Source organism: Cupressus sempervirens, chromosome 1, assembly GCF_028749045.1.
Source record: "Cupressus sempervirens isolate cs-2001-9-10 chromosome 1, ASM2874904v1, whole genome shotgun sequence".
Lineage (NCBI taxonomy): Eukaryota > Viridiplantae > Streptophyta > Pinopsida > Cupressales > Cupressaceae > Cupressus > Cupressus sempervirens.
The window spans coordinates 174,622,663-174,694,751 of record NC_143118.1 but is presented as its reverse complement, the minus strand read 5'-3'; positions in this window follow the sequence as shown (position 1 = coordinate 174,694,751).

Here is a 72,089-nt window from a genome sequence, read left to right as displayed (position 1 = left end):
GACCTTAATGCCAATAATCTTCCTCTTTGGCATTAGTGACAAACACATTTATCAACCACAAAATGAATAAGTCAAAACATTCTTTATCATCATTATGTGTCTTCAACTTGTTAATATACTCTATTTTTCTAATTTTTCAAAATTACTTTTGTAAAGATGTTTCTACTTATCTGTACACATATCTGTATAATACTATATTTCTCCCTCATACATATATCTCTTCTATACACATACATCTATAGTATCCTTATCCATTTCTATACATATATACATTTCATACTATACATGTCCCCCTTTTTGACATAAGTGCCAAAGGTGTATACTATCTATATGTTAATACCAAAACATGACAAGAATTTAGAATCTAGTTTCAAAATGAGTACCATTGTCTTGTTCCAATTCTCTTGTAGCACCTTGCTTGCATGCAATGCAATTTGAACTTCTGCTAATAACTCCATTATGCAATCAGCAATGGAGAAGTTTTTATCATGGATGAGTATTTTAGCATGTGCAATGTATTTTTTCAATGCATCCATGTTTGGAAGAATCATGGCCTAGATTTCTACAAGAGTGGCCCTGATCCTAGCTTCTTCCCTTAATAACTCTACCTAAAAGTTTTTCAGATATCTAATCTTTGAAAAATGGGTAAAAATATAGCTTGGGTCAAGTGACAACTAGTGTGTACTTGCCTTCATGTCTTCATCTATTTTTTATCATTTTTCCTTGATGCTTTGAGTGAAGATAGATGTTCCATTCAACTTAAAAAATAATGAAATGACATTATTAATAGAGGTTTCTAGTGATCCAAGAATAGTAAGTAAATCTACTTGATCTATTACAATCTTCTATGCAACTTGTTCTAACACTCTATTTTCAAACGTTCTTTTAGCTCTTTGAAATAGCTTTTCTTGTCCATTCAAGTTCTTCATTGAATTTGTGGACAATTTGTGCTAACTAATCAAGAATAGGTTGAATACTATCAACCTCAATACTCAAAGTATTCAAAATTATGTTTTTGATATCTTCAAGAACTTGTTTCACTCACTTCCTCTATTCTTCTCTAAGATTCAATTTCTTAGCTCTCTTTTGCAACAATTATCCTAGGGTATTTATTTGATCAAGGTTGAGGGTAGAGATATCCCAATCTAGAATAACTATATCCTTGTTTAAATCAATTCCCTCTTCTTCACCATTGTCTTTCAACATAGTGGAAACATTTTGTTTACCCTTATTTGAAACTTTAGTACTCAGTTGATACTTGTTCTCGACTATCTTTGTACTATCTATAAATACATTCAGAATAGAGACCACTATTAAAACTGATGGGCTAGAAACAAATGTAGAGATGACACTAATAGTAGAAATACCTTATTTTTGTATGGACATGCCTAATGATGGAGCAACTTGTAGCTTAGTAGATGAAGTGTTAGTCACTTCTATCAATGTAGTACTCTACTAAATAGGTCCAGAGCTTAGATAGGTGCTTGGTGTAGTAGTGGTTACCACAACCAACTCATTAGAATCTCTCTTGGAGCCAAATGGCACTAAGGCTTTCCTCAAAGAATGAGGCTATGAGGCCATTATTGCTGCTACAATCTTCTCTGGATTAGTTTCCTCAATGCTTTGAATCTTTGGAAGACTTCCTCCAGTAGCTTTCTATTCTTCCTCCTCATCATCCATCTTTTCTTCAACAAACTCATCATCTTATTTTTTACATTTTCTTCCTCATCTTCATCTACCTTGTCATCAACATGAATATAAAAACAACTTGGTTGATATAGTTGGTAGATGTTCTTCCATGTGGTAGTGGAAGATTTTACCATAGATTCAATATCTTTCATCAACACAAGACATGTACTAAACTTAGGTGTAAGTTTACTTTTATTTGTCTTCAATGCTTCCTTCACTTCTTTGTTGCTAAGACTTGGCATAAGCTATCTCAGTGTTTGCTCATTGATATCCCTACCAGTGTTCTTTGCATTATTGTATTGTGGCTTAATTTCCTTTAGGAGTGCATCCAAAACTTGTTGAGATATCTCATATAGTGAATACTTTCATTTTTCCAACTTTGATAAGAGAATATCTTCAATTTTCTTGTTCTCCTTAGGGTTCTTGGTTTCATATTTTAGTGATTTAAAGTTTTTCATATCATAAGCTTCTTCCATATTCTTCAATCTTTCTTCAAGAGTAGGAACTATCTTTTGAAAGACAATTTTCTCATCTTCATCGTCTTCTCCTAACTTCAATTTTATTTTGGTCTTGACTGACATTCTTGTGAACACAGTAGTAGAGGATTTGGTATATCTATTTATGGTAACCTTACCTTTCTTTTTGGGAGGATCTTCCTCCTTAGATTCTACTTATTCTTCTTCATCCTCTACATCTTCATCTTCTACGTCATCTCCTTTTCCTTTTGTTAATAGGAGAGTAGGACTTTCTTTCTTTGGCATTGCTATCTTCTTCTTTCCTTTATTTACTACTCAAGGAACCTTAATCTTATGCCCTTTTCTTCATCATAAGTCCTCAAATATGTAGCTTTAGGGTCTATATGATCATTTAATAGAACTTCTATGATATCCTTGGTGTCATCGATATTAACCTCATAATCTAGAGGCTTAACCCATGCCACTCTAGGTCTAACTACCTAAATGTGTACTTTATCATAGTCCACCATGAAATAGATATCATATTTGTAATCTTATACAAGTTTCTTGGGGTTTTGAATCTATTATTCATCTTCTCTTTGAATGTTTCAAAATATTTTCCATGATATTATCAAAAATTTCCCCCATTTTTGCTATATACTCATATTTTTCATATAAAATAGGGACATCCTTCCTCCATACTACTGTACCTTTTGAAGGGAAAAAATTCTTAACAAAGAAGAATAAACAAGTCAAAAGTGATCCAAACTTACATGGATTATCCTTTGATCCTCTTATGCACTCCATGTTCTTGTTGAGTTGATTCAACTATAACTCAGCAAGATCGAAGGACATATTGTTCTTCACAAATTTATATACAAGATCTACAACTTCACATGACATGTTGTTTAATCTTCTAGAACTATAAATATTATGTACAATTATATGAACATCTAAATTTAGCTCCATGTTTGTGATTCCACTAATCTTCATTCATCTTCCATCCCACTTAGCAAGATTCTTCTTGGCCAATTTAACCTAACCCAGGGTTTTGGTTGTCTTTGCTTTATTTAGCATTAGGAGCCTAGTGATTCTATGAATCATTTTATTTGTTATTTGAATGGGTTATTCCAACCATAACTACTCATTGTGTAAATAGCTTAGAATATATCTCATCCATTTGACTTGGAAGTCTCTTGGCATGTGAGAGATATGTGTTAAGCCCTTGGCTTCAAAATATTGATGCTCAATTTTTAATACATTGTTCATAGACAATTTACTCAATTTTTTTTCATTTTAAGGGTTCCAAATTCTTGAATGGAATAGTGATAAAATGATCATATATAATGCATGAACAATACCTTATGTGGAATTTGTGATTGTGCACCAACTAGGTCAAGTGCCTCCATAATTTTTGGACTTAGCTTGAAATTTGGTGCCTTGCAATTGACTCCATGAATCAACATTTCAAAACCTTTCTTTATTTTTCTTGAAGATTCCATGCTCAGTAGAGTTTTTGAAAACTTCAAAAATCCTTCAACAACAAACACTTAAATCAGTTAGGGGATTTGAGTTATTTCTTCAAAAATAGCTCTAAAAATTTGCAGTGAAATAATGTCTTTGATTTCTTCCTTTTAACAAATATGCTTCTTTCAATCACTATTAATGCTTTATATTTCATAATCAATCAATGATAGACTATCCTCCACTCAACTTGGCCATTAATGCTTGGGAGAAATTCATAGCTTGGTAGACTTACCATCATTTGGTAGAGTGACTAACAACTCAATCTCCACACATGATGCTCTAGTGTATCCCAAACTTGCTCGGTAGGGTCTTGTGACCCAACCTTTATCGGTAAGGTCTCTTAATTTCTATTATTCTTAGTAATCATTGTGCTTCCTCCTAGCTGGAACTAATGTTATATTTCTTGTTCCAAATGATGGCTCAAGTGATCTCCACAAGGAACTAAGTTGAAGTGCTTGGGCCACCCAAAACATTGACTTGGGTAACATTCACTTCATGATATTGGTTTGCATTCTCAAGAGATTTTGGTATCCATTACTACTTTATCTAGTTTCTAATATTGCTAGCTTTGGATTTCTTTTCATCTTCAACTCTTCCTGTGTTCATGTAGTTCTTGGAAAGATGTCCAAGTTATGTACAAATAAAACATCTTCTAGTGGTGTCTCTTTTCCTCATGTGATGTTTCACATAGTTTTCTCCAATGTGCTCAAATTATCCATGATAGTGGCATCTACACCATGTGTTGTAGTCCCATCCAAATTTTTCTTTCAAAATATATTTTACTAGATTCAATTTCTTAGTTTTGTATTTAGAAGATTTGTGTCCTTTCTTATTGCAACTATAGCACTTTCCTTCAAACTTAGATTTCTCCTTGCATTCACTTACTCTATGACCATGCTTATTGCAATTGTACAAGTTTCCATTGAATTTAGGTTCACCATTGCTCCAATATTTTTTTGATGTATGAGCTATCTTACCACAATGATTGTAAATAGGCCTTTTTTCTTTTGAGCTCCTTTCTTAGATGATTCTTCTTCTTTTGTATAACCTAATCTTTCTTTTCCTTTGTGTCTATATTGATTTTTCTGTTGGTTTTCATTTTAGTGTTGAGATCATTCTAAAGTCCTTCATTCTTTGATCTTAGATTCATGAGTTCTTCATTTGCACTAGTGAGTTGATCAATAAAATCTATTTGTTGAAGGGATAGTTGATTGATTACATTGTTCATCTTTTCTATCTCTTCTATGGATTTGTCCTTTTGTTCCACAACTTCACATTGTTTGACTGATGGGATATCTTGTTCTCTTTCTAGCTTTCTTACTTCTACTTGGAGAGTAAGATTCTTCTCAAGTAGATCTTTGATTGCTTTGTCAACTTCATCTAAATTTCTTTTTGGACATATGTCTTCAATTATTTCTTCAATATAAAGATTTTCATTTGATAGTACTACTAGTTCATTCCTTCTTTGCAGAGATTGAGAGAGATGCTCCTTTAATTTTTTGAGATTTCCAATAACCAATTCTAGATCCAACTTATCATTCTCAATAGCATTTTCTATCTTGTATACCTCCATTACTTTTGATCTATTTGCAAGTTTTTGAACTTCTTTTGTGAGAACCAAAGAGCTCTAATAACAATTGTTAGAAATGTAAGGTAAGCAAGATTATTGAGAGGGGAGGGGTGAATTAGAAACCAATAAAATATTTATCTTATTTCACCAATTGATCCTTCATATAATATTCTAATTGATTGCATGTATGAAAGAAAAAAAGTAGTAAAAAATTCATAACATTTATACACAAGATATGGTGACCCAAAAACATCCCAAATAGAAAGTAAAACTAGTGTGGGGATGATACACACAAGATTGAGTACTAAAATATAAAGTTGGCCTATTAAGGCTTATAATTGATCACTTCTGGTGATTTTACCTATTAGGAGCAATAAAGACTACTAGGTTCACCTTGTGAAAGGATTTACAAAACATACAATGAAGTATGCACTCAGTAAAGAGATTTATCAAAAGACTATTAAGATTACCTTGTTAAAGGATTTTATTGATACACCTATTAGGATGAACTAGTGGCTAATCTCTTATATACAACTCTGATTTGGTGGTTGAGATTCCTTATAATGTAATAATCACCTTATTGTGATAGATAAGTCTTTGTTGCACCATTTACTACTTGTAGCCTTTAATTCACACTTCTAGTCATCATATATTATTTACACTCATTCATTTGGATATGATATAATGCATTACATATATACCAATCCAAATCATAACTTACTTGAATTAGCTACAATACCATTTCATCATAATTCACAAAGTTGGCCCAACTTTTGTAACTCGAGTTATGAAGACAAACTCGGTGATGTTTTGATACTCATAAACCATTGTCAACACTCAATATCTATTGGAACTTAGATACAAAGAGGCTTGGTTCATAATAATCATTTTCAAGTAATTTGAACTCAGTTAGCACTGCATGACTTGGTGAACACTGAGAAACTCAACATTTACTAAATCACTCGATTAACACTCCATGGCTCGACCAAAACTAGATTCACATCACTAACACTATGAGATTGGTAGACACTCTAGAACATGGTTAACATTGACTAATTTAGTTAACACTATAGAGATTGGTTAATACTAGAGTTCCCATCACTTCCATTGAATAACTTAGTAGATACCACTATACTTGTCATGAACTTTATATAAACTATGAAGCTTAGTAGCAACTATATATTGACTTTTTAGCTTGAAAGAAACTGGAGCACTTGGTTAACATTGCTAAATAGAAGATAAGTTTGGTTGAAACTATAGAGCTTGGTAGCAATGTAACCAATTGACTAATTCTAAGTCAATAATAGATGAATATACCCTAATGTCAACACCTTTATCATATTGAATCATAAAATCAATCATATTCTTCTTTAGACATTCTCCTTCTTTACAACATCTCTCCCTTTCTTATTATTTTTTTATATAATCTTTCTCTTTTTTTATCACTAATTAGGTCAATGCTTCAATATTCTCCCTCTTTGACAACAATGTCAAAGACTCTTTATCTTTCTCATGCATCTTGATTATGTAGATATCTTCATGTTAGTACTAAATTTTCCTCTATCATCTATGTATGAAAGATACAATGTTTTTTCCTTCTTCCTTTATTCTCTCCTTTTTCCTTTACTACTTTAGGAAACTCCTAAAGTAGAACCATCTATATTAAATTGTAATATATTTTCACCAACACATTTGTGGTAGGGCACTATCTCAAATTAAGTAGCCTTGTCTAGGGGAATCACCCCTAATTTACTTCTTATATATTCATGAGCATCCTTGGGTAAAGCCTTGGTAAAAATATTTGCAATTTACTCCTTAGTGTTTACATAGTCCAATCTCACTTCTTTGTCTTGAACTACCTCTCTCAAGTAATTATACGTGATAGCTATATGTTTTGTCTTTGTGTGAATCACTAGGTTCTTTGATTTGTTTATAGCACTAGTATTTTCATAATAGCTAAAAAATGAATTAGTGATCTCTTCCTTCATTCCTCTTAACAATTTTTTGATCCATATGTTATATAAGAAATTTATTGCTTCTTCCACATATTCAACATCATCTACTGATTGAGAAATGTAGTTCTACTTCTTTCTTGTCCATGAAACTGGTCTTTTTCCTAGAAATAATTCTCCTCCACTTGTACTTTTTTTTTTAATCAACATTTCCTACCCAGTCAATATCAGTAAACACCTTTAGTTCAAACTTGTCATTCTTTTTGTTATACAATCTATAGTCTTATGTTCCTTTTAGATATATCAGTATCTTTTTTACTTCCATAATGTGATTCTCCTTAATACTTGCATAAAATATTGGAACTATATCAATTGCTAATGCAATATGTATAGATCAACGATTGGAAAACTGTAATATGTTGTTCACAACAAACCTGATATTACAGTTGTCCAATCATTGATCTATACAATATCTAGTTCACATTAGTAGAATCATCATTCTTAGATAACTTATGTCCTATGGCTATAGGTGTACTAACTAGTCTTGAATCCTCCATTCCAAATATTTTTAGTATCTCTTTGATGTATTTTGATATAATAATAAAGATACCTTTCTTCATTTGATAAACTTACAAACCAACAAAGAGTTTGATCTCAAAAAATATAGACATTTAAAATTCCCTCTTCATCTCATCAGAAAATTATTTGCATAATGCTTCCTTTCCTCCAAATATGATACATCAACAAAAAATTCATATAACAATACCTCATTTTTTTTATCATTATTTCTTACAAATCCAATCTTCACCAATTAATTGTGCAATCTTTCATACCATGCTCTAGGGGCTTGTTTCAAACCACATAGATCCTTATAAAGTTCGCAACCCATTTTTGTATTTATAGGGTCAAAAAATACTTTTGGCTACTCAATATAAACTTCTTCTTCAAGTATTCCATTTATAAATGCAAATTTGACTTCCATTTGGTGTACCTTAAATCCTCTATAAGAAGAATATACAAGTAGTGTTCTAACCCCTTCTAACCATGCAATAGGGGAAAATATTTCCCTATAGTAAATTCATTTTTCTTGTGCATATCCTTTGCACATATAAATATATCCTTATTCCTTGTAACTTTAACTTTTTTATTTGGCATGATCTTGAATACCCATTTTGGTCCAATAACTTGTTTGTCTTTAGGTCTAGGTACTAGTGTTTAGGTTTTTATCTTCTTCTACTCAATTTCTTCATTCATTACTTGAATCCACTCATCATTTTATAAATCATCTTTTACTTATTGGGCTCAAAATAAAAGAGTAAACATGCTTCACTTCTGATTATTTTCCTTGTCATAACACCAAATTCTTAATCTCCTATGATTTTCTTAGGTGCATGATGTCTTCTTACATATTCTGCTAGTACAGGTTCTTTTCTTATTTCCTCTTCTACAAGTTCATCTTGAAAAGTGATTTCAAGTTCATTTTATCTCTCTTATTTAGGCTTTGGTTCTAGTTCTTTTTTCTCAGCATTATCTTTTTGATGTTCAACATCTTTTTTTTGTGTCTTAGCATTATTTTGTCTTTTCTTGGCTCCTTTAGTCTAGTGCTCAACATTTTTTTGTTGCAACTTAATATTTACACGTTGTTTTTTATTTTTGGCTATTTTCTCTTGTTCAAGTACAATGTAGGGAGCATCTTTATCCACATATATGAATGTGTTTTAGTCTTCATGTTATGTTTTTCAATCAACCTCACTCTTTTCTATGAATTCATCAACTTTCACATTTGCACTTACCACAATTTTTTTAGTGTTAGAGTTCAAACACCTATAAGCTCTTCCCTTTGAGGAATACCCTAGGATGAATTTTTCCATTTCTATTATCCTTTAGTATATAACATTTTCTTCCAAAAATTTTAAAATACTTTACATTAGGTGGATATCCACACCACAATTCAAAGGGTCTAATATTTAAACCTTTCTTGACTCACACTCTGGTTAAAGTATAAATTGTTGTACTTATATCCTCTCTTTAATACTTTTTTGATACATTCATTTCTGTAATCAATGTTATAGCATAGTCCATGATTCATGTATTTCTCCTTTCAGTTGTTCCATTTTAGGGAGGGGTCCTAGGTGCTGACATTTTCTTTTTGATTTCTCTATCATTGAAGAATATGTTTAATTCATTAGATATGAATTTTCTACCTCTATCAAATCCCATGAACTTCAAACTCATTCTTGTTTTCTTTCAACTTTGGTCAAATATCATAGCTAAAAAGTATCAAAATTTTTTAAGGAATGTCACAATCATCATCCTAGAATAGTCATCAATAAATAGAGTGAAATATGTGTCTCCACAAGAGCTTGGAACACCAATAGGTCCATAATATTCAATATAAACCAATTCTAAAAATCACTAGATGGACATTTCTTTCTCTTCCAACTAAACTTTGTCATTTTTACCAACTAACATTGTTAACACATAGCATCACCATATTTTTTCAATTTTTGCAGACCACTTAATCTTTTCATATTACTAATTCTTACCAAATTGTCAAAATTTACATGATATAACCTCTTATGTCATAGCCATATATCTTCATGTTACTCAAAAAAACATGTCTCGTTAGATAAACCTACATAAAACAAGTTAACCCTTGTTTGATCATTAATTCGAATTAGTTCACCATTAGCATCAAATATCTTGGCCTTCCTATGATGGAATTCAACTTTTTATCCTAATTTTTTCAACTCCCAAAGACTCAACGACTTATAGTTAAGTCCTTCAACCCAATAAATTTTTTCACTCTTTATCTTATCGATCAATTATATTGATCCTTTTCCTTTCACAAGACATGATATGTCATTACCAAACTTAACATAGCTACTCTTGTATAATCCCATATTTTTAAATTTACTTTTATCACCTCTCATGTGGTTTGAACAACCATTATTGTGTATCCACCTTTCACCTTTACTTACACATGAAACTAATGTAGTTTTCTCATATTCATTAGAATCTTATTTCATTGCAACATAAACAACTTCTTCATCATTTCTTTTAGATTCATTATTAGTTTCCTCTTCAACAACATAACAATATTTCTTACCTTTGTACATGTAGTCTTTTTGTTTCCTATTGTCTCTATCACCTCTTCTTCCTTTGTACTCTTTTTCCCTTCTTTCATCATTTTCTTCTTTGTTAGGACATCTTGCAACAATATGGCCAACTTTATTACATGGAAAAAAGACTATAGGAAGTTTAACTTTGTATTTTCCTTTGCCTCTTAGAATTATACTAGCCATCATTTCTTCAATCTCATCAATTTCATCATCAAAAGTATCACTAATACTTTTCACATATTTTCCTTTTCCTTTCTTTCTAAGAACCAATTTTAATTTAAAAGCTGATTCAATAGTCATAGGAGTGAAATTATCAAAATTTGACATTTCAAAAGTAGTAATTCTACTAATCACACCTTCTAAAGTTAGGCCATACCTATAGTATATCCTAGGTCTTGAAGTTGTATTGTAGAAACCCTAATAGCATAGATGGGAAATAGAGTTCTCAATACCTTGTTGATCACATTTTTTTTTATCATCAATCTTTCTATAGGCTCCTCTTATATAATTTATAACCTCTTTGATTCTCCCACAATATTGGACTATATTTTCAGCTTTCATCATTCTCATTTCATCAAACTTAGCTCTCAAGCTCTCTGATTTTGCTCTCAAGACATTATTGTCTCCTCCATAGATGGTCTTCAATTTGTCTCATGTTTCCTTTGTAGTTTTGTAGTCTTTAATATCATCAAACTTGTAATAGCATAGGGATGATGTAATCTCCAACATATCTTGGTTGTGTTTTTTCTTCTCTTTTAGCTATTCAGTTGGAGGAAGAATTTTTATCTCCACATATGCATTGTCTACAAAATGTATTGTACACCCATTCTTGCTAGTATAGCCTCATCAAAAAGGTTTGTGCAAGGAAGTTCTCTTTGTTCAACCTTGGCACCTCCTTCTTGTACATCTCTACCATTAGCTTCAAGTACCTTCAAAATTTTCTCTACAAGAACCAATACACTAATATCAATTGTTAGAATATTTAGAATAACTGAGAGGGGGTGAGTTAGTCATCCAAGGTCCATATGTACCAATTCAACAAACAAACACTTCAACTACTTTAGATCTTAACATCCATTATTTAGTATCTATAGATGATTATTAGAAACATCAACTAGTAGTCCACTATCCTAAATATAAAAAACTTGTAGAATGTAAATATTAATAGTAAAACATCACAAATAACATCCACACACATTGATACTAGAATTTAACATGAAAACCTAATTTGAGAAAAAAAACCAATAACATGTTAGCAATATTTTCACTCTTCTAAAGTGATCTCTATTTGGAGCCAACTGTTAGCATGAATACAAATGACAATACATTAGGCAAGTATCCTAGGCATTGGACAGTATTGCCATGTTGCATTCATAATTGTGTTTTTCGTTGATGTCAACATAGTATTGTTTTTGTAAAGAAAGGGAGAATAAGAGTTAGAGATCTTACTAGTGCAAATAATGGTTTGATTTTCTAGTGATGCATAGTTAAGGACATGTTCTAGACTATGTCCTAATGATGTGGTTAAGTGCACAAAGCCTAAGTTGAAGGAGTGCAATATTTGTACTTGATTTACTGAGAGTGGTATAGAAATAGAGTATTGGAGAACAACATTCTAATGTTTGTTTACTATCTTTTATTAGAGATGCAATGGAGAAGTCCACAATTAGCTAGTTGTAGAGGATAGTCATACAATGATGTCTGCAAGTGCACAAGCCTTAGTATCACATGTGTGAATTTTTGTATAGACTATGAGCCAACAATGCTATAGTAATTATGATTAATTAATTATCTTATTATAATTAATTGGGAAAGCCTCAAGGCTAACTCAAGGAATTATTATGAAGATATATTATAAAGGAAAGATGTTGTCCTTGTTTGTAAGTGTATCCATTTGTTGTATGAAATGCAAAGTATGAAAATGAGTAAAGTGCTAACCGAATGTGAGTAAGCAATCCAAAAGATTATTGGATGTGAGTTTGTGATCTGGTTATAAGATCTAAAGGAGAAGTAGTCAGGTTGATAGGATAAAGGAAGAGGAAGGAAGTACATTTCATTTCTATTATTCTGTAAGGAATAATATAGAGATCATTTGGATAGTGGGTTCATTGGTCTTAACCTTGAAGTTTCTTGGACAGTGGGTCTAGTTGTCTTCCACATCTCCTAACAAGGTTGGTACAACTCCTAATAGGATTGGAATCTCCTAACAAGGATTCAAAGTCTCCTAATAGGGATGCATGTGTACTAAATGTATTCATAGACTCCTAATAGGTTCCATCCTCTAACAAGGAATATTTATATTAGTACATCATCTTGTGGGTACTATCCCCACTAGGGTTTTCCCTCTGATCAATGGTTTCCCTAGTACTATGTATCATTCAAAGATACAACATACACTATCATATTTATCATATGGTTAAACTATGTATGAGTATCTTGTTGTGGTTTCTAATTATATTTACCATATGGTTAAAGTTTAATAAGGTTGATAATTGTGATATTAGTTGGATAAATAATTCACCTCCCTCCCCTCTCAATTATATTATTGGAATATATATTCTAACAATTGGTATCAGAGCATCAGGTCCTTCAAGGATAAGCTTAATAGCTTTGGGAGATCGATGCCTAATATTTTTAGAAAGGATAGTCCTAGATTTGATGGGACCAAATATGATAGTTGGAAGGAAAAGACAAAGAAACCTCTATTGTGGGTGGGTCTAGGTTATTGGATGTTGACAAAAGATAGCAAATAAATTTTTGGAGAAGAAAATTTTGAAGAATGCAGTGAAGTGGAAAGAGATTTGTCCATGTATAATATGTAAACCAAAGAAACATTCTTGTCAGCTCTTAATAAGAATGAATACAATCAAAATTGTTTGTAGGAGTCAAGTCTCATGGTGGAACAAAGGAAGAAGATGAGGTTATATGGAAGATCTTAAAAAGTTTGACACCATCATTCAAGCAAGTGACTAGAATGATTCAACTACCACTAGTACATTCCCCTTGTTTTTTGACCAAAGGCCATATTAGCCTATAATTTTGGTTTTTGTTTTTATGTTTGAGATGATCAAAATTTTAACCAAATCAAGATTTTTATGCCTGATTTGGTCAAAATTTTGACTAAAATGAGTTCAAAATGGAAAAAAAAAATCGTATTCATCATTTTATTATTTAATGCACGAGTTTGTTTGGTAGAGGGAGTTTGTTGTTTGTTCTATTCTTGGACTATATACAAACACATCTAAGCATAACAAGACCCTGATGTAAATTCGTATTGCTCAAAGCTTACAAATGTTTATAGGTTGGAATGATATGTAGCATTTTCATTTTGTATAACTACATAAATTTTGCATAGAAAAAATCTATGCCAAAACATTTACTATTAAAGAAATTATTTTTTCCCATGGTGAGTATGAGATTTAAATTAGAGATTATTATGGATTGAGATATTTGGTAGAGCTTCTAAAACTATAGGAGACTCCATAATGACTATGTTTTGTCCATGTAACCAATCATGTATTTGGACTTGCTAACTTTTTTTGTAGGCTTCTACACTATAACTTGTGCTCTTTAGGTGTGCAAGGCTCATTTGTTAATGTATTGAGTATATTCTTTTGGTAGAGTCAATATGCCTATAATGTATGATATTATCATGTTTTTGAGTTTAGTAAGTATCTACTTGTAATTTTTATATCTAACATATATTTCAAAATTACTGAAGAGAATAAGAAAAATTCCCTCCTCTTCATTCTTTGGAACATGGTGAACATATGCATTGCATGATTAAACCCTTTCATTGGAACTTGTCATAGATCTAGGCTTATGCATCATAACTTGTTCTCTTTAGGTGTGCATGGCTTTTCACCATTGTATCACTATATTGTGTATATTATTTTCGTATATTTTGAATTCCTATAGTGTATAATATTATCATGTTTTACAGTTTAGAAGGTATCTACTTGTTACTATGATATTTAACATAAGTTTCAGAATTGTTGAAGAGAATAAGAAATTTTCCAGCCTCTTCAGCCTTTGGATTATGGTGAACCTTGCTATGACATGATAAAATCCTCTCACTAATACTTACTCTAGATCCTTTCCCATTCTAAATATTAGCAACCTAAGCATCATGAAGATTTGGCCATTGTGGTATAGGAGCACCTAGGTAGGCTAAAGGTAGACCTAGAACTTCCCTTATGTTTTGGCTTTTAGTGATGCTAGCCACATCACTAGATCAATAAGGGGACCAACTTGGTCCCAAGGTGTGATTAGGAAGATTGGAAGAGCCCGAAATGGCCAAGTTGTTCATAGTTGTCAAACTAGGTGACCTAGGTCCTACGGAGGGTGAATTGGTATAATAAGGCTCTTAAGGCCTTACATAAGTTTTTTAAGGTCTTTTTAGTCCTCTTATGTGCTGACTTGATCATTACAACAAGTTTGGACATCTAACTTCATTGGGGCAAAAGTTGCTAAAATATTGTCAATGACAACATTGACAATTTTTTCTTGCAAATGTGCATTTTTTGTATTTTTGTTTTGGCAAGACTCCAAATTCTTGAAAATTTTATGAACATGAGGGGATTACCTATAAAATACCAAGTACAACCCTTCTAATTTGTTGGTGAAATCTAAGAAGAGTTTCTATAGGCTGTGTAACAACAATATAGTGCCAATTTATGAATTTTGATTGCATTTGTTGGAAAATGGATTAGTTCTGGTTTTTGTATGTTAGATAAGTTTCCTTAGGTTAATTAGAATTTATATCAAGAATTTTTTTTTACTTTCAATAAGTTATGTGTTTGTAAGAAATTATTTTGTGTTACAGTAGTCTGTTGGTTTGAACAAGAATGTGAGTGCAAAATGGAGTACTAGGGCCTCTTCCTACCATATGCCTTGTACAACCTCTTAGGATTTGGAACTAGGTTACATATAATTTGTGTATAGAAATGGAGGGACCTTTGAATGGAAAACAATCATCATTAGAGTGATTCCTTAGGCAAGAAAAACATGTTTGGTCAAGGATCACATATTAGAAAATGAGCATTTGGAGAGGATTGGAAGTGCAAATACTCCAATCCAAGAACATGATGAGTAAGGAGAAGGAGTAGCATAAATTCAATCCCAAGGAGAGGCCTTGATTAGTGTTGTAAAAAAATTCAATGCTCCCCTCAAGATTTCTAACAAGGGCTTAACTACCTCTAGTGTACTATAAGTTGAGTAGTTATATTGGGCATTGAAAGATCAGTCTTTTGGTGTAATGGCAACTCCACTCTAAAAAGTGGTATCAGAGCTTGGTCATAGGTTTGAATCATTAGACCCTTGGGTAATGCTGAGGGTTTATTGTTAGAAATTTATTCAAAGCTCCCCTCAAGATTCATGGCAAGGACTTAAAGTTGAGTGGTTGTATCGAGCATTGAAAGATTGGTCTTTTGTGCAATGGAAACCCACTCTACTGGATAAGAACCCTAAAGATGTTTTTAGCCCAAACAACATTCAAACACTTGAAACCCTCAAAATAAGGCTAAATTTGTGCTTTTATTATACGAACATGTTGAGGGATTAAGATTTTCAAAATCTTCAAGTACTCTAAAAAGGCTATCCAAAAAGAAGATTTGTTTTGGCCATTGTTAAGGGTTTTTGCAAAATATCTTTGTTTTTGTGTGTTTGGAAGGTTAATCCTTATAGCCCTTTCCTAGGCATTTGACTGAAAATTGACTTGCAGATTGCAACATGATTAGGTTTTTGTCCTTGTTTTGGGTTTGGCATCTTGATGAATGACTTAGGGTATACCTAGGTGTCCATTCCATCATTTTGGGGAATCCAATCAGCATTGGGGTTATTTGTGAAGTTATGAGCAAGTTTATACTAACTAATTAATGTGTAATAGTTAAAGTAATAGGATCTACTAGCTAGGATTATTTGAGGCAATAGGGTGTGTGGAAGCCCTATTTTGTTAAATGAATGACCTAGTGGAGACCCTGAAGATCTTTGGGTTTGAGTGCAAGATTGGTTGTCACATCATAGTGGTATCAGAGAAAGTTAAAGACTTGGGAAAAATTGGTGGATATTTTTAGCTATTGGAGAATTAGTAGGTGAAACTAGCATGTTTACTAATGCAAAACTAGTCAAGGAATTTGATGAACAATGGGAGAATAATAGAGTTCTTGAACAAAATCTAGAAGAGATGAAAATAAAGTTAGATGCAGTTGTTTATGCAGCATAGAGGAAGGAAGAAGAAGACAATGAAAATTTCAATGAGGCATTAGAAGAGGAATTTTTACTTTAACTTGACCCTATCTTGAATAAAGAGCCCTTCTTGAATGCTATCAAAGCCCTATGAGGAAAAGCATTAGAAGGTGTGCCACTTTCTAGTGGAAATATAGACATTGATGCAGTCATGGACTAGATAAATGGTATGGAGAACCATTTTGAGTGTGAGTGGGTATTAGAGGCACAAAAATTTAAAGTGGCTAAGTCAAGACTTAGAGGCTTAGCTCTAACCTAGTGGAAATACCTACAAGATGAATGAATCAACATGGGTAAGACTCCTATAGCTAATTGCAAGGATATGATTACCAAAGGGGAACTTCCTACTTAAATACATTGAGATCCAACTCTACAAAAGAAGGAAAGGAGTAAAAAAAAAACACCTAGATGTAACCTCTCATACTAAGGAATTTTAAAGTTTATGTTTAAGGTCCAAAAAAAAACAACAAGATCCAATCAAGGTTGCTTGAAGTGGCATATACAAGAGGAGCTTAATTTGTGGGCACCTACCATATTTCAAAGATGTCATCAGCTAGCTCTAAAGGTGGAGGAAAAAACAAAAGGAAAGGAAATTATAATTCTAAAGATAGAGTCAAGGCTAGAAATCAAAGAGGATGAGGGAAGGCTACCAAGGTAGAGGTAGTGAGTAGAAGAACCAAGGCGAGAGAAAGTTAACGGAGAAAACTAGTGACAATTACTCAAGAGGTGGTTATAAAAAAGGGTGAGTTAACCAAGGAGGATCAAATAGAGGAAGAGGATCAAAAAGATCCAACTCATACTTTGCAAGTATGAGATGTCATAACTATGCACAATTGGGTCATCCAACCTATAGATGGCCAAAAAGTCCTTCTTCCTCAAACCAAGACAAAAGGACGGCACATATGAAAGACAATTGAAGGAAATAATATAATTTGGATCATATTGAGTTTGAAAAAGGTGAGAATCTCATGTTTAGGAGAGTTTTGATCAAACAACTAGGTCCTAATGAACCTAAACATAGAAGGGCATTGTTTAGTATAAAATGCAAAATCCTAGGAAAAGTGTACAAAGTGGTGGTGGATTTAGGTTTTACCGATAATGTAATATAAGAGGAGGTTGCTACTAAATAGAAATTTTAGAAGATACCTCATGAAAACCCTTACAAATTTAGTTGACTTAACTATACATAGAGCATATTGGTGTATTAGCAAGCTTGGATGGATTTTTCCATAGCATGATACAAAGACAAGTTGTTGTGTGATGTATTGACTATGGATGCTTGCCATCATTTTCTAGGTAAGGCTAGGAAATTTGATAGGTATGTTGTGTACAATGGAAGAGATAATTTAATTACTTTCAAAAAGGGAGGTAAGACCTTCAAAATTCAAGAATTATTAGAAGGGGAAGAATCTCAACCCAAAGCTCCTAGTGTATTTTTTGTATTGGGAAAGAGTTTGTGAAAGACCTCAAGGATGAGGAATGTCAAATTTTTTGATGCAACACAAATACATATGTACCCAAAATTTAAGTGATTTAGAATCTAGAAAACCAACACATAGTAGAAACAACACAACAAATAACAACCAAGCAAGATCTTATACCAAATCACAATAATTTATTCATAAAATATAACTAATTACATGCAATGTGCCAGACTATAAGGCCTTCCTAGTTATAGTCAAATAAAAAGAAAGTAATAGTTCTACAAGATCCCTCAAGATCCAATCTAAACCCTAGCTAGTCCAAATCCACACTCTGGTAGAAAACTCTAAGGAAGATCTCAACTTGCTCTTGCAAGCCTCCAAGAAATCTCCTTGTTTTCCAAGCTACAACCCTAGATTTACTAAAACTTTCTCAAAGAACCAAGTGAAAAATACCTCAAATTTGATACTTTTTCCACACATTCACAACTCCATCATAATCTTATTGTAAACTAATTCACATTTAGCACTCTATCCAAAGACTTAGGAAAACTCCCCCTTCGGCTACTCTCCACATTTACTCCAAATGAATGAATCACCCCATGAATGAATGAATAATAGACTCCTCCAAAACCCCTACTTATACCAATCTAAGGAAAAAGTCAGCCTAGAACACAAATTAAATACTTATGCATAAATTAAATGCCAAAAGTCAGCCTCCAACAATAATTAAATACCCAAAAATTGATACCCGAGTAAAATTGCAATATCTCCTAGCTCTAATTGAATTAGAAATTGTGCTTCATATCATAGGTATTAACCTAGGCCCTCTTCAATCCCTTGAATTTTAATCCTCTAACTCATTGTAAAAATTAATTACATGGCTTGTAACAGGAACCTAAAAACACATCTCCAGAAGTAAGGTAAAACGACTCAAACTTCAACTCAATCCATCCAATGTCTATGCAATCATGAGGAAAGGTTATCCAATGTTCCTCCAAAACATCCCTAACCATGAAAAATATAAATCCACCAAAATCCAAGCTAAATGCTCCTACATCATTTTTGCAGTAGTACTAAAGTCTAAAGAAAAAGAAAGTGCAGTTAAGGAACCTTTACTAGTTGAATTCCAAACTTTGCTTGAAAATTACAAAGAAATAGTGAGTGATGGTACTCCAGCTACCCAACCTTATAGGAGGGTTTTATGTCATCAAATTGATTTTTTTCTAGGTGCTTCCTTTCCTAAAAAAGAAGCATATAAGCTCACTCTAGATCAGAACCTAAAAGTGGCAAAACAAGTCCAAGAATTGATGGATCAAGGTTTGATACAAAAGAGAATAAGCCCATGTGCAATTCGTGTTGTGTTGGCATCTAAGAAAGGGGGGAAATGCATATTATGTATGGATTCAATAGAAATATAAATAGGATTACAAACAGGTATAGGATTCCCATACCTAGGATTAAAGACCTTATGGATGGTCTTGGAGGGGCTAAATAGTTCACTAAGATAGATTTGAAGAGTGGTTATCACAAAATAAGGATAAAGGAGGAAATTAATGGAAAACAACATTCAAGATGACTAATGGTCTTTATGAGTGGCTTATGATGCAATTCGGTCTTTCCAATGTGAATGAAGTTCTCAAGGACTTCATAGGAAGATTTGTAGTTTTAGATCTAGATGATATGCTTACCTTCAACAAGACTAGAGAAGAGCATTCCAAGCATGTGGAGGTAGTTTTGAAAAGACTTCATGAAGAGAAGCTTGCCATCAACCTTGAGAAGTGTGATTTCTTCAAGGAGAAACATGTATAACTAGGCTTTGTGTTCTCTTAAGGAACATTGAAGATTGATAAAGAGAAGGTTGCTTCTATATTAGATTGGCAAACACCTACCAAATATATAGAGGTAAGAAGATTTCATGGTTTATCTCAATTATATAGGAAATTCATTAGGAAGTTCAGTGGTATTTGTGCACCTTTTATTGATACTATAAAGGGTGGGGTTAATTCTAAGTTTAAGTGGACTTTAGAAGCTGAAAAGTCATTTGAAATGTTGAAGAAGCAAGTAACTACTCAAGCTATCCTACAATTGCCTAGTTTAAAAAAAAAAAATTCACCATTGAATGTGATGGAAGTGGTTTAGTAGTAGGTGGGGTTTTAAATCAAGAAGATAGGCCAATAGCTTTTTATAGTTAGAAAATTAATGAGGCCAAGAAGTATTCTTCCTATCACTTAGATTTATATGCCTTAGTTCAGTGTCTTAGGAAGTGGAGACATTATTTGTTGCTAGAATAATTTATTATGTTTACAAATAATCAAGCTCTTAGCTACACCAATGCTCAAGAGAAGATGAGCAATTGATAATTGAAGTGAATGGAGTACTTGTAGGCCTTTGCCTTCACAATCAAGCACAAGAATAGGAAATTAAACAAAGTGGTAGATGCACTAAGTAGAAGAACCATGAAAATCCAAGAGATTCAGCTCCAAAGCATTGGGATAGAGAGTTTTAAAATATTTACAAAGAAGATGAGGACTTTTTTGAAGCCTACAAGGCATGCAATGATTTTTAGAATCATTTTCATAGAAAATTTCTAGAATATACCTTGAAAAATGGGGTTCTATTCAAGGGTAACTAGTTGTTTGTACCAAGGTGTTCCATGACAGAGAATCTAATACAAAAGAAACATAATGGCTGCCTAAGAAGACACTTTGGTGTCAACAAAACCATAGAACTAGTGCAAAGGTTCTATTATTGGCCAAAGCTAGCAAGGGATGTAGCCAAATGTGGAGTGGTGCATGGTATTCATGGAATCCAAAGGAGGAATGAGTAATGTAGCTCTATATCATCCTTTATTAATTCCAAAGAAGCCATGAGATTGTGTAAGTATGGATTTTATTGTAGGCTTACCAAAAACCAAGAAAGGGTATGATAGCATTTATGTTGTTGTTGATAGATTCAGTAAAATTGGGAATTTCATTCCATGTAGGACAACTAATGATAAAAGTAATATTTCCAAGTTTCTTTTCAAGGAGGTTGTAAGGATTCATGGACTCCCATTAAGCATTGTGTTAGATAGGGATGTTAAATTTATCAATTATTTTTTGAAAAGTCTGTGGAAATTTTTTGGCACAAACATGTCCTTTGGTTTAGCTTACCATCCCAAACTAATGGTCAAACTAAAGTAGTCAATAGGACCTTAAGTAACATTCTTAGGTTCCAATCTAAAAAAATGATCGAAGTTGGGATGTTATCATTTCACAAGAAGAATATTCCTATAATGATAGCAGGAATAGGACCTCTAGAAAGAGTCCTTTTGAGATAGTTTATTTAATGCATCTATGAGGTGTATTTGAATTAAGGAGTCATCGTGAGATGGATTAGAGAAGTTGTCAAGATAAATATTTTTTCAAACCATGAAGGAGACTCAAGAGAAAGTCAAGCAAACCATACAAGCTAGTACTCAAAAGCTCAAAACCAAAGTGGATGAAAGGAGAAAAGATGTTTAGTTTGTTGTTGGGGACTATGTAAAGGTCCATTTGAATAAAGAAAGACTTCAAAAAGGTGTTCCTACCAAGCTTCACAATAAAAGAGTAGGACCTTGAAAATTTTTGTCAAAGTATGGAGCAAATTCCTATTAGGTGGACTTACCTTCATCCCTTGTTTTTAATGTAGAGGACCTAGTGGCTTTCAAGGGCACATTACCTCATATCAATCCTAGTGTTCAAGAATTTATTGAACCTATTGCAACACCTCAAGTCCAAAAATTGGAGGTAGAGAAAGTGTTAGATTCTAGAGTGAAGAAGTCCACAAGGTAAAGGTGCATATGTAGCATCTCATTCAATAGAAGGGAAAGCCAACTTTAGAGGCTACTTGAGTGGCTTAAACAAAGTTCAAGAAGGTTGGCATACCCCTAGACATGTTGACATTAGCTGTGACTTGGTTTATTTTTAATGGGGGGATTATGGTCGAGGAGCAACTAGGTAGCCTAAGGGTAGACTTAGGGCTTCTTCAATGTTTTGGCTTGTATTAATTCTAGCCACATTACTATATCAATAAGGGGACTAGCTTGGCCCCAAGATGTGATTAGAAAGGTTGGAAGAGCCCAAAATGGCATGGTTTCTCATATTTGTCAAACTAGGTGAGTTAGGTCATAGGGAAGATGATTATGTCTAATATGGTTCTTAAGGAATTAGATAGGTTTTTAAAGGTATTTTTAGTAATATTATATTTTTACTTGATCTTTGGAACAAGTTTAGAAGTCTAACTCCACTTGGGGAAAAAGTTGCTCAAATGTTGTCAATGTTGTCTTGGCAAGAATCTAACTACAAGGACCAATTATGAACATGAGGTGAAGACCTATAAAATACCCAATACAACCATTCCAATTGTTTGGTGAAATATGGGAAGAGCTTGTGTAGACTATGTAACAACAATACAGTGTTAGTTTTAAGAATTTTGATTGCATTTATTGTAAAATGGATTAGTTCTTAGTTTTTGTGTTTGATAAGTTTCCTTATCTTATTTAAAATCTCTATCAATAATTTTTTTCCACATTAAATAATATTTGTTTTTGCAAATAAATTATTATGTGTTCCAACAATCTATTAGCCTGAACAAGACTATGAATACAAAATGGAGTGCTAAGGCCTCTTCCCACTATATGAATTGCATGGATTCTTGTGATTTGGAACTGAAATCCATGTACTTTGTGTATAGAAATGGAGGTCCCTAGGAATGCATAGAAAGCACTATTAGAGTGATGCCCTAGGCAAGCAAAACATGTTTTGTTTGGGATCACAGATAAACAAATGAGCATTTGGAGGGGATTGGAAGTGCAGATACTCCAACCCAAGCAAGTGGTGAGTAAGGAGAAGGTGTCACCTAAATTTTATCCCAAAGAGAGGCCTTGGTAAGAAACCTAGAGATTTTTTTAACCCAAACAACACCAAAACCCTTGAAACCCTCAAAATAAGGCTAAATTTGTGCTTGTATTGTACACACAAGTTGAGGCATTAAAGTTTTCAAAATCTTCAAGTACTCTAAAAAGGGTATGTGGAAAGCTGATTTTTTTAGCCATTTTTAAAGGGTTTTTGCAAAATATTTTAGTTTTAGTGTGTTTGGAGGGCTAATCATTGTAGCCTTTTCCAAAGCATTTGAGTGAAAATTCACTTGTGGATTGCAACATGATTAGGGTTTTTTCTTGTTTTGGGTTTAGCATCTTGATGAATGACCTAGGGTATACCTAGGCATCGATTCCATCATTTTGGGGAATCTAATCACAATTAGGGTTATTTGTTTTAAGTTATAAGAAACCTTGTACTAACCAATTAATGTGCACCAGTTTAAGGAATATGATCTAATGGCTAGGATCCTTGGAGGAAATACAGTTTGTGGAAGCCCTATTTGGTTAAGTGAATGACCTAGTGGAGACCCTGAAGAGCTTGGGGTTTGAGAGCAAGATTGGCTGTCACATCACTCTAGATTCTAGACATAATGTTGATTTGAACCATGGTGTTACTATTGAATATATAGATTCCATTGCAAGAATCATGAGGAATGAAAGGTTGCACATAAATAAATTCTAATTTCTACAATCTACTACCACTCAATGAATGACTACAATCACCAATTGGCAAGAGAGAATTTAAATGAATATAATAGTTTTTAAATGCACTAAGATCTTCTTACTCTTGTATAACTAAGAGATGTGTTCAAGAAATATAAATAAATGCAATATTGCTAAGGATTATGATGGAAAAAAATCAAGTTTAAAAAGGATAAGTCAACTTTGACTATTTAACAATTTTAGTTTATGAATTAAGCTTTAGTGTGCAAAGCTTAAGCTATTTTAATCATGATAGGTGAAATAAATGTAATAGTTGATGTTTTAAATTTAAGCAACCTACCAAGTCTTGATTCTTGCTCCATTTTTAGTCCCAGTAAATAGAATATTATGAACATCAATGTTTTCCACTACTACATCTTCCCCATCTTTTCCTACACTCTCAATGCTGAAAATAACAAAAAAAAACTTTAAAATCATCCCTCAAACACATTATAGGTCAAAATTCAACCTAAATTTTGGACCAACTTAACTAGAGAGTTGTTCAATACCCTTTTTTTTGGTTTTTATGCCTTGGTAGAAATTTTGACCAACTTAGTTTCATAATCAAAAAAAGAAAATCATGATTGATTATCTCTTATTTCATGGTGTTTTTCTTTTGGCAGTGCTCTCGTGCATGCAGGAGGTATTTGATGGCTATTTTATTTTCTCAGGAGCTATTTCATGGCAATTTGATTTTCTTTCTTCCCACACAAAGTCCCAACTTGAGAATTGGTGAAAAGGTGTTTATTTGTTATTTTTTTCATGTTCCACAAGAGCTATTGGAGGTGAGGTTTTGAAGGGATCTCGTACTAAATGATATTTCTAGCTAGGGAGTTCCTCCAGTTGGCATTTGTAGAAGCAATTGTGTGCTTTTTTTAGTAATTGATCTGAAAGCATTGATCCAAGTGCTTCCTTTTTATAATATTTTTACTTCCATTGAGTCTTGTTATAGTATAACTGGTTGCAAAGATCAATTATTGATTTCTCATGAGAATAACATAATCACCTAATGTTGAGAAACATGCAATACTATTTTTCCCACCAATTATGTAATTATAAGAGTGCCAGATTTTATTTTAGTTTGGTCCATTTGGCATCATTAGTAACCTCTAATACTAAGATCACATTTTTAATAACAATTTCTCTCAATGCATAATTGGAGATGAATTTAGATGCAATGTGTCAATTGAATCTAGAAATACCTAACTACATTCATCTCCCAATCCAATTCTCCATCTTTCAATAGATATCTTGTGTCTATGGGTGTTGAGGTGATCATTCTCCTAAAAGAAAATCATGCACCATTTTATGGCTTTCAATCCAACTACTATCCATCTCCATTTAGGCTTCTTCTAATTTCTCCACCTTTCATCAAATTACTATCTTAAAAAATTATCATACCTACTCAATTTTTTTAAAGCTCCCACTTTGAATGTAAAGGGATCATGAAAAAGATTTATGTAGTTCAGAGAATTCACATTCAACAAAATTTTATTTTTAGTGGGTTAATTTGAAATCATTCAATTTCATGAGCACATACAAAATCTATTAATAGTTATAGAAAAATTTAACACTATTCTATTTTATACACATGCCTAATGAAATATTTGTAAAGACAACAAGTAAAATTATTTCATTTATCTACCTTGTAATAAAAATTAAATTTGTAGGCCAAACCTCTTGACCTTACATATTCACTTCTACTTGTTTGATCAAAACATAACTATGACTATTGACCTTCCAAATTTGCAAGAAAAGTTCATGACAACTTTTTGACAATTTTTGCAGCTTTTCAATATTTCCAAACAAATGAATTCAAATGCCTACCAAAAATTGATAAATCATGCAAGAACTCCAAAAAACATAAAATTTAATATTTTTTTTGAACTCATAGCATTGACCAAAATTGAGTGGCCTACAACTTTCCCATAGGCCTTATTACAACATGCAAGAAATTTTCCTAAAATGCATTCTAGGATGCTTGAGATTGACTTATTGCCATGTGTCAACTTGGTCACTTATTAATCACCTAATCTATCAAAATTTTTATGTTTGACCATCTTGTTTAAGACCTTGGGCCCTTGCACCACTGCCCTACTTTGTCTTTTTGTATATCGAACATGTAAGAATTTCAATTTTTTTGAAGATTTAACAATTTTGATTTTAATGGAACTTTTCCCAACTCTTTTGTTTCTCCATCTTTCATTTCAACAAATTCTTTTTTTTTCTTTAGCAATTAGACTTTGGGAGGTGATACTTGTAATGAAATCTTTGGCTTCAAGTGTGCACCAAGTTGTGGTACCAAAAACATGGCACCTACATTATTTTTAAAGCATGTATGGGCTTTTTAAAATTAAGAAATTTTATAAATGGGTTGCAAACCTACAACCCATTTCATTTTTTGTCTTTTTTCCTAATAGTGCATATGCGGATTGAAGAAATTAAAGACTTTCATCACCCAACTCCTCAAAATGCCTCCTCTTCATCGAAGTTCAAGATCAAGATCACGTCGTATATTTTCTACTCTTCTTTTTATGTTGTTTTATATGTTTTTGCATTGTTTTGTAAGTTTTTACATTGTTTTGTAAGTTTTTATTTTTAATTTTCTTTAAATTTTTTTAATTTATTTAGATTGTAATTGGCTTCTTATCAGGAAATGTGAATAATGAACCACCAAATCCCCAGTGAAATCAACAAAATAAACAAAAAACCTCCACAAGATCCAAATCAAAACCCTCCATAAGATGAAAATCAAAACCCTACACAACAAGAGCAAGAAATTTTACAACCTGCACCAATTGGAAGACCTCCTCCTAACATACATGACAACATAATGAATGAAATAGAAAGTGGGAAGAATGAATTAGAAGCACTCATTGTTAGATTGAAAGCTTGTGGAAAAACCAATCTGATGAGAGCACAATTAACATCCTCTCTTGAGTCCATTATGACCTATGTAGCTTATATTAGTGGTTAGTTGGATATTTGGCATGTTAAGAGGGATGAACAAAGAAGATATTATGAAAAAAAATTATCATAGCAAGATGTAAAAAAGAAAGAAAGTAAAAGGTAGAATTTATGCATTGTTTAAAAAGCCTAGAGAACAAGACACTATTAAACATACAACTAAAAGGTTCCCCATCCATTGGTGCATACATGATGGTATTAGAAATAAATTTTGGGATAGATGGTGGATGATCTTTGATGCCCCTCACTAAATAATCGTGAGGTTCCAATGTATTTCTTAAAGAAATTCTATTGTGAATTTTTCCTTGGGGAGATCCCCAATAATTTTGATATATTAGAATCTTAGGGTAGAGGTGTGGGGTTATCATTTGAGAGGCTAGAGCAAGTCATGACCCTAATATAGTTAGGGCACCTATTGTCAAGCCACAGGGTGAGCATGTGATTTTTCTTTCAATTGTGAAGGAACATGTAGAGATTAGCACTCTAGGGACTATTAATGCTTTGATGTAGACTCTCATTCATTGCATGAGTCCATTAGTTGAGGAGGAGCCTTTTGTGTATCAGGGTCACATGTGCACATCATGTGGATCCTTATGCACATTTGACAGTCATGCTAGAGATAGTATGGATGATGAGCTAGTCACTAATGAGTTCCTAAGTGACACATTTGGCATTGAAACATGGATAAATTTTAATTATAATAAACTGATTTGATCACATTTCATATGTATAGTGAATGACTAATTAATTAGCATGTATTGACATTATTCAAAATTTAGGGTAAGACTATTGCCAACCCTAGTATAGATTCCTTGGCCCCATTTTTTATCCCATTGATGAGTCAAAAGGTATGTATCAATTTAATCATTTAAATTAATACATATATTTATTAAGTAATCATATGAAGGATTGACAAAAAAATTATGTGTGTACATCAATTCTCTACTAGACCATCAACATTCATAAGGGACTCTAAGCCTAGGCATGATATGAGCTTCATAGAGGTACATTTGTTTGATCTTAATTTAATTCATTTGATTATATTTTTTTCATGTTTCATGTTACATGTAAATTTTATTATATGACATGCAGTTGTTGATGTCTAGGACTCCTCCTCATCTTTGCCAATCCATTGATCGTGGAGTTGCTACAGCAATGGCCAGTTCAAAGTCATTGACCAAGGTGTGAAATAATTTTCTTGGTTTTAGTTTTTTTTTATAATAGTTAGTATCAAAATTTCTAATATTATTTATAAGTGATTATATTGATTGAATTTTTGTTGGGCCTTGTTACACCTGATCATCTGCGAGCCTTTGAGGTGGACGTATAGAGTGACTATTTGATGGCAGTAAGAAAATAATTAATTTTGTGTATACATATATTTTATTTTAGTTTATAATAATTATTGATTCATATCTACTTTGTTTGTATTAGCTTGAGTTAGAGAATAGCCTAAACAAGAGGACAAGCAAGCATGTGAGGAAGACCCCATCATCCCCATCATCTCCCTCCACACGATGATTGAAGACCTCTAGGGATTTGTTTCCTTCCCTTGTGGGAAGGAGAAGATGTAATTGATACTCACACATGTATAGGCATTAGTGGACATATATGTTGGATTTTATGTTAGTGGACATATTCAATATACATTTGATGTATATATGACATTTCATATTTGATGTATGACATATATTTAATGCATGACATTATTAGACTTATGAAATTATTGGTTAATTATATGATATGTTTGTTCATGTATGACATTATTGGTTATCATAATATATTATGTGTTTCTTAATGTATGACATTATTGGTTATCATAATATATTATATGTTTTTTCATCTATGACATTATTAGCTATCATAATATATTATATGTTCATTCATGTATGGCATTATTGGTTATCATATATTTTTTTTCATATATGACATTATTGGCTATCATAATATATTATATTTTCATTCATGTATGAAATTATTGGTTATCATAATATATTATATGTTTGTTCATGTATGACATTATTGGTTATCATAATATATTATATGTTTTTTCATGTATGACATTATTTTTAATCATAATATATATCTTGTTTTTCTTATTTATGTTTTAAGTAAATTTCATATATTTCATTTTAATGTACATTGCATTCAAAATGATGCAAAGTGCTCACACCAAAAGCTAGTGGATTCTTAGCAAGAACACTTTCAAGGAAAACTACCATTCCCACCTTTAGAAGTATCTTCAAAGACTCTTTCCAACTTAGTTACAAAATTTAATAAACTTCTACCCAACATCACAAAACTACTTTATCACTTTCCCTATTCAAGACTTGGGAAACAATAAGGGAAAAATGAGAAAATTTGAGAAATGGATCATAATCAACTTCTTTCTTCAAAATAACATCTTAGAAACTTCAAAGAACACCTAATAACTATCTCACAAACTTCAATATATCATCTGTTCCATCCTTTCAAGAGATTCTTCAACATCCTATGAGTAAAAATAATCTTCTAGCTATTGGCTTGATTTTTCACTATGCAGAGGTTAAAGGAATATCTTTTGAAAAATCATTTAAATCTTGAAATTTTGAAAGTTAGGGTTTTATTCCTTGTGTCTTTTCAAAGTCATCAAATTTTCCCTAGCTTCAAGAATACCCTCAAAATTGTTTTCAGAAAAATGTTTTCAATGACATTTTTCCCCAAGGGAGGGCTTGCATAAGCATGAGGTCATTATATTTTTGTTTAATCTTACATGACTGCGCTTAGCATACAAATTGATTAATCACTCTGTTAGCTATTACCTCTAATGATGTAAAGTCTTTTTGATCATTGATCTTGTTCAGATCAATGAGTATTGCATACCCACAATTTCAAGATGCAAGGCCTTTAAGTAAAGTGATCTTGCGACTTGGTAACACGTAGCCTTTACATTCCTAAATTCTGGTGAATCATGAATTTTCAAGAACTTTTGCAAGTTTTTCAGTACTTTTACACACATCCTGATCTTCCCACAATATCATTGATGGATTCGCCTATAGAGATATTCAGTTTATCACCAAGAAGCACCAACCATTGATTTCATCTCAATCAAGGGCTAGCGCTTCCTCGCAAGAAGAATATGCTTGACAGATAAATAATGTGGGGAAGTGAAAGTTGGACAAGTGGCACAGTCTGACAAGATAGGCCTACTGTTAAAAGAATAATGGTGAGACATCCTCTATGGTGTGTGTTAGATGAGTTTGAATAGGTGGAGGAACATCATTCGTCACCATCAACTAGTATGCTACTCAAATGGAAAATTTTATGTAACCGTTGATCTATCAGAGATCAAAAGGCCAACACATGCCTGCAATTTGAAACTGCATAGGAAATAAGTAGTGTGGGCAAGAAAATTTGCGACATGTGGCAAGGTGGGTCAGGTATTTGCAAAGCAGTATGCCACACTATAAATGCTTGATGACATGTACTACCAAATCTACTACATGGAGGAGTTTTGACTAATGGATGAAACTGGACTCTTGTCAACCATAGATCTTTTGAAGATCTACAGATAGCGCAATCCTGCATTATGAAATTGTAAGTCATATAAGAAAAGTGAGAATGCACCTTTGCAACGCGTGTCATAGTGGGACAAGACGATGAAGAATGTAGGAGTCATGCCATAGGTTTTGCCAAAGGTGCTTAGCTAGAGATATTCATGACCTAGGCCAGAAGGGTGTCAGAAAATAAACACAATAGTCAGAACATGTGGGTTAAAAGAAGTCATGTCATTGGCCCAAGTGGATAATGTGAGCATAAAATGAAGAGTTGTTTCAGGTCAATGATCTTTATCTTGATCAACAAAAGGTGCTTCCCTGCATTTTGAATTGGAGCAATGTTTAAACAAAGCGAGAATGCACCCTACAGACACATGTCCATGGTGACATCAGAAATTCTATTTAAATGCTCTACAAAGTAAGATCAGTATCACTGTTGATCTTTCAATGATCGACGACCAGCGCAGACCCACAATTTGAAAATGCTTATTGGATAAGGAAAATGAGAATGCACTAGCACAACATGTATACTAAATGATACCAAGTACTTGCTCACCCAAAAGATGATGTGGGATCTACTAGCGTGGAATGTGGTTAGTATAGCTAACTCATTTTTCTTAGAAAGAGGATTAGTTAGATCATCGATCTGGTCTTGATCAATGAACGGTGCTTCCCCATAATTATAAGATGAAGGGATTTTAAATAATTAAAGGAAGTGAAATTGTGACACATAGCATTATTTTAAAAGTCATAATGCTCGTTACTCTTTGAATCAGGACCGTCCGATCCTGTGAAAATCTATGGATGGGATTCAAACTTGGATGCAAATTTTGGGTAACGGTTACTGAGAATAAATATGATCTAGACCTTATACTTGTGATTTTATTGCATGATAAGAGCCCATGATTTCATCATTAATGAACCACTAAAGCACAGAGAGAATATCAGGGCATACAACTTTTCGGAGCTAGGACATAGAAATTCTTGGTTAATAATCCAATAGAATTGCAAAAGTTTTCTCATAGTGTAGAAGTGCAAATTTTGGCAGGTAAGTACTCTGTGGTTTTCTAAGTAAGTTTGAAGTATCTATTATTGTAGAATTTTCTAGGGTTCATTCAAAATGCCTCCCTAAAATGAGTTTACTAGGTAAACAACTTATTTGAAACATTCTGTGCATGATGATTTTCTTGAGCAATTCCCCTTATCAGTGTATGAAATAACTAAGGGGAGGGAACTCATCCCAAAACATCCCAGAATAGCCATAGAAGAGGGTTTTTACAACAAAGATAATTGGGTAAGAGATGTCCAGGTTTCCACGGGAGGTCTAGAGCTATTTAAGAAATGGTTTTCAGAGCGAAAATTGGACATTCCTATGAGCAATGTTTGGGAGTTTGGTATTGGTAAATTAACAGTCCCCACTGTTTTCTTTGATAGTGATTTATTGATGGACCTAGCAAAGAAATATGATCCTATTATGGGATGGGTAAAAAATCATTCTGGAATCAATCTTTTTAGGGTTTTCCCTGAGCTATTTAGTAAAGTTTTCAACCTTAACCCTAACCACATTGTGCATGAAATCATTGATATGGATGATCTACAAGCCAGATATGATGCACAATGAATTTATCTAAGAATAGGGCCACTACAGGAGCATGCTACCAAGGTTGTTAATTTTCCTGTGATTACAGCCAGTACCCCAGAGCCATTGTTGATAAGACATTTCAATGTGAGAGCTCAAGCACTGTATTTTTCTCTTTCTAAGATTTTGGGGATAGATGAAGGTGATCAAATTCCAGGTTCTATTGTCCTTATAATGGCTCAAACCCTTCAGTTTGGAATAAATACCATTCTGGATTTTGCCACTTTTTTTTATCAAAAGAGATTCACAATGGTTTGGTTGGAATAGCAAGGGGAAAATTCAACAAACCATTATGTTGGTATTCATTGCTGATGCATGTATATTTATACAAGGGACACACCTTCTTCTCCAAGGGTATGGAGTTGGAAATAACCAAGGATGGAGAAAGGAATCTAGTGCAGTTGTGGAGTGTGGATATGTCTTCAGAAGCCACACATGCTAGTTATGTAAGATTTGACAGGTATTTTGCATCAAAGCTTAAACTGATTTTAAGAGGAGATAGCCCCAGAATCCCACAAGCATTGTTAGAATTGGTCAAACCCAAGGACCATGCTAAAGGGCTACTTCTCAGTCATAACTTGGGGGATATAATCCCTTATAATGTTTCAACTATGATAAGGGTATATGGTTTTTTGGGAAAGCCACATGTGTTGCCTTTTCATGTGCCTTTGAAGATTGGGATTGCTGAGCTCTTATAGCAGATAGGCACTATAGATGAGAGAGAATTGATTAAGAATGGCACTTTCTTGCCAATTGTTACTGTAGTGCATGATTTTGTCTTTGTCAGAAAGGGGTGGAAGCACCTGAATTTTTTTTTGGATAGATATAACATGGCAAAGTCTCATGCTAGATTTAGTGACCCTGAAGGATTCTATGACCTTTTAAAACAAAGGGTAATAGCTTCCCATATGGTACATCAGGTTTACTATCTAGAAGATATAATCAAAAATATCTTCACATTGGAGGAGCAAGAATTGAGGAAAGAGAAATGAATAGTTTTCAGTAAAACCCTAGAATTCATTAATGCTTTTGACCCCCAGTATAACCCATTGAAAGATAAGAAATATTGGGGAGCTAAAATACAGGCATTAATAAATAATTTTGCCATAATAATTCAAACCATGAATAAAAAGAAAGCTATGTTTGTTGAGGCACATCCAGACAAGGCAGAAGAAGTACAAAGAAGAATAAGTAGTAGAAATGTGGTAGCTCTTGGCCAATATACATTGCAGAAAAGGGCAGGTTATTTCATGATTCAAAATGTGCAACAGGCACCCCCTCATAAGAAACCAAGGTCAAGAAGTCCATCTGCAGCCAACTCTCCAAAAAGACAAAAATTAGAGCAGGGGTCTTCTTCTTCTCAAAAGGAACAATACTCCCCAAGTCAATCCCCAATCTAGATAGATGATGAGGCATCTTTAAGGGAACAAGTTAGACAAATGGGTGGAGAAGGGGATGTGATTGTCACTTCTACAAACCTAGATATTGGAGAGCCACAAGAACCTCCTACACCTTCCTTGGACCTAACCATTGTTGATTACCAAGGTAAGGAAATTGACCCAATAATTGCACAGGCTTCTAAAAGATTTATTAGTGATGAAAATTTTGTGAGATCTAGGGCTTTTTCTCAATTTTTGTGGAGATTAAATATGGGAAATTTTGAGAAAGCCTATGAGAAAATCAAAGCTGAGCAACTAGATAAACTTGACTCGGTTATTAAGGGAGAGGTGAAGTCAAAATTCTTGAATGATTTTGCCCAGTTTACTCCTAAAGTTGGAAGGAAAATAGTTAAATACTCAGGAGTCCTCCTTCTGCCAGGATGGTATATAGCAAATGCAATTGTTTTTTATTTAATAAGGAAGTAGAAAGATGTTCAACTAACAACTGTTGAAGAAATATTACGGGCTCATAGAGGAATCAAATTTAGTGATGACCACCAAGCCCTTGTTATATGGTCTATGGAAAAGAGGGAAAATACTAGGATGCATGAGTTTCCCACTGTAGAGCATACTAGTACTTTGAAGGTATACAAGGTTGGTGAGGTAAGTAGTAAACAAGTAATGGGAACAGCCTCAAAAGTGCTGAAATTGGGTGGTGTTGTATCTAGGCAGGAAGAAGATAAGTTTACCCAATTCAATGCTAGGTTTGGAGAAGTTTTAAAAGCATATGAGGAAAGGGGTATATAGATACAGTCACTAGAAAACAAAGTGTCTCAAATGGAGAAGATACTTGGGAAGAGGAAAGTAGGAGAATCCAGTGCACCTAGAATTGCATACCCTTCGTAGTCATTTGTTGGAGAAACCCCAATTGTTGAAATACTAGACACCCCTAAATGGCCCCAATTCTATATTGCAGAGGACTTTGAAGAAGAAAAAACCAAATTACATGAGTTGCAGGTAGAATTATAAAATCAATATGAAGGAAAATTAAAGCAGGGTGTGATGTATTTAAGGGATAAAATACAATGGTCAACCTTCTTTGATCAGTTGACAAGAATTGCAACCCTCATTGATGAGTTGAATAAAGATAGGGATAAATTGACTCCCATTGCACAGAAGGAGAGGGAGAGGAATAATGATATCACAATTATATGTATATCTGCCATCCAAATGCCTTATCATCAAGTAGAGAAAATTTTTGATTTGTTAAATAAACTAGAAGTTTTGATGATAAAAGGGATTCTTTGCAGAAAATATTAACACTCTGTTTTTCCCAATATATTGCTGAAAAATTCACTTTATTTCCTTGTGCTTTAGAATTTGTTGATACAATAAAGGAAAAGGAAAAGTGGAAAAGGGAGTTGGATGAGTTATTTTATGAAAGGATCAAGAACATCATGAGTGAAATGGGCCACTGGTTATGGGCAAGGACAAATGAAGAGTTAGTAAAGATACAGTTATTTTATAATGCCATGAGAAAAGAGTTTGATGATTTAGAAGAAATTGCAAATTGTTTAGTGGTTATACAAAGAGAGGCTCTAAATTTTGATTGGCCAGATGATGCTACTTATAATAAATGGAAAAATTAGTTTATAGAACAAATGTTAGAAGATGATGATGAGGAAGATGCAAAAGTAAAAGTTACCCTCATAGTTAGTAATGAGGACATGGAAAATCCATAGGTTAAAGTCAGTTTGCAGGTAACTGAAGATGATACATCACTTTCAAACCTCATGGCTATTTACTTCGAGGATGAAGAATAATTGAAGAATCAGATCATATTTTCTTGTCTCAAAAATTGAGAAGCATAACAGAAAGGGATCCACCAAGGAATGTTTGATGTAATAGCCTTTCTGTTATTTGATTTTGCCTTTTATGACAGGTATATGTCAGTATCTTTTAGAAGACACATGTCACTTTCTTTTAGCCTGAAGCTGGTTGCATCTCACATTATTTAAGTGAGATTCCAAGACTAAAGAGTGGTCTGGATTCTATTTTCTAAGTAATATGCTTAGTCTTTTTCTGGTCAAAATTTTTGAAAGCAAATCCATGATGTATTTTCTCTGTCAATTCTCTGATAATACATGAATATAGAATGAACTGTGTTTATTTTTTAAGGTCATTCTGAGTCTATTGTAAATGGTATACAATTTTCAAAGAAAATAAATACAAATTGTGAACTGTTCCCATATCATTCTTTTTTGAATCTTGTCTCCTTTTTATTACTTGGTTATCTGGATATTGTATAAGTAAAGGTTTGTGCAATTAAATGCAATCCAGTTAGGTTGTATATATGTTTATCATTGCTATTAATTCAATGGATTAAATAAAAGCTTTGGTAAATGTGATAAGATTTCTTCAGTAGTGGAAAGGATTTTGAATAATGAATTCTGATAAGAATTGCTAATAGAATTTTTTGTAAGGCAATGAATTAGATCTAAGAATTTTCTATAGACTCTGAAACCCAATGGATTAGGCATTGATCAAATTGATTCAGCTGAAGGATAAATATATCATAAATGGTTATCAAAATGGAACATAAAATCAAATTTTACTTGTATTTCCTGTAGATCTTCAAAGGCTGGCCAGTACTTGTCTGCATGAAATTTTTTAGCTTCAGTTAGCCACTATTATTGAGAACATCTACAGATCTATAGAAGAAATTTTGGCCATATATGTTATATGGGATGTATTTAGCAAATTGTCATGAATTATGTATGTATTTGGGGATTTGAGATGAGAATCAGAATGAAACTAAAATAATCCTCATATAGTCTTACCTAGTTGTTAATCATCCCTGTGTATACCCACCCTAGTTTTGTAGAGCCAAAAGAGTAGAAAACCACCTTTCGTTTTGTTGAAGTTGGGTTCAAATGTTTTACACATGCAATTGTTAATAAGAATTGGCCGACCTTTAGATTGTGTGAGTATTATCATCTTGGTAGTAAGAATTTTGTTGCTTAGTGGTTTTAATCCTTTTAAAACACCAACACCAACATCCTATTATTGTATTTTCTTTGTAACAACATGTAATTTTCTAATTTTTGGACAACTCTTCACAAAGGGAAGTGATTATGTTTCAAACCCATGAAATGAAGACAACCAAGAAGATCCTTAACATCTTCCACTAACTCCATTTAGTGATAACATGCAGCTATATAAGGTGTAATTACTCTCAAAACACGTATTGAGTCAAATTATTAACAAAAACAATAAAAAAAGAAAAATTGTTAGGACTAGGGCAACTTGGGTTTATAAGTGACCTCAAGTTCCTTGACCTTACAAACAAGGATTACCTTATTACCATAAAAAAAATGTTCAAAATAATGTGTATGATCACTCCTTTACCTTCTATCATGAGTCTCCATCATTGGATGAAATGACATACCTAGTTGCCATAGTCAAAGATAGCTGCCCTATGGCATTTAGTGACTCTTAGGGACAATTTGGTTCAGCATGCTCAAGAATTTTTGAGTGTTCAATGGGATAGGGTGATATTGGGGCTAGTGTTTATCCAACCACCTAGAGCTAATAGAATAAAAAATTTGATCCCATGATGAAAGGTGAGAGAGATTTGGCAGTTGGCAATTTTGTACTAGCTAACACTATAAGTTTCAACATCACCCGAGATGGCATCACAAAATTAAAATGAAATAAGATCTCCAAAAAGAGAGAGGGAGGTTATTTTTTGTATCTAAAACATGATCCTATAGCACCTATAATTGCATCCATACCTCGCACAAGCTCCAAGATATGTCCTATCAAAGATCCCTTCCCTATGGCATTTAGTGACTCTTAGGGATGATTCAGTTTGGCATGCTTGAAAATGTTCATGTACTCAATAGAATGGGAGAAGCTTGGGGCTAGGCTTTACCCAACCACTTGGAGCTAATAGAGTAGATAGTTTGATCCCATGACAAAAGGTGATAGATTTTTGGTAGTTGGCAATTTTGTACTTACCAACACTACAAGTTTTAGCATCACCTGAGATGGCATCACAAAATCAAAATAGAATAAGATCTCCAAAAAGAAAGAGAGGTTATTGGAGGTCTCCAAAACATATTCCTATAGCACCTACAATCGCATCCATATCTCACACAAGCTCTGAGCTATGCCTTGTCAAAGATCACTACCCTATGGCATTTAGTAACTCTTAGGGACATTTCAATTTAGTGTGTCTGAGAATGTTTGAGCACTCAATGGGATGAGATGAGCCTAGGGCTAAGGTTTACCTAGCCACCTAGAGCTAATGGAATAGATAGTTTGATCCCATGAAAAAAGGTCAAAGAGATTTGGTAATTGGTAGTTTTGTATTGGCCAACACTACAAGTTTCAACATCACCCGTGATGGCATCATAAAATTAAAATGGAATAAGATCTCTAAAAAGTGAGAGATTTTATTACATATGTCTCCATAACATGGTCATATAGCACCTATAGTTGCATCCATACCTCGCATAAGCTCTAAGATATGCCCTGTCAAAGATCACTACCCTATGGCATTTAGTGACTCTTAGAAACATTTCAGTTTGGCATGCCCAAGAATGTTCAAGCACTTAATGAGATGGGACAAGCTTGGGGATAGGGTTTACTTGGCCAGTTGAAGCTAACTGAATAGACAGTTTGATCCCATGATGAAAGGTAAGAAAAATTTGGTAGTTGGTAATTTTGTACTAGCAAACACTACAAGTTTTAGCATCACTTGAGATGGTGTCGCAAAATTAAAATAGAATAAGATCTCCAAAAGGTGAGATACTTTATTGTAGGTCTCTACACATAGTCCTATAGCATCTAAAATTGCATCCATACCTCGCACAAGCTCTGAGATATTCCCTATCAAAAGATTGCTACCCTATAACAATTAGTAATTCTTAGGGATGATTCAGTTTTGCATGCCCAAGAATGTTTGAGCACTCAATATGATTGGGGAGCTTGGGGCTAAGGTTTACCCAGCCATCTAGAGCTAACAAAATAGACAGTTTGATCCCATGAAGAAAGTTGAGAGAGATTTAGCAGTTGGCAATTTTGTACTAGCCCACACTACAAGTTTCAGCATCACCCAAGATGGCTTTATAAAATAAAAATAGAATAACATCTCCAAAGAGAGAGAGAGAGAGAGAGAGAGAGAGAGAGATAGAGACAGAGACAGAGAGAGAGAGAGGTTATTTTAGGTCTCCACAACATCATCCTATAGCACCTAGAATTGCATCCATATCTCGCACAAGCTCTAAGATATGCCCTATTAAAGATCTCTGTCATATGGTATTTAGTGACTCTTAGGGACCTTTTGGTTTTTTTTCCTCGAGAATGTTTGAGCACTCAATATGATGGGATGAGCTTGGGACTAGGGTTTACTCAGCCACCCAAAGCTAATGGAATAGACATTTCAATCCCATGATGAAAGGTGAGAGAGATTTGGTCGTTGGCAATTTTGTACTAGCCAACACTACAAGTTTTGACATCACTAGAGATGGTATCACAAAATTAGAATGGAATAAGATATCCAAAAAGTGAGAGAGGCTATTGTAGATCTCCACAACATGGTCATATAGCACCTATAATTGCATCAATACCTTGCACGAGCTCTAAGATATGCCCCATCAAAGATCATTTCCCTATTGCATTTAGTGACTGTTAGGGACATTTCAGTTCAGCGTGCCTGAGAATGTTCAAGAACTTAATAGGATGGGACAAGCTTGGAGCTAGGGTTTACCTGACCACTCAGAGCTAATAAAATAGACAATTTGATCCCACGATGAAATGTGAGAGAGATTTGGTAGTTGGAAATTTTGTACTAGCCAACACTACAAGTTTCCTTATCACTCGAGATGGCATCAAAAAACAAAAATATAATAAGATCTCCAAAAGGAGAGAGATGATATTATAGGTCTCACAACATGTTCCTTTAGCACCTAGAATCACATCCATACCTTGCACAAGCTCTAAGATATGCCTCATCAAAGATCATTTCCCTATGGCATTTAGTGACTCTTAGGGACATTTTAGTTTGGCATGCTTGAGAACATATGAGTTCTCAATAGGAAAGGGTGAGCTTGGGTCTAGGGTTTACTCAACTACCTAGAGCTAACAAAATAGTTAGTTTGATCCCATGATGAATGGTGAGGGAGATCTGGTAGTTGAAAACTTTGTACTAGCCAATACTACAAGTTTCAACATCACTTGAATTGGCATCGCAAAATCAAAATGGAATAAGATCTCAAAAAAGAGAGAGAGGTTATTATAGGTCTCTACAACATGGTCTTATAGAAACTAAAATTGCATGCATACCTTGCATGAGCTTTGAGATATGCCCCATCAAAGATCACTTCCATATGGAATTTAGTGACTCTTAGGGATGTTTTAGTTTAGTGTTCTTGAGAACATTTGAGAACTCAATGTGATGGGATGAGCTTGGGGCTAGGGTTTATTTGGCCACCCAAAGCTAATAAAATAGACAGTTTGATCCCACGACAAATGGTGATGGATATTTGGTAGTTTTCAACTTTGTACTAGCTAACACTACAAGTTTTAGCATCACCTAAGATGGCATCGCAAAATCAAAATGAAATAAGATCTCCAAAAAGTGAGAGATTTTATTGTAGATCTCTACAACATAGTCCTATAGCACTTAGAATTGCATCCATACCTTGTATGAGCTTTGAGATATGCCCTATCAAAGATCACTTCCCTATGAAATTTAGTGACTCTTAGGGACATTTTAGTTTGGCATGCCTGAGAACATTTGAGCACTCAGTGGGATAGGGTGAGCTTGGGACTAGGGTTTACCCAGCCACTCAAAGATTTAAAAAATAGATAGTTTGATCCCACAATGAATGGTGAGGGAGATTTGGTAGTTGGCAACTTTGTACTAGCCAACACTACAAGTTTTAGCATCATCTGAGATGGCATCACAAAATCAAAACAGAGTAAGATCTCCAAAAAAGTGAGAGAGTTTATTATAGGTCTCTGCAATGTGGTCCTATAGCACCTAGAATTGCATTCATACTTCATACAATCTCCAAGATATGCCTCGCCAAAGATTAATATCCTATGACATTTAGTGATTCTTAGGGACATTTCAGTTCAACATTCTCGAGAATGTTTGAGCACTCAATGGGATGGGAATACCTTGGGACTAAGGTTTACATAGCCACTTAGAGCTAATAGAATAGGCAATTCAATCCCATGATGAATGGTGAGGGAGATTTGATAGCTGGCAACTTTGTACTAGTCAACACTACAAGTTTCAATACCACATGAGATGGTGTCACAAAATCAAAACAGAGTAAGATATCCAAAAAGTGAGAGAGGTTATTATAGGTCTCTAGAACATAGACCTATAGCACCTAGAATCACATCCATGCCTTGCACGAGCTCTAAGATATGCCTCATCTATTGGAGTTTGAAACTATTGGACAACAAAATGCCCAATACCATAATGATATCACTCACACAACCTAAGGATTAGCTAATTCCTAGTAACAATTATATGTGCAGATCACTTAGGCCTAACTTCAAAAAAACCAAAAATGGTTTTCTACTCTTTAAGTTCTACTAAACCAAGGTGGGTATACCTAGGTGATAATTCACCAAGATATTGCTGCATGAGACTTAATTTAGTTTCATTCTAATTCTCATCCTCTATCCCTATCACATGTGCAATTTATCCATTTTTTGATATTCTCTTATTTATATATATCCCTCTTAAGTAGATTTGGTCTCAATTATTCTTGAATTTACAATTATTTCTAAGAATAGTAGCTACCTAAGACTCAGTGATAAAACATAAACAAGTGTTGACCAGGCATGATAACATTGACAAAATGAAATTGAATGATTTTGAAATTAAAATTGATTTGCAATGTATAAATAAGATATACTTTCAACCATCACTGATTTATGTGACCAATGCCTTATCCATTGGGAAAAACTTCAACTACTGGTAGGAGATCTAATTCAAACAACTTGTGAATGAATTCTTCAATAGTAATCACCCATTTTTATTCTTATAAAATATCCTTTTCATAAATTCATGAATTCTATTGATCTATTGAAGCATTTATATAATTCATTGAATTAAGAGCAACAATAAAGTCAATACACAACCCATCTAGACTGTATTCAACCACTTAAACCTTATTCAAGTGGCCTCAAAACAAATAAACTCATGAAATGGAGATAGAAAATAGTGAAACAGAGGATAATGTAAGTATCTCTTTGTATTATGCTTTCAATATGAGTAATACAGTAACCAATAGATATTTAATGAAAAGCCTAGAATATTCAGCTGATTCTGTCAATTCTATATATCAGAATTTGGACCCACTATACTATTTATTGACAACTCCAAAAAATATATCAAAATTTGGACCATCACATTGACTTGAAAACTCATTTATATAGGCATGAGTTACAACAAGAAAAGTGAAAATGTGATTGATAGGTGTCCTTCCAAACTAGAAACAAATACAGTTAATAAAAGACAAAACAATGTGTAACAGAATGCTAAGAGCATCAAAATATTCATTGGTAGGCCCACGTATGTTACATCGCTACAAAATATCAGCTTCTTGGTTTGCCACCACTATTTTGGATCTTTAGAATATGCAGCTATTAAACTAGCCAATGATGACTCATCCTGTGGTGCTTCTAAATCAATTTTTACCCTTAGATTTTCACTATTTTCATCTTGGATGGATAACATTACTTTTACCCTTGATTGTTCCTCTATCATATCCACATCCTAGGCTTCTGTACCTACAATTAGAGCTAACTGGTGACCTTCACCTTCTTCATTTTTCAAATCTGGTGCTAATGTGTCAATAATTTGCATGTCATCATCCTGTATCTCATCTTCATCTATTCTAACTTCCTCAAATTGCTCATCAAAAGCAATATCTACCATCCATGTGTCAAACACTATATCATCTGGCCAATTGAATTACAAAATATCATTCTATCTTTTGAGCACATACTTAGCCTCATTAGCAATAGTAACAAAATCCTATTTCAAAGAATCAAAGAATAACTGAACCTTTACCAACTCTTCAATTGAAGTGGCCCACCAAGCATGTTCTTTTTCATTTATGATTTTATTCATCCTTAAACAGAAAAAATCATCTAATTGTTTGGTCCACTCATCTTTGCTTTTCAATTTATTCTTTCTATCTATAGCATGTGAAAACAAATCAAATGTTTGGCTCTTGTACTTACTCAAGTAGCCCACTATTATTCTTTGCAAATAAACCCTCTTGTTATCAAAATCTGGCAGATCAGTGACAATGTCATAAATCCTTTCAATTTGGTCATGGGATGACCTTGTGACTGAATAGCACAAAATGTCACCTCTTTTTTTCTCCTTTTCTTCCCCCATTTATTCATAATAGGCTTTAAGCCTCATCTTTCACTTCCAATTCTTCCCAAATATTTACTACCCTTGCTAACTGATCATAAAACAATGGCCACTCAATTTTGTCTCCAAGGTAGATGAGAGATTTTCTTAATTTATCTTCATATTGTATTTTTAGCTCCACATGTAAGGTCCATAGCTTACTTTTTTCTTCTTCAAAATCTTCAGCTATATAATATTCTAGCCTTTGGGGTGTGTTTGGTATTTCTATAATGGGGGTAGATTTGAAAGGTTTCACTAGAGGAATAGGGTATGTTATTCTAGGTCTAGAAGATCTTCCTAAGACCTTATTTTCTAGCTCAATCCTCTTCCAAACCTCTTTATTATAGGCTTCCACAACTGCCTCATACTTTCTCTACAACTCAAACATCTCCTTTTCCTCCCTCTCAATAGTAGCCAAGAGAAAATAAGAGGTCCCCACATTCATATGGGCTACCTATACATGTGATGTTTCAACAAGTCTCCTTACAATTATGCTTCCCATCAATCCAGACTCATCTGGTTGTGATGATGTAGCTCTAGATCCTCTTCTTAATGACCAACTAACCAATGTAGCCTAATCTTCACTAAATGCAGTGCCTTGGAAGTCTTTTTTACTTTGATCTTGCAAATTCAATTTATTTGAAATAGAATTGAAAAATAAGGCATCAGCAATGTCCCAATTCGGTAACAATAAAATGTTCAATGCCCTCACCACTTGACTTCCCTCCTTAGGGCTTATATTTTGAAATTTTTTTATCATTTCTTCTTTTATTTGGCTTAGATGGAGACTTCATTCATTTCTAGATGCTCTATTTTCAACCTTTTGCATCTTTCTTCAAAATTATTCATATTTTCCCTCCATGCAAATTGATGGAAAGCCCTAGATTTTACAAAGTTGTCATCATCCAAAAATTGATGACTTGCCTATTCTAACACAAGGTCCAATTCCTTGCCTCTATAGTTAGCTATTGTTAAATCCAAACTTGGTGGAGGAGGTTCTTGAGGGTTACCCTCATCTAACTCTGTATAGGTAATAAAAATACCTCCCTGTGATCCCATCTTCTCAACTTGCTCACCAGTGATCTATTCTCCTTCTATTCTTAGAGGGGATTGAGTAGGTGAATACTCTTGATCAAGGGATCCCTCTTCCCTTATTATTTTTCTCTTCTTTGGGGATGGCTCAAGAGGCCTTTCTTCTAGGACTACACTGGTAGATCTCACTATTTACTTGCCCTTATCTTCAGTGGTTCTTCTATTCTAAATTATATTGTAGCATGGCCTCCTTTGAACAACTAGATGACCAAATCCTACATTAGGAGTGAAAGCTAACCTTCTCATGGCCTCTCTAGCCCTATTAGGGTAGGAATCAATAAAAAAATGTTTCTTTTCATTCATTTCTTCCATGATGTCAGGAAAAGAATTCATGAGTTTATTAATCTTATCTGCCTCTAGGAAATCTTTATCCTTAGGACTGTAATCTTTATCAAAATAGTGAATGAATTCTAGCACTCTAGAGTAAACTCTCCATTTTTATTTTTTGGTTTCTTGTTCTTGTAATCAAAATTCATTCCTTATAATATCCTTAGGATAATAAAATCATGCTTTATCTTTCCCAACTTAATCCTATGTCTCAAGGTCTAATTATAGAACCCCTCAATATCAGAAAAATGGGGATGCGAAATAGCCATTTTTTAATGATCCAAAGTTTTATGCAAAAAGAGCCCACCCCCTTTAGTAATCAAAAACTGGTGTGCCACAGTACAAGTAGGAAAAATTGACCCCAATGACCATTTCAATAGAAACCTCTCTTCCACTCCTAACTGCCACAAAATTTCAACCATTCCTACCTTTAAAGGTACTTTGTAGGGAAACACATGAGGGCTCCCTTTAAAACCATAAACTCTAAAAATAGTAAAAATAGATTAAGGAATAATATCTCCCCAATTATGTGAAACTTTCAAATCATGGGGGTTATCCATAGGCCTAATGAGATTTATTAATGTCTTGGGGATTCTGGGATTGTCACTTAATATGGGACATCTCAATTTGGAAGCAAAATACTTGTCAAACCTAACAAAGTTAGCCTTCTCTCCATCCCAAGTCATATCTACACTCCATAACTAGACTGGCAGTGCTTCCCCATGCTCCTCTCTGTTCAACTCCATCTCTTTACCAAAGTATGTTACTCCCTTAAATAGGAACATATGCATCAATAGAGAATAATGGCCAAAAGTTTCCTCTACTTTTCCTTTGGCAATTCCAACCAAACCAACATGGATTTCTTCAGCCAAAAAGGAAGAAAAGTCAAAAATAACATCTACACCAAAGGAAGCAATTTGAACCATCATATACATAAGGCCAATAGGCATGAAATACTATTCATCTTCACCAAAAACATGACATAAGGTCCTATATATTTCTACAACTCAGGAAGTGAAAAGACTCATTTTAAAAGGTTCCCTAGAGGCTATAATGATTACTAGCAAAGTTCCTATTGTGATAATATGTGCCCTCAGTGCACCTCCCCTAATCACATCCTTCTTTTCCTTGTATTCATTTTCTAGTTCTTGTAGATTAATTAGCACATGATGATCTATCAATGGTTCTAGGCCAAAAACCTCTCTAATTTCCTTAGGACTAACTGAGATCAAAGATACACTATCAGTTCTTCTCACCACCTTAATAGCTTGGTCATAATTCTTTACAATGGCCTCAAGAAAATCATAATCCAAAAACACACTAGGAATCACCAACTTTCCCAAATCAAAGTTCCAAACATTTGAATGTGGAGAGAACAAATTTCTCTTTGAAAACCATTTTTTGAATAAAACAAGACTAGTTTTTGAATTTGTTGCATCCCTAACCTAGTTTCCTTTGTCATACAAGCCATCGGCAATCTTAAGCCTAGCATTTAAGGAAGTTAACTTCTTAACCTCAACATTTTTAGTGGTGGACTTTGGGAGTAATTCTAGAAATCATCATGAACATTTCTATCCATATAATTTACTTGCCTAGAAAATGCTTTCTTAGGAAGCATCTTGATTGTAATTCACAAGAACTAGAATGCTACAGAGGTTATAATATAAGTACTTACTTGATTTGCCAAAAATTTTCTTCTCTAAACCTCTGCAATGACTCATGAACAAGTGGGAGATTGCTTCATGTTTTTTCCAGGCTTAACACAATATTCTCAATAGGGTCCTATGCTTAGAAAGCACGAAATCTTTGTTTGTGTGAGACTAGAACTGATGAAATCTTCTATATTATACTTTTTTTTCCTCACATGTGAAGATTTCATTCCTCATAAATGCACAAAATAGAAAAATAAAGTGGCATCACCTTTCCTTTTAAAATTGCATTGTGGATCTTTGAAAAATCCTATGATCTAGGGATGAAAATTGGGCTGACTCGTCTTTCTTCTCAACATGCTAGTAGTCAAACCAATGGAATACTTCCACTAGTACCTTTCCTTCACTTTTGGCACTTTGAATTGGACCAACTTTTCCTCGAGCACATGTGTCACTAAATCACTACCTTGCTATACATAAAGGGTGAGCACATTACCATAGCAAGTTAGCAATAACCCTTGATCTAATATTACTCTGATGGCAAGCATTTTACTACATTCTTATTATTATAATGTTGGGTCCCCCATGTACATTTCTTGTTCACTATGTCACTATACATAAAGGTTGAGCACATTACCATAGCGAGTTAGCAATTATCATTGATTTCCCTCTGATCAAGTAGAGAAAATTCAATGAATCATAAAATACAAACATGGTGGGCCCTACCTTTACTTGCCTGAGTCACTGTATCGCTATACATAATCTTCAAGCAACTCTACTTCAAAGTGGGTCCACATTTCTTGGTGAGTTGGCTTAACATGCTAGCATATATATATATATATATATATATATATATATATAATTTTAATTCCTAGTGACATCATACTTCCTTGACTTCGCCATGTTTTTAATTTTTCAGGCTGGTTACTACTTTGCTACTGGTAGAAGTCATTAACTTTTCAGTAGTGACATAGAAATCTATGGTGGATTAATAGTTTTCAACATATAAATACTCAGTAGGATGCCATCGTGTCATTTGATTTGCACAACTCATTTCTAATGAGAAACTCATTAGGAGCCCACCTTTTTGAAAATGTTGTTACATCATAACATTCCAACTAGTCGCTACCTCACTACCAACAAAAATATTTAACTTTCCAGTAGCAACATAATGACTTCTAGTGACCCATCAAAATTTGGTGCCAAGAAAAAATACACAGACAAACCATAAATGACATGACTGTCACAAAAATAAAGGCACACTTTGCAAAATATCTTTCTTGGGATCCTCATTACCGCTCCTTTCAAAAGAACACCATCTTTTGTGTTATCCAGGCACTTGTTATGTCACTATTGGCAAGGCACAATGATTTCCCAATCATGACATAGGGACCTCTAGTGAGAACTGACTTCTAGTGATGGAAAAAATATAACACATTAACTAAATTTTCACCAATCAATACTGCTATCAGAAATAGTAGTCATGCAAATTTATGATACTGCATGGGAATTTTGTGGTCACCATCAACTTTAAAAGGTTGACACTTTCTTCAAATTCTGAGCACTCATTATGTCACTACCAACAGGGTGCATAGATTTTCTGGTCGCGACATAGCGACTCACTAAAAAAACTTGAGTCCTAGTGACACCACTTGTGAATTGCTCCATGTGTGTCCTTTTTGATGCTAACAACCCTATGACAGAGCATGTGACCATAGTGTTTTCAAATTGATATACTTCTCTGCTATAAGACCTCATTTTTTAGTATCATAACAAATTTTTTTGATAGTTTCTATATCACTATAGAAAACTGTATATGAGAAATAAGCATGCAAGAAATACTAAATTAAGGAATCAAAACTATTTACAAACTTAAAAAGCATAACATATATGCTAGACAAAGACAAACCCTCAATTGAGCATATTAACCATTAAGAGGTTCTCTCAATGAGGCCTTTCTTGTTTTGGGGATGAGTCTATTTGGATATGGATTTAGGATGTATGTTGAAGGTGTAGAACCAGAATCAGTATGCAAAGAACATTAACAAATGAAGTAAACATTCACAAACCAAAAAATAAATTCACATATATGCTTAGACAAAGGAAGAAAACAAGAAAGTGCAAACCTCACAAGAAAAAGCACTCCATGCTTTCTTGATTCTGTAGATGTGTCCTTTTGTTGTGGATGTATGCTCAAAGATGCTCAAAAGCTGCTTCAATGGAGATGGGTAATGGAAAATTGGTAGCAGATCTCCTAATGCATCCTTTAGCTAGATCTCCTATCACCAAAGTGTCATCCTTCTTAGTTCAGCTTTCCAAATGCATCACTCATCCAAAATCCACCAGCATAGGTGCTCTCCGATAGATCCTTGCAGGATATAACTTTCCTCATGTCTGATCTTGGTTCGTTAGTACCTCATCCTACCCATCTCATTAGCAAACAGTTCTCTTTTGGATTTTATCTTTCTTTTGATTTGGAATCTTCCCTTTTGGGTCTTGAAATATCTTTTCCAAGAAATCTCCTTGTTCCCTCCTCAAGGTTGCCACAATCTTCCATATCACGGTATTCTACGAATGGGGAAATCTAAGCATAAGGTCTTGATCAGGTCTTTTGTTTGTTTTTTTTTCAGGTCTGCTTCAAATTTTCTTCAATGGATGTTGCAGATGGATAATGGTAAGTTGATAGCCATGTGAGCTCTCAATTTGGCATTATGAGGGTATGGTTGATGGCTTTGTTTCTCAAACTAGCATGATAACTTTACTAAATGGATTGTGTTGAAATGGCTTGCGAGGGTATTCAATTTATAGGTTAAGGGCTTGAGGGTTTGAGGGCTAAGATGTAAGGATGGGAAAAAGCTTCTAGAGGGATTAGATTGCATGAGAGGAGAGCACAAGGATTGTGCTTCCTTACAGCCAATCAAAGAGTGACACATGTCATAGGGTCATTGGTTAGAGCAACAGGGGTTGAGGGGTCAACAAAGGAGGCTCAAAGCTCATAAATACCCTCATAATGGCTTGTAAGAGCAATGAATGGGCTTCTAAGAGTCATTTGTGGCTTTGTAAGAGCATTTATGGCTTGGTAGTTAGGATATTTTGAGGGAAGACTTTGGCTTGGCTTGGGAAAGTCTTAAGCTTGTTTAGGATTGTGCAAATGATTAAGGGTAGCATTAGAGGTGGTTTAGGATTAGATTAGGGATGTTAGAGATGGGCAAGTGGATAGTATTTAATGAGGGTGGGTGAGTTAGTAGCTAAGCTTGGTTAGTATGGGTGGATGGGGTGGAATAGGCTAAGCTTGCTTCCAAATAGAGACAATATGGGTGGATGAGGATAAATAAAGTTTATTTATCTTGAAGGTTTAGGTTGAGGAGATATTCATTAAAACATTTTTAATAAACATGAGGATTAATATTTAATCTTAATAAAATATTTTGAGTTGGGATTAGGGTACAAGGAAATGATGGGATTAGCCTTTAATCAAAATTAAAGAAAGATTTGAAGATTTTGGAAGAGGTTAGTGGTCTTAAGGAAATTGGCCAAGTTTTGGGCAAAAAATAAATAAATTATTTATTTTGGAATTTTCGGTCAATTTATTAATTAAATAATTAATAAATAAGAAAATAATGTTTAAATAAGATTTAAACATTTTTGGGAGGGATTCCTTAATTAAATATTTTTAATTAAGATAAAAGGATTTAATGGCATAAAAATAAATTAATTAATTAAATAAATAAATAATTAATAAATGATGATGTCATCAAGGACTTTTTCAGAAAATAAAAATACTCTATTTTCTAAAGGATTTTAGGTGTCTACATTTTGCCCCTTTTTGACATAGTGTTGAAACAACACTATTTCAAAGAAGTTTAGATATAAACGACATGGAGATGACTTTATGGAGCAACATAGTTGCCCTAGTCTTAGGTAGAAGAGAGAGAATGGACTGCATGATGACCCCTCAAGAAGGCGACGGGAGAGAAAACGAGGCTCAATGATTTCTTGAAAAATACAAGAATCCAAGATGAGCAAGGAGACTCAGATTGGCAAAGAGAAGGGTTGAATTAGCTCAAACTCTCACTACGAGAGAATGTTAAAGGGAGGATTAGAGGCACAAGGGGAAGCAAGCTTAAGACTTTAGGGAAGGTGGAGGATGAAGGAGTGGAGTGCTATAAAAAGGAATTCAGGATAAGGGAAGGGATGAGGGGATTATCAAAGCTGATGCAATAGGATTTCAAAGAGTTAGATTAGCGAAAGATGGGTTTCGAAGATCACTAAGACTAGGATTGTGGATCTCAAAAGATGAGGCTTGGTGGATTGATTGGATTAGTGGATCCCTAAGACTAGGATTGTGGATCCCTAAAGCTAAAAGTGAAGATTGATTCAAAGAGATACTGATGCATAAGCTAGGGTAGGAGAGACAGATGCTGGATATGGATGGGGGATAATGGAGATGAATGGAATCCATTGAAGCTTTTTGAGTAGAGGGATACTTCAAAGAGAAGTACCACCATGTAGTTGAGCACTAGATTTGTTATAGGACTATTGGTTAATTGCCAAAGTTACCAAGAACATCAAGGCCATGTCACCAACCATCCAAAGGACTAACAAATTGACTCAAAATAAACACGCAAGGATTGCCCCAGCACCACACATGAATCTTGGAAGAATCAGAGTGGAACTAACACTGGGTAACCCACAAGCAAAAAAAAAACAAACAAAAGACCTGATCAAGACCTTACGCTCAGATTGCCCCATTCATAGAATACCGTGATATGGAAGATTGTGGCAACCTTGAGGAGGGAACAAGGAGATTTCTTGGAAAAGATATTTCAAGACCCAAAAGGGAAGATTCCAAATCAAAAGAAAGATAAAATCCAAAAGAGAACTGTTTGCTAATGAGATGGGTAGGATGAGGTACTAACGAACCAAGATCAGACATGAGGAAAGTTATATCCTGCAAGGATCTATCGGAGAGCACCTATGCTGGTGGATTTTGGATGAGTGATGCATTTGGAAAGCTGAACTAAGAAGGATGACACTTTGGTGATAGGAGATCTAGCTAAAGGATGCATTCAGATAGCTAACCAAGGGTTATGTGATGTCTACAAGATGTTGATCAAGGATGAACTAACACGAAAGCTGGATAGAGACAATGGTACTAAGCTAAAGTGGATGTACAAGCTGACAGACCAAGATATGTTACAAATGTACAAGGTTGTTCATGTTTTATTTTTTGTGAGATGGAAATGTTTGTGAAGGGTGGGATGTTTGTAATAGTTGATAGGTGGATAGATAGATGGTTTGTGAAAGCTTAAGTGAAAATAGGGTTCTTTGTGTGCATGTGATAGGATACAAACTAGGATACAAGCTTTGGTATATAATACAAGCTGGAATATGGTACAAGCTTTGGACAAGATTTGGATGTATAAGCTATGATACAAGGGATGATACAAGATTTACAATCTGGGGTACAAGATTTACAAGATGAGGTACAAGAGGTATTTACAAGCTTCATTAGATTTTGGATATTTGGTTGGAACACCAAGGGAACAAGCAGGTGTTTTATGGGATGGTGAATGGATGGATGAGGGATAGGATAGTGATAGATAATGGATTAGTCTTAGTACACAAGGTGCCTAAATTACCAGGTGTTCACCAAGGTACCTATCCAAGGTGCTTGAATTGCCAAGTTTTCACCATTGGACGCTTATTTCTTTTTACTATTTTTTTGTATTTTTCAAAAGCTAGGTATACCAAGGATCTTCAAGCATAGAACTTCTTGAGATGAATGAAGTTAGTAGAATCATTCAAGAGTTCTCCTTCTGGTGTAGATAGCTGATAGGCTCCGGAGCCAAAGGAGGCAGTGACAACATAAGGACCAAGCCAGGTAGGTTCAAACTTTCCTTTCTTTTCTCGATCATCTTGGACTTTCATATTTTCTTTGAGGACCATGTCGCCTAGCTGAAAGTGTTGTGGGAGCACTTTCTTGTTGAAATTCCTTTTGAGATGAGTTTGATAGACTATGAGATGATCATAGGCTTGTTGTCACTTCTCATCTAAGAGATCTAGCTAGGTGAGCTGAGCTACTTTGTATTCTTCATCTGATATTTGCCCTTGCAAAGATATGCACAAGGAGGGAAGTTCAACCTCTACGGGTAGTACTACTTTGGCACCATAGACTAAGGAGTATGGAGTTGTGCATGTGGATGTATGGAAGGAAGTTTGATAGGCCCATAGGGCTGGATTTATTTGTAGGTGCCAATTGCGGCCGAAATCATTGACAACTTTCTTTAAGATTTTGAGGAGGGTTTTATTAGTTGCCTCTGCCTGGCCGTTACCCTATGGGAAATATGGGCTAGAAAAGTGATGATGGATGTAGAGGGAAGTGCATAATTCTTCCATATTGAGATTTTCAAAGTTACCTCCATGGTCGGTGAAGATGGTGGATGGGATGCCAAAGTGGCAAACAATGTGGTACAAGATGAACTTGGAGACCTGAACTCCTATTGCTGAGACTAGTAGGACTACTTCCACCCACTTAGTGAAATAGTCTGTAGTTGTTATTATCCATTTATGTCCATTAGATGAGAGAGGTGTGATAGTTCCAACTAGATCAAGGCCCCAACATGTGAAGGGCCAAGGTGGTGTAATAGGTTGTAGATCTTGTGCTGAGCATGCACAAGATTGGCATGTTGCTGACATGGGAGACATTTTTTGACAAAGTCATAGGAGTCTTCTTCAATGGTAGGCCAATAGTAGCCTATTCTAAGGATTTGTTGTGCTAGGAAAATACCACTCATGTGGGCACCACAAAGTCTAGATCATACTTCTTTTAATGCCATCGCAGCCTCATTTTCATCTAAACATCGAGAGAGAGTATCGTGATAACCTCGATGATATAGGGTATTGGCTATGATAACATAGTAGGATGATTTTCAGATAAGGTTCTAGCATTGGGTACGTATGAGGTGAGGGGAGATGATACCATCTTTAAGGTAAGATTGAATCTCATGGTAACAAGGGGATTGGGGACCAACCAAGATACAAACACAGTTTGAGTCATCATTCACATAGGTAAGTGTGAGGAGCTGCTCAACTAAAAAATCATACTATGTAGCCACTTGGGGAATTTCCAAGAGCAAGCCGATAGTAGCCATAGCATCTGCTGCTTTGTTCTGCATTCGAGGCACTTATGTAAACTAAAGCTTTGTAAAATGTTGGGTTAGTTGATCAACTAGCTCTTTGTAGGGTAATATCTTTTCATCTTTGGTTTGATATTCATTTAGGACTTGCTTGATGATGAGATGAGAATTGCCAAAGATTTGTAACTTAGTGATGTTCCATTCTACAACTATCTTTAATCCTGCTATGAGAGCCTCATATTCAGCTATATTGTTGGTGCTAGGGAATTGTAGCTTGAAGGCTTTTGGAATGTAATCTCCTTGAGGTGTGACCAACAATATTCCTGCCCCTGATCCATGAGATGTATATGAGCCATCAAAATAAAGTTTTTATGGGGGTTGTTCTTCAATTAGACAGATATGTTCATCTGAAAATTTTGTGATCAAAGGATATGTATCTACTAGAGGTGCATCAGCTAGGTGATCAGCTATAGCTTGCCCTTTGATTTCCTTTCTATCCACATACTGGATGTCAAATTCTCTAAGGAGCATAACCCATTTGGCCAAATGGCCTATAAGTGTTGTTCTAGAGAGCATATACTTGAGAGGGTCTATCTTGGAGACTAGTTGGATGGTATGACTTAGCATGTAGTGGAAAAGCTTTTGAGTTGAGAAAATAACTGCCAAACAAGCTTTTTCCATAGGAGTGTAATTATGTTCATAACCAACTAGGGTTCTACTGATATAGTAGATGGCTCTTTCTTTACCATAGTCATCGTGCTATGCTAGAAGTGCCCCTAGAGCAGTAGGCATTACTAATATGTACAAGATCAAGAGACAACTAGGAACTCGTGGAACCAAGATAGGGGGATTGATGAGATACTGCTTGAGATGATCGAAGCTACATTGACACAAAGGATCCCACTTGAACTTTTCATCCTTCTTCAGTAAATGTGCAAATGGCATACACTTATCTGCAAGTTGGGAGATGAAGTGTCGGATGGATTCAAGCTTTCCCTAAAGAGTGCAAAGTTGTCGCAATGTTTGGGGAGGAGGCATGTCTAAGATAGCCTTGACCTTCTTGGGGTCGATCTCTATACCTTGTTTAGAAACTATCAAGCCTAGAAGCTTGCCAGATGTGACCCCAAAGACACATTTCTTGGGATTCAGCATGAGATGATATTTGGCTAACCTATCAAAGACTTTCTCCAGGTCAACAAGATGATCCATGAAGGTGTGAGATTTAACCAAGATATCATCCACATAATCCTCCAAAATTTTATGGATAAGATCATGGAAAATGGTTGTCATAGCTCTTTGATAGGTAGCCCCAACATTCTTTAGGCCAAAAGGCATCATGTTGTAGCAAAAGGTTCGCCAAGGGGTAGTGAATGCTATCTTATGTTGATCTTCTACTGCAATCTTGATTTGATTATACTCAAAAAATTCATCCATGAGGGATAGAATTTCATGTCCAGTTGTAAGATCTATAATCATATCTATATTGGGCAAGGAAAAATCATCTTTTGGGCAAGCTTTGTTAAGATCTCTGAAATTAGTGTAGATTCTGATGTCACCAGAAGGCTTAGTGACAGGGACCATGTTGGAGATCAACTCTAAGTAGTCGATAGGTCGGATAACCTTAGCAACTAACATTCTTTCTAACTCAACTTTGACCGATAATGCCACCTTGGGGTGCATTTTTCTAAGCTTTTTTCTAATGGGCTTGATCTTTGGATCGATTGCAAGATGATGAACTACAAGCTTTGGATCAAGTCCTAGCATGTCCTGATATGACCATGCAAATCGATGAATGTTCTCTCTTAAGACCTCAAAGAGGAGGTCAGCTTGGTCTTGTGATAGGGATGTAGCAATCTGAACAAGTTTGGGAACCTTTAAAGAATTGATGTTGACTTCTCTAGTATCCTCAATTAGAATAGAAGACACCTCTAGTTGATTATCTTGAGGAGGCAATGTTAAATCCTCATGTTCTGCTTGTGACTCTAGATTTTCTTGCTGAGGGGTTCTCTTCTATGCCTTAGCTAGTCTCGAGTTCACCTTAGTTCCAATTTTGGGTGAATCAGAACTAGGTTGGGGATTTTCTCCAAAATACCCCTTGGGTTCTAGCTTATAGATATAGGCAGAATTTGGCTTTGTTTGCTTGTGAGGAGTTTTGGCTCCCATGAATCTTAGAAGTGCTTCCTTTGATGTGAACTCATCAATGTGTATGATACTTGGTTGGTCCCAATCTATGAGTTGTGGATGGGCAAGTGGTAGGTCAATGAAATGGATGGATAGTTCTTGGAGAACAAAGTCTTCGAGAAAGATTTGGTTTGGGATATCATCGTAGGCTCTCTTTTCAACTTCCTTAGGAATGTCTTCGATTTTGACAAGGTCATGGTGAATGTTCGAAAAATTGTGACCATCCATATTGGTGCCCCCAGTTGTGGGTATGCCAAAGCCAAGACCTGACTTCATTTCCCACTTGTGTGCTTTGATGGGGCACTGCATGCCTCTTTCCTTTGGTCCTAGGCCACCACCTTGATAGTTCCATTTGTCAATGATGAGCTTATGTTCTTGGGGATACTTCTGGCTGAAGTGATCAAGGTGTGCTTGATTTCTAGGAGGTGCATCCGTATGTAACCAATTATTGATATCTGGAGTGAGCTCCTCATGAATTGTTTGTATCAAGAAGGTAGAATCTCCTTAGCTTTGTGATATGTCGATCGTCCATGGGCATGTGGGTCAAGTGGGAGTGCCCCAATAGAAAATACATCTGACAGACTATACTCTCCATAGCCTTTGTTATTGATCTTCATGGTAGATAGGGTGGAGGTGAGGATGGTTTCTGGGTCATTACAAGTGTGAGATGAACTTGCGATGGCTGTGTTGATATCAATTCCAGGGAAATGGTTTGCATATGAAGCTTCAACCACATTACAGTAAGAAAAGGGTTTTGGATCGGCATGGATGGTTACCTTAGTGCCTTGATGCAAAAATTTGATGCACTGATGGTAAGTGGATGGAACTGCTTTCATGGCATGAATCCATGGGCAATTGAGGAGGATGTTAAATGGAAAGTTTATATCAATAACATGGTAGAGTGTTTCTTGGATGATTGGCCCAACCTTCATTGGCAACAAAATAGTTCCTTCTATGGTTCTTTCCAAGTTGTCATAAGCTTTGATGGTGATAACCTCATTGATGATATCTTCCTTGGTATACCTAGCTTTTTTTATGAATCTTAGGGTGTAAATATTCAAGGCTGATCCATTATCTATCATTACTCTTTTTAAGGTGAATTTGGATACCATGATGGCTATGTGAAGTGAAAGGGTGTGATCTCGCTCGACCATGGGTATGTCAGTGGGTTTGAATTATAGGGTACATGAGGAGGATAAGTGTCCAACGAGATTATGAAAATTAATAGCATTGATATCTGAAGGGACATGGGATTCTATGAGAGCATTGTCAAGGATTTTTTTGTACACAGGACTAGTGTGGAGAATGTCTAAAATGGAGATTTCGACTGGCATGTTTCCAAGGTGTTTCAAGATATTGTATTGGCTTCTGGACGAAGCTGATGATACTGCTAGGGTTGATAGTGCTGATGGGACTGATGGGGCTGCGATGTTCAATCATGCTCTTCTAGTGGTGATTACACACTCATTGTTTGGGCCTTGGATATTGATAACATTGATAGAAGGCTGTGTTTTAGATATACAATCGATGAGGCTACCATAGTCTATGTAGGATGAAGTGTGGTCATTTTTCTTCCCATGATGTTGGTTTGGATGGCTATTATTGATGTTGTTGTTGTTGGTTTGGATAAGTGTTTTTCTAGGATATTGGTTGTTGTGGGGAGGGAAAGCATTTTGATAGATTTGTAAGCCTGCATTGGGAGACGTTTGGATACCAACGGTGATTTCTTTCTGATCAATGAGGTCCTACAGATAATCTTTCAATTTCATGCATCTGAGGGTGGTGTGACCTTTTACCCTATGAAATTTGTAGTACTCATTGTTTTTGTACCATGCAGCTTTGGATTGGCCTAGGTCAATTTGCTAGGTATGAGGAAATTTGATGAGGTTTTCCTTAGTCAATTTCTCAAAAATGACATCCAATGGCTCACCAAGGGGTGTATAGTTTCTAGGTGTAGGTTGGAACTTGGGCTTTGGTCCTGCAGCTACATTGATGGCATTAGCTTGATTGATAGACCCTTGAAAGTTGCGTCTTGGATTGTGGCTTTGATAGCTTTGGTGATTCTGCTGTTGGTAGTTGATAGCTTGTTGATTGTTTGGTTGATATGATGGGTTGGGCTGACTTTGGGAAGGACCAAAAATATTCAAATGTATTGTATTGGTAACCCCATCTATTGCAAGATACTTGTTTTTGTTCCAATACCTAGACTTATTATTGGAATGTGATTGATTTTGGTTGGCCTCCTTGTAAATCTTGACCACACCATCTTTAATGAGTCCTTGCTCAAGGATCATTCCTTTCTCTTTGATATCTTTGTAGGTCTGCAAATAGTTCATGGTCATGTGGTGAGCCAAGCTAGGATGGGCATTATCAATAAACATTTTCACCAAATGGCACTCTAGAAAAGTGCAAGATATGCGGGTGGTAAGGGTTTGCCATATTTGCAAATATTCGAGAAGGCTTTCTCCACCTTTTTGCTTAGTGTGGACAAGATCAACTACTGATAGCTTTGTTTCGACAAGATGGGCATATTGGGCTACAAATGCCTTAGACAATTTAGCAAAAATTTTAATTGTGCCATATGGGATTCTATAAAACCATTCAAGAGCTAGTCCAGCCAAGCTTTTGGAAAAGAGACGCAAGAGGAAGACGTCACCGTATGCCACTTCTTGGTAGTGCATGTAAAATTCTTTGATATGTGTGACGGGGTCCCCTTTTCCTCTGAATTTGTCAAACTTGGGTATCTCAAAATGCTTGGGGAATGCGGTCATAGTAATGGCTCTATCAAATGGGTAAGGACACACATTCTCAAACTTGAAGGTTTTTGGATCATTTCCCTCCTGGATGTTCTTCAAAGCTATCTTCATGGCTTCCCATTCTGAATTAATGGGTGATGGTTGGGGTGCCCCTAATGTAGGAGTGCCCTATGGTAGGTATGTGCTAGATGGGGCAATGGAATATGGATGGCTTTGAGGTATGGGTTGGTAGGGATTGTACATGGCTTGGGAAACTAAATGGTGGATGATGGGTTACTAAGGTGGAGGTGGTACATATTGTTGCATGTGTTGCGAGGCTTGTTGCTGATATTGGATTTGAGGTTGGGATTGAGGAACATAAGCTGGTTGTGGGATAAATGGATTGCTTTGTGGAGGCAAGGTGTAAGATGGCTGTGAAGCTTGGAGAAAGGATTGGGGAGCTTGTAGAACTTGACTTTGGATTTGAGGAGTTTGACCAATATATGTGGGCTATGCCCCCATTTGGGAAGGTATCTGCATGGAAAAAGAGGCCAAGTATTTAGTGGTTGGTGGTGGTGGATTTCCTCCTAGAAGTGGCATAGAAAAATAATTTGTAATAGGAGGTAATGGATTAGTTGGTGGTGGAGGTGGTAGGAATTGAAAGCTTGGGAATGGAACTGATGGGGTTTGATAGCTTGGTGGCTGAATTTGAAAGCTTGGTAGAGTGGTGGCAGGAGCTTGGGTCACTTGAGAGCTTGGTAGAACATTGGTAGTAGCTTGTGGGGTTTGATAGCTTTGTGGAGTGAGGGTAGTAGCTTGTGGATTTGTGGCTGATGGCACTGAGCTCCAAGGACCTAGTGGAAATGATGGAATTGTGTTCTAAGCTGAAGTAAACAAGCTAGGAATGATGAAAGGTTGATTACTTGGCCTCATGGGTGGCATTCCTATTGTCTATTGTTGAGGTTGGCCAAAGATGCTAGCACTAATTTGGGAGATGGGTGGATTTGGAAGGCTGGGTTGGAGAGCAGTAGCAGCAATAGTGAAGGGAGTTAATGGTGAGGTGTTTTGAGCAAAGACAGTTTGGAATGGAGTGATATGGACTAGTGGTGGAGTTTTGGTAGTTGGATTGGCTTGCAAAATGGAGATTTCAACTTGGGTGGAGGATGGTATGTTTCGGTCTATTGGATCAAAAATATTGGCTTGAGGCTCTTCTTTTGGCACATATTGAGGATAATCTAAATCATAAGAGCCTATTGGGAGTGGTAGTTGTCTAGAAAATGGGTGAGATGGATCTGCTAAGGGAGGAGGTCTTCCAAAGTCGAAGGCTCCTATGTTGTCCCTTCGAAAGTTAGCCATGATTGTTTCTTTGTTCTTGTCTATAATGGCATTCACCAATATTGCATTTCCTGGTTGGTTCATGAAAGCTTCAATGTTAGTAGGTGATGGTATAGCATTCTATGGGATGAAAGATGGTTGAGTGCTCAAGGGCACCGATGCTATTTGATCCAAATGATAGGGCTCTATTGTTTCCTTTTTCTTCTTGGCTAAGCGAGTGATGGGTGGCATGAAAATGTTCTTAGGGATGAGATGCAACAATTCCAATGGATGCAAAGGGGGAAGTTTTTTCTATGCAAATGATTTCCTAGGTTGAGGTGAAGCTATATGACAAACCTAAGGAGGATTGGGTTGGGGATTCTAACTTCAAAGATATGTTGCCAAAGCATGAAAGGTCTGGTTTCCTATGTGCAAGCTTGGTGGTGATTATGTCAACTTTAAGGATAGACTAATGATCCTTTAGGAAAAACACGAGATTGACCACTTGTGGATCCCAACCTTTGGCTCAAGTGATGAGGGATAACAAGTGACAAAGGTAGATTACCCTAGAAAAAGCTCTGTCAGAGGGATAACCTCGGTGAGGCTTGTGGATTTGCAAGATGGTAGGAATGGAAAACCTTTGGCAAGGTGACAACAATTTTGAAGGCTTGGATGCGAAAATTAGGCTTTTGGGATGCTAGCTAGGTTTGAGGGGATTGTTTTAGTTCTAAGGAAAAGATCTAAATGAGATGGATGAGCTAAAATTCTTAATGAGATGACTAAGGATGGCTGGCTTACCTACAAGGATGACTCTAAAGTGAAGCTTATGCAAGAAGATGTGGAGAAACAAGGGGGTCCAATCATAGAAATCATGCCTAGTTGCTAAGGCATAAGCAAGATTAACTCCTGGATGCTTTCTAAATTTGATAGTGCGATCTAACCAGGTGTCTTGAGCGGCTTCGTCGGCATCTTTTTCTTCTACTTTGTAGAGTTTGGCAATTTGACGGCTTGGTGTTACTTCCTTTCTCTAGGCTAAAATTTCTTGGTATGCCTGAGATGGCTTGAGTTTGGCTTTGTGAAACTTCTATTTGGGTTTGAGTTGTTCTGACATAAATTCCTAAATCTGCTTGGCTTTGAGAGATCTTGGTTGTTTTGCTTCAACATGTTCAACTTCTAAAATAGACAGTGACTACGCTAAGTGTTCCCTAATCTAGGATTGACCAAGTTTGGCAAACATTCATTCAACAAGTAAAAGATCAAGCAATAGATAAGAACAACCAAGTAGAATTTTATGATTCTCAAAAGATAGTAACTGTGTCGTAGAGTGTGTATGTTTTACAAATTTTTTGATTAGTCACTTCAAACGCATTAACATCCTAGATGGTTGTGTACAAGGCTGATCGTTGGTTTAGCTAGGGAGTCCTCGATACACCCAAGGTACATGAGGCCCAAATTCGTAGATGAAATCAAAACAATGTCACATAGCTAAGAGGAGCGATAACCCACTTTTCCTCTTTCACTTCTCAAGGGTATAAAGTTCCTTGAGGCTTAGCTCGAGTGAAAAAATCTTGAGTCCAAGAGAGGTGTCTTTGGATTCACCTCCCGATCTTTATACTCCACCAGAACGCTGGAGTTGAGGTTGTCCCAAGGGGTGATGAAATCCTCAAGTAGGCCTCCTAAAAAAAAGAAACAAGGTTTTGGATCCTAGTCTTATGCACCCAAGATAGCCTCGAAAGATGACAAGGGGAGAGAAGATTTGGATGACCTTGGGCTAAAAAACACGTTTGTTCTTTTACCAACTGATTCTTATGTATGCTAATCTAGACTTTACAAACACTCATGTTTAAGATACAATGTTTATTCTAATTTTGAAGCGTTAACAAAAGTAAAATCCATTTAAGAATGCAAGAAAGAAGAAGAGTTAGGGTCAACAAGAAAATAAACCCGCGTGCCTGGAGGCCCTCTACATCAAGTATCGATTGATTTTATTTAAGGCATTCAAGATTGAGTGTAATTTTGTTTTAAGCCCAAAACAAAGATGTGTGTAAAGCTTGATTTCAAGCACGTGCTCGGAGGCCCTCCGCGTCAAGATTTGTTCAAGTTTTTTATGCCCAAATGAAGTGTTAGCAAGACTAATGTGCATTCAAGAAATTTTTTATCTTAGAAAAACAAATAAAAAATCAAATGAGTGGAGTTTGATTTTTTTGTGGAGCACTTAATACCTTCTTATGTAGACCCATCCCCATATATGGCATTAAGATTGCAACCAATGGTTATAATGATAGGTGATTAAAGAGGGTGAGTCCAAAAAAAAACTCACTCAAAAGTATCTTTATTTGTTTTTATAACTTAGAAAGTTTCTAAAATGTGGATTCTTTTTATGCCCCAAAAGATGAAGTTTGAGATATTGTAATGATTAATTGACCTTTGCATTCAAGATTGTGTTTGTTGTTTTAAGCATGCATTCCAAAAAAAACTTGATTTTAATCCATAGCATTCAAGATTGTGTTTGAGCGATATTCATTAAATTAAAAATGTTTAAACATTCAAGTTCATTTTAGCAACATGCATTCAAAGACAAGTTTTTAAACATTCAAGTTCATTTTCCAAGAGCATTAAACCATGTAAGGAGAACCTGCAAGAAACATGGTTAGTGGTTTCATAGATGCTCCAATATACAAAGCTACAAAAAGATAATTTGATTAGTCACCCAAAAATCTCAAAAATTGAAGCTTAACTATGGGAAAAATAAAATCAACTTTTTTTGTTCTTTTTCATATGCGTAAAAATGCTTAGAAAAACTTCTACTCTATGGAACCACCAAAAGTTAAAACACAGAGATGCTAAAATAGAAATGATGATAGTGCAGAGAGGCAAAAATAATCAGGTGGAGATGACAGTTAACCAGGTGAAGACTCTGAACTACGGAGATGCTAAACTACGAAGATGATAGTTAAGCAGGCAGAGACGACAATTAATCTAGCGATGAAGGCAATAGGCAGAGATGTTGAACTGTGGAGATGCCATTTAATTTTTTAGAGACGATAGTTAATCTGGCATTGAAGGAAATAGGTAGAGATGCTGAACTGCGGAGATGAAAGTTAAGTTTTCAGAGATGATAGTTGATCAGGCGGAGATGCTAAACTATGAAGATGATAGTTAAGTTGGCGGAGACAATAGTTGTCCCACCAAGTGTGCCAAAATGTATATGAGAAATAAGCATGCAAGAAATACTAAATTAAAGAATCAAAAGCATTTACAAACTTAAAAAGCATAACATATATGCTAGAAAAAGACAAACCCTCAATTGAGAATATGAACCATTAAGAGGTTCTCTCAATGAGGCCTTTCTTATTTTGGGGATGAGTCTATTTGGATATGGATTTAGGATGTATGCTCAAGGGACTTAAAATTTTCTTCAATGGATGTTGGAGATGGATAATGGCAAGTTGATAGCCTTGTGAGCTCTCAATTTGGCATAATGAGGGTATGGTTGATGGCATTGTTTCTCAAACTAGCATGATAACTTTACTAAATGGATTGCATTGAAATAGCTTGGGAGAGGATTCAATTTATAGGCTAAGGGCTTGAGGGTTTGAGGGCTAAGATTTAAGGATGGGGAAAAGCTTATGGAGGGCTCAAATTATATGAGAGGAGAGAACATGGATTGTGCTTCCTTATAGCCAATCAGAGAGTGACACATGTCACAAGGTCATTGGTTAGAGCAACAGGGGTTGAGGGGTCAACAAAAGAGGCTCAAAGCTCATAAAGACCCTCATAATGGCTTGTAAGAGCAATGAATGAGCTTCTAAGAGTCATTTGTGGCTTTGTAAGAGAATTTATGGCTTGGTGGTTGGGATATTTTGAGAGAAGACTTTGGCTTGGCTTAGGAAAGTCTTAATCTTGTTTAGGATTGTGGAAATGATTAAGGGTAGGATTAGAGGTGGTTTAGGATTAGATTAGGGATGTTAGAGATGGGCAAGTGGATGGCATTTAATGAGGGTGGGTGAGTTAGCAGCTAAGCTTGGTTAGTATGGGTGGATGGGGTGGATTGGGCGAAATGGAGGATTAGGGATAGGCTTAGGAAGAGGATGAAGACTTTCTAGAAGAGTCTAGAACTTTCTAGGATGAGGATAAATAAAGTTTATTTATTTCAAAGGTTTGGGTTGAGGAGATATTCATTAAAACATTTTTAATAAACATGAGGATTAATATTTGATCTTAATTAAATATTTTGAGTTGGGATTAGGATAAGGAAATGATGGGATCAGCCTTTAATCAAAATTAAAGAAGGATTAGAAGATTTTGGAAGGGGTTAGTGGTCTTAAGAAAATTGGCCAAGTTTTGGGCAAAAAATAAATAAATTATTTATTTTGGAATTTTTGGTCAATTTATTAATTAAATAATTAATAAATAAGAAAATAATGTTTAAATAAGATTTAAACATTTTTGGGAGGGATTCCTTAATTAAATATTTTTAATTAAGATAAAGAGATTTAATGGTATAAAAATAAATAAATAAATAAAATAATTAATTAATTAATAAATGATGATGTCATCAGGAACTTTTTTAGAAAATAAAAATACTTTATTTTCTAAAGGATTTTAAGTGTCTACACAAACAACCTTGCAACTTTTTATAGTGAGCACATGACATCTGTGGATCCAAAGTATATCCAACAGAGGGACAAGACTTTTTAAAAAGGACTCAATAATGGCTTCAAAGTAGGTGGGAAAAGAATATTCAATCCTTTTAAAAGATTTTGTGCTAGAATAAATTTAAAAGGGCAAGATCTGGGGTTTCACATAGATTTTAAAGGGTATCAAAAATACAAGACCAAAACCTAAAATCTTAGGATCAAATAAATGGACTTACATCTGATTTTTTATACCATGATTCTAAGAAAAGTTATGATGCAAAAAATTAGACCAACACCGTCAAAGATCAATGCCCTATTACATTTAGTGACTCTTAGGGATGTTTCGGTTTGGTATGCCCAAGAACATTCGAGGGCTTAATAGGATAGGACAAGCTAGGCACTAGGGTTTAACCAGCCACCCAAAGCTAACAGAATGGATAGTTCAATCCCACAAAAAATGGTGAGGGAGATTTGACAGTTAGCAACTTTGTACTGGCCAACACTACAAGTTTCAGCATCACCTAAGATGGCATCGCAAAATTAAAATAGAATAAGATCTCCAAAAATTAAGAGAGGTTATTGTAGGTCTCTATAATGTGGTCATATAGCACCCAAAATTGCATCCATACCTTTCAGGAGCTCTGATATATGCCCTATCAAAGATTGATGCCCTATAATATTTAGTGACTCTTAGAAATGTTTTAGCTCAACATGCTTGAGAATGTTCGAGCACTCAATAGGATGGGGTAAGCTTGGGGCTAGGGTTTACCCAACCATCTAGAGCTAATAGAATAGATAGTTTGAACACATAATGAATGGTGAGGGAGATTTGGCACTTGGCAACTTTGTACTAGCCAACACTACAAGTTTTAGCATCACTCGAGATGGCGTTACAAAATCAAAATGGAGTAAGATCTCAAAAAAGAGAGACAAGTTATTGTAGGTCTCTTAAACATGGTCCTATAGCACCTAGAATTACATACATACCTCGTATGAGCTCTGAGATATGCCCTATCAAAGATCACTACCCTATGACATTTAGTGACTCATAGGGATGTTTCGGTTCAGCATACTCGAGAATGTTCAAGTGCTCAATAGGAAAAGATGAGCTTGGAGGTAGGGTTTACCCAACCACCAAGAGCTAATAGAATAGACAACTTCATCCCACGATGAATGGTGAGGGATGTTTGGTAGTTGGAAACTTTGTACTAGCCAACACTACAAGTTTTAGCATCACTCGTGATGGAATTGCAAAATAAAAATGGAGTAAGATCACAAAAAAGTGAGAGAGGTTATTGTAGGTCTTTACAACACGGTCCTATAGCACCTATAATCGCATCCATACCTCACACAAGCTCTAAGATATGCCTCATCAAATATCGTTGCCCTATAACATTTAGTGACTCTTAGGTATGTTTTGATTCAATGTGCCCAAGAATGTTCAAGTGCTCAATAAGATGGGATGAGTTTGGGGATAGGGTTTACCTAGCCATCCAAAGCTAATGAAATAAATAGTTCAATCCCATGAAAAACAGTGAGAGAGATATGAGCAAGATATGTATGCTTAGGCCACTTTGTACAAGATATGAGAAAATAATTCTAGTTAGGAAAAATTGGGTCTTTTTGAGTGTTTGGTCAAGATAGCCTAGGATTAGGTGTTTTTAGTTATTTTTTAATAGTTTGGAACCTTTTTGAAGTCCTAGAAGTAAAATCTAGTGAACTTTGCATTAGTTGCACTTTTTGTGCAAAATTGCAAAAGTTGTAAAAGTTTCTTAAAATTGAAAATCTAACTGGAAACCTTCAAACCTTCAAAAAAATGTTTCCCATGCCCATATACCTGAGCATGGATAGTTACAACTTCCCAAACTTAAATTGAAAAAGTTGCTCAAGCAACTTTTTGAGCAACATAGCAACTTTTGAGCAATTTTTGCTCTATACATATATAGATCAAATGGATCCATCTAGGACTATTCTAGGACCCTAGTTAAGATTCCTAGGACCTATTAGGTAACCAAATACCTTAGTTTCCCATGAATATTGAAAGGCAATGAATAAACAATTGGATACCAGCTACATTTATATTTCAAAGACATTGAAAATAATATATATTATTCTTTCAAGAAAAATGAGGTTACGATTCTGAAAATAAAATTGAAATGATTCCCATCAGTGACATGGCTAAGAACTACCTTTTTAATATAGTGACCAATAGTAGGCCTCACTACTCATACCTTCTCATTCCTACAGGGGAAAGCTTAATATACAGAGGAATATATATAGAGGAATTACAGCTACATCTATTAAATATACAAAGGAAGATATAGAAAACCTACTTAATAGAGAGATTAATATAAGAGAAAAGGACATTTTAGAAGAAAATGGTTATCATAGTGCCATCTAGGTATGCCAATTACTTGGGATGAAGAGAAAAAACCTACAACTATTGGGAAAGAGTGCACACATACATAGACACAAAAAATTTAGATAGAGAAGTAACAAGTGCTATAGAATTGTCCACGGAGAAATGTGAAGTGAAGCTTCAAATTGGCCCATTAGTAGGCAAAAAAAAATTTCATGCACTTCATTCTAGCACAATAAATGTTTCAATTGGAAATGTCGAGAACCTAATCACTAGGTTTGCCTAAGTTCAAAAGCACCAAAACATAAGAATTCTCCAAAAGCCTAATTAGGGAACATACCCCCAAACGTGAGTGAAAAGAGAACAATGACCATGGAATGGAATACAAACACACCTTAGACATATTAACATCTATATACAGCAGATAAAGTGATTCTATTGTGTCCAAATAGCACTGATCTACAATTACAACAGTTTGCCATTGAAAATGCTAGTAATCCTTCAAACTATAAATTGAACATAATATGGAAAAAATTTACATGAAGACATAGTTTAAAGTGATATTCAAACACCCTTTTAAGACATATAAAACATATGTAAACCTCCAGCACTAGAAGAGACTAGAAGCCACTATTGTAACAACACTTGGAAAGTGTTGATAAGCCTAATTAGGTTGTAGTTACACTACAGGTACCCTTTCACATGTTCCAATCTAAAAAAAAATTATTGGAACATCTAGGGGCATGTGAAACAAGTGAAAATCCAAAGTTATAGACCTTGGATCACTCTGGAGAAAAAGTTATAGTGACAGTGGTGAAATGTTGAATGGTGTATGTATGGAGCCATACACCTAGAATATGGTGGAAAAATTAATTCCTTGCTTGCCCATCTATAAAACCTATAAAATTGTGAAGTACACTAATATGGTTTTCATTCCACTAAGGAGCATCAAATTCCCATGGTGGAAAGTGACAAAACAACAAGGCCCTAGGTGAAACCCTTGGTTTAATGTTGATTTCTAGGCACCTTCAGCAAAACTTGACTAACTTGCAAACTACAAAGGATTAAAATATGAAACCAAGTGAAAATTAAAGGTAACTCACCCCTCTAACTCTTGGAGTCATTGGCACATTCACAATATCTATACTAGTCTATACAATGATTTGAAACATAGAATTTTGCAGGAAAAATAAGTTATATTATTGATTTCTTGCCAAAATATGTACATCATACATATCACCCTCCTATGAGGGCTAATATAGCTTGTCCCCAATGGTTATAAGGTTGGTTTGAATGAACTAGCCCTTTAGGGAAGATTTTTTGAATGTTTAACAACTTTTTAAGAAGTTCCTCAAAAAGTTGTCAAGCAACTTTTTGAGCAACTATGAAAATAAAGATAATCAAACCAAACTTCCTAAAACAAAATTATTCTAAACAACCCAATCTACCATGGAAACTAGTACAGTCTACAAAAAAAATATCAAAAATGCCTTAAAACTTAGAAACTTATTAATTTTCCCTTCAAATATCAAGGTATAGCATGCTAACCATACACAGTGATATTAACTTCTCTAATTTTAGGCTATGGAAACTCTTTATATCTCCTTCTAGGTATTTATTCTTCATCCTTATGGTTTTCATTGGCCTCCTTCAAGTTTTTAAAGAAAAATCCATAATTTCTTGCAAAATTGCAATATAGCAACTTTTGGATTTTTTGTGCTTGCTCTTCTTAACACTTCTAACATGTTATTTAGGCTATCCCTTAGCAATTCCATGCTAGGGACCCTTCCCTATGATAATGACTCATCCCTTAGGTTACTCATTTCCCTATGGCATTGTATGTCTTTATTTTTAGGCCAAAATAGTGACTCTTCTAAGGACATTAAATGACATCCAATGCCCTAACTATCACACCTAGGTCCAATGACCCTTATTCTACTTACAAGGCTCACTTGGAGCATAACACAAAAAAAATGAAAAGGTGAGGGACCTATGATTCAAGGTGCCACAACACCACTCTCTCTCTCTCCCTCTCTCCCTATTCAATCTAATAAACCAACTGGATCTGCTCTACATTTTAATGTCTCAAGTATTGCCTCGTGGTCTGACTTGCCAACTTTCCAAAGAGCCTTATTATGTGGTTTTTCACCATCTATAACCAAGTGATCCAATTTTATTTTTCTTGGACACAATGAAACAAATAATAATCTATCCTTTCTTCATTGTCTTCAGGTTCAATAATAGCGAAAACATGGCCTGCAGTGATAAATGTACAAAATGTGGTCATTAATTCAGAAAATACTTAGGTAAAATTTATAAAGTTACATATTGAAATTACAAAGATATATAAATATATATATTATCAAGTTGCACTAAATCAAAAAAGTGGTCAAATTCAATGGATGAATGCATCTCTACCATTTCCAATGCTTGTGGAGGATGATAGGTGTCAATTGGGTCCAAAACTCATATATCACATTTTTCCACCCATTCAGTCAACTCACAGTCATCCCAATTTTCCTCTATACATGATGGAAAATAGCATGTCATTTTTCATGTGTAGATACTCCATGAACTTGCATCAAAGCTTCTAAAAGAGTGCAACTCACTTGATCCTATTAGTGTGTAACAATCATCATATGGTCCAATGTTAGTATTATCTATCAACCTAAAAAATCTACAAACCATATACTCACCTTCCTTACCTGGACCCATTGTAGCATTACACCACTAAAAAATTGATTTTGCATCTGTCAATATTGCTCCATATTTTTACTTTAGTTCTTCATGATCTAAAGATCTTTTGATGCATGTGCTTGCACTATTGTGCTCTCGCTTTCCATGACCAACCTATGTGAAACTCCACATATATTGAATTCTAGAAAACCTGTGCATTCTGCTCAACCAATAGAAAATCCATGCACTCTTGAATTGAGATATACAATTGTATGAACAAATAATGTGCTGACAATATGGTATGCCCTTGTTAGCAAAATCTTCATAAAATAGTTGAAAATGATCATGTACAATCTCCATAGAATATGATCAATCATCGCTGATGTAAAAATGGTACTCCCTCAAAATCTTCTTGTCATCCTCTTTATTTGTAGGTGAATACATGAATGTTATGTGAACAAATATGGAAACTTGTTGAGAAGTATAATACATTGTTTGCACCTTATTTTGTTGTTGTAGTGTGTAGTTCTCTACAAAGTCTACAACCAAAACAATGGTATCTAGTGGAAATGAATCATTACACAACTTGAATTTTAAATCCATCCATTGAGCTCTATGTGTATGCCTTGCATACTCATAAATAATCTTTTCACAAAAAATCTTCATGAACTCATACACTGGAATCTTTTAAATGACTAAATTACATCTTTTACCCTATTTCCCATCTTTTAGAGCATATGTCACTATCTTATATTTTTTGTAATCTACTATTTCAATTTCAATTACATGTGTACTATTCATATGTTCAAAAGTTGATAAAAGTTGTAAAAAACCACAAAATAAGCATGTACCATCCAAGCATGATGTCTTGTAAAATTGTTGGTCATCTCCTATTTTATATAAAATGTTGGATATGAATTCCCTTGAAGATCTAGGTGGCTCATTCATGTCACAATCTTGAAAAACAAACTTAGAATGTGAAAACACACATATATGCCTAAAAATATCAAAATGGTTAAAAAAATTCAATGTGTATCCTACAACAACAAGTTGTGTGTGTGTGATTTATCTTCACATAAAAAGGTTTACCCATCTCAAAAAATCTTTGACTTATTCAAATTTAAGGATACATACCAATAAATTTTGTAAAAAATTGTGTCTGAGTTGAGTCCAAAAAATGTTTCACATGTGGGTCATAATTTTGACTACCAATCCTTCTTCTTACAACATCTCTTTGATTAGGGGAAACACGTGTATTATTTTTCCAAAAATCTTTGATCATTGATTTCAAAGCTACAGTAATTTCTTTATTTTTTCGTAGTAGTCTACCACTAAATGTCCATGACTCATTTTTTGTTGGATCTTCCAATCTCTCATACCTTGGCATGGCTCTTTTAGAGTACCTCTACCGATTTTCAATATTTTTCTTGTCTTTCTCATGAGTCAAGCCTTCTTCATTTGGGTAATTACTATTATTGATGTAAGTACTCATCTTGTGATATTACTATCTTCAGTGCATGATTTAGAACCCACTTTTTCATAAGCACTCATTAGATTCCTTACAATGCTTTCTTCATTTGAATCATCCAACGTTCTTAGCCCAAGAATCTTCATGATAGGCCTAAATTTCAAATTACTCATCATTTCAACAAATAATTGGGTGTAACCTGTAATATTTAATTCTTCAAAGAATAATCTCCACATAAGATTAACTTTTCATTCACAAGTATGCTTGCTAATCTTGTCAGGCATTGATTTCAAAATATTAGTATCAATTTCAATCAAATATTTTGGTCTTCAAAAATGAATTCTATAAGGTGTTATAATCTCTTCCATTCTCTCAACATTTTGAACATCAACATAAGGTTGAGTGCTTTGTGTACCTTAAATTGAAGATGATGTGCCTTAGAAATAAGATACAAAAGATGGAATATCACCTACTTGATATGTTGATGATGTGCCTTCAACATGACATGATGGAGTGTGTATATTTCAGATCTACAAATTAGTGTCTCTTCAACTTGAGATGGTGATATGACTCCAACATTGGAAGATGGTGTAGCTTCACAATTCAATTCTCTTCATGAGTGTAATAGTCTCATTCATTCTCTTTGTCTTTCCAATTCTTCCTCTTTGTTTCTTTGTATTTATGGTTCTTGTTCTTCTTCAAAAGTCAATTCTTCATTATTGATTTGCAATTTTCTTTGTTCATGTAGTAGTTTTATTTTATCTCTTTTAATTGCCAAATCTCTCTCCCTCTCTTCTATTGTTTGATTTTTTGGTTTCTTCCTTGGCATGATGATGATTTGTATATGTCAAATTATTCAAACATATGAATTACTGACAATTTGTAAATTACAAATCATTCAAATACATATACAAATTACAATTATTTCAATGAATACACAATATATATTAAACAAATTGTCAAATTTTTAACCATTTCCAAATAATAATTCATTTAAACATAAAAATTTCAATGAATTCACTATATATTAAACCATATATCAAATAATAATCAAATTTGTCTCTATATAACAACAAAGAATATTTAAAAAGGACTGCACTAGCCTTCTCTAGAGAAATAATATTCAAAAAACATTCAAATAGTGTTTGCTAACTTCCAATAGCTTGAAACCTGTGTTTTCTATCAAAATAATAGAATACACAATAGACAAAAAGTAGAAAATGTATCATCAGGGACCCTAACTTCCATTTTGACAATTTTTTGGTATTTTCATATAGTACATATGCACTATAGAGCATACACACTATAAAGCGTGTATGCACTATAGTGTGTCCGCACTATTTAAAAAATAATCTCTCCCTATCCCACTATCCCCCATCCCCTACTCTCTCTCCCTACTCTCTCTCTCACACTCTCTCCTCTCCCATCCCCTACTCCCTCTCTCTTTGTCTCCTCTTCCATCCCCTACTCTCTCTATCTATCTCCCTCTCCCACCACCTACTCTCTCATTTACTTTCTCTCCCATCCCCTACTCTCTCTCTCCTCTCCCATCCCCTACTCTCTCTCGCTCTATCTCCTCTCCCATCCTCTACTTTCTCTCGCTCTCTCTCCTCTTGCATCTCCTACTCTCTCTATCTATCTCCCTCTCCCACTGCCTACTCTCTCTCACTCTCTCTTTCCCATCCTCTACTATCTCTCTGACTCTCTCTCCTCTCCCATCCCATACTTTTCTCTCTCTCAGGCTACTCTCTCTCTATCTATCTCTCTCCCACTCCTTCTCCCACCACCTACTCTCTCCCATCCCCTACTCTCTCTCTCACTCTCTCTCCCATCACCTACTCTCTCTCTTACACACACTCCCATCCCCCTCTCTCTCACTCTCTCTCCTCTCCCATCCCCTACTCTCTCTCTCTCTCGATACTCTCTCTATCTATCTCCCTCACCCACTCC